The following is a 72,089-nucleotide window of genomic DNA, read 5'->3' as shown; positions in this document are numbered from 1 at the left end:
TTAGGATAAAAATATCTAACTCAAGTGATTAATCTTACAATGTTCCTGGTTAATAACAGGTATCCTATAAATTAGGTGTCTCCTAGGCTAAAATGAAAACAAATAAGCAAACACCAAAAGCAGAATAGCAGTAAAAAGAGCTATCAATCTTGTGTCTGTGATGGTTGTTACTGGATAATAAAATTCTTTTACATAATCTGACCATAGGTCATATCATAACTTCTGTTTGACAAAGAATAGCATTTTTATGATTTGAAATGAGTCATGTCTCTTACAGTCAGATCTAGCCTTGGCAAGAGTGAAACTCATCTCTCCAACTGGTAGACAGAAGCCTCACTCAGCCTACCTTCAGGGAGTTTTTGTAAGACAAAGAATTCACCATCTGGGAAATAAAGTTTGGATTTATTTAGGTTGTATTTTAAAGCTAGTCTTGAAAACAAAGTCCTGTACTGACTGGCAAATAAGGAACTGATGTAGAATTGGATTGAAATGATAGAACTGAACATTCAATAGTAGTTTAAATGCCTATGTTAATTGTTCTTTGAATACCTTCACTTACAATTTTAGGTCAGAAGTCTCCTTAAGCTTGTTCTGGCTTAGACAGTATGGCCAGAGGTCATTAATCTGGCATACCCAACACTAAGCTTTCATGAAACGTAATACTGGAGACCTACATGTTAAACATGAAACACAACCAGGCTTTTCCAAAATAGATGCATTTCCCTGGGGATACTTAAAGAGAACTGGAATGTACATTGGGGGTATCCTATATCAAATAAGTATTTGTTAGAAAACATATTAGTTGCAAAGTATAGCATTAGAGTATGTGTCAGGGTACTTCGGTATATCAGTCAGTTTGGGCAGAGAAATAAGTATCACTTATTTATAGTGTACTTACAGATACACTATAAGTATCACTGGAATAAGAAAATTAATATAGGAATTAGGTTTACATAAATATGGCAGACTGGAGGACTGGGAAACAGTCACTGATGACTTCAGTCTTAAACACTAGAGAGGGTGGGGAAGCTGGAGCTCACACAGGAGTCTGAGAAACCATTGCGTGTGGTCCCCATGACCCAGGAGAGGCAGCCACAGAGATACTTGTAGAAAGCTACCACGCCTCACCAACGTGCTTTTTGAGAATATGTCGTCCCTTTACTTTTGCCTTCCAAATCTCAGTTTCCCTCATTAGCAGCCTCTAAGCTAGAATCATTGGATGGCATCACCAACTCGATGGACCTGAGTTTGAGAAAGCTCTAGGAGTTGGTAAAGGACAGGGAAGCCTGGCATGCTGCAGGCCATGGGGTTGCAAAGAGTCAGACCCAACTGAGCGACTGAACTGAACTGAAGCTAGAACCACACAAGGAAAGGGCTTGCAGAGATGTAGTTCCCAGCCTTGGAAAGAGTAAGGATGGCGCTGAGTTGACGAGAGACAACCCAGCTCACCTGGTTACATTTTGTGCTGAGATGTCAAGAAAAAAAAAAAAAGAAGAAGAAATCAAGCATTTATTGAGTAAGTTTCATGTCATGGGCATTAGGTGGTTTACAGCTATTATCTCATTTACTCTCAGAACATATATTGTTGCTTTGGTAACTTCATATTTTATTACTATTAATGTTTTATTTTCACTTACAAGCAAAATTATAATGAAATTGGTCTAGTTCTCTCTCAATACTTCAATATTTTATTTATACACATGTTAACTTTTTAAACTGACTACATTTTTCAATAAATTGTTAATATCAATACTTGTGCAAATACTAGCATATAATTAATAGTATTTGGGGTGAAGAAGAAATATAGGGGCTATATAATCAATCATAGTGTAGACTTAATAGAGATAAAATGGTATATAAGGCAACTTCATTTTAAAGGTGAAATAAATGTCTCCTGAGTCATTTAATTCATTGATGATGAAGAAGCTGGAACCTTGGTTTGGGTCTGAATACAGCACTGTTTCTACCATACCATAACACATCTCATGAAGAGGATGAAAAATTTGACGTTGCTTTGAGCAAAACACAAATTTTTTAATACTAATAAAAGACGTCAATATGTATTTTGTGGCCTACCTACATCAGAATAACTAGGAGAATTTACATTTTAAATTAGTTATTTGGGTGATTCTTGTTTTGCTCTATAACTTGAGAATCAGTGACTTAGATCTTCCCTCAGTCATCAATATAGAATCAGTTAGGAGAAAAGGGCAATTGTACTGCAACTATGATAGCAGGATATACTAAAATAAAGAATCATGAAAAGGTTCTATAAAATATAAAATTACAGGCAATTCAAATCCTTATTCTCAGTATTGTTGCTTTACATAATTTCCTTCCTGGAATTTAAAAAAACAAACAAATATGTTCTGATTACTTCCAAATAAAAAGGAATCTCAAATAAAAAAGAATGTTCACTTCTTTCCAGGAAAAATCAGTACAGTTTTCTAAGGGCATAACAGTTTCAAATGTGTTTAAGGTTGTCTGTGATGTGATTATTTTCATGGCCAACTAATTGTTACATGTTTAGAAATCAGCTATATACTTCAGTTAAGTGGCAATGCACTTGAATCCATTTTGGTTTCCTACGCAATGACCTAGTACACCGAGCCCTCCAGTGATTGGCAGATGATACAATACTTCACAGTACTTGCAGTGATCATTCTTAGTACATCTTGTTCTGATTCTAATTACCAAACAGAATATGATGACCTTAATTAGAGAGACATCTCTTTTTGATGGTGAGATCTTTGCCAGATTGAAGCTTCTGTTCTAAATGCATGCAAGAACACAGAGAAAATTGTATTAGGAGAATAACCATAAAACCTCAAACGTATTCTGTAGAAGATATTATGTAAGGATATGCTTACATATGTAAGGAGGAAATTCCTAATCATACAGTTCTCTGTGGAGCTAAGCAATTGTGCTGCTGATTTTCTTGTTTGGTAACCATGACATTTTGAAAAACAAGTTTAGTCCCAGGATGTCTGCGCAAAGTGAAAATACAAAATATTTAGTTACAATAACCTGAGGAGAATATCATTTGCTTTTTTGCCAATTACCTGAACTTTATAACTGAGAGACCCAGGTTCGATTCCTGGGTCAGGAAGATCCCCTGGAGAAGGAAATGGCCACCCACTCCAGTATTCTTGCCTGAAGAATTCCATGGACAGAGGAGCCTGGCAGGATATAGTCCATGGGGTAACAAAGAGTCAGACACGACTGTGCAACTCACACACACACACACACATAATTTAGAAATATAATGAAAATTCTTTATTTCAAGGCTTCATGAAGAAAATATAAGCTAAAAGAAAATTCTTACAGTTACAGAAATTTCAAATTGGAAAATAATGGTTCATCAAAGATGTTAATATTCCTAACTCCAGAAGCCCCGTCTCTGACTCATCTGTCCCCAGTTGCCTGGAATAGGTTTCCACCACCTAGGAGCCATCAGAAACCAGAACTAGGTTGTAGGGAAAGTCCTCTTAGTGGTGATTTGCTTTACATTCATCGTCGTTGTATTCCCTCAGTTCCCATAGAATCTGCATTTTTAATCATTTAATCTGAGTTTCAGATTATGTACACCTGCACCTTTTTGTCTCTTGGTTTTCTATACCCATCTCACCTGCCTTTTGATATTCTTCATTTTTCTTGCCACTCTTGACACGTGCTTCAGACTCAGACAACTGACAGTCTGTTCTACCTGGAGTCCCTCGTGGTTTCTCTAAACCTCTTGATTGCCTTACTTATTACAGTTATGTGGACATTTACACCTATCCTAATAGACTTTGACTCCTAATTCCTTGACTGAAGGATCAACTATTGTGAGAAGATTAGTTAACCAGTTTTAAGACCTCTATTTTCGCTTGTCTCATGTAGGAATTTTCCTATCTTTCTTTTAAGGCAGCTTTGAGAATTCAGTGAGACGACATGTGAAAAGCACCCAGTGTCTATACATGTATAGCACCTCTTGCTTAGTAAGATACTTAAGCACTGAAGCTATTTTTTCCTCATTTTTTTTTACTCCTATAGTGCTTTGAAAAACTTATGTAAATTTTGGAAAGTTTTCTGTTTCATATAATATTTTATCAGCTCTTCCTAAAATGAATCCAGCATTAAACGAAAAATTTAAATCTCCAGGGTAAGAATTCTATGCTTTCTTCATTTGAAAGCCTCATTGCCTATCACCAGGTTGGGTATGATTGTAGGTGTACAATTAATAATTACTGAAGTGAATTAAAGTGAAAGGGGAGTTGGAAGGGTTTCAATGGCAGCTGCCAGGGTGTCTATTCCATGTTATTCCTGATAGAATGTCGTCCATGAATTAATGATTCAGAACACCAGGTGGTCAGCCACAAGCTTCCTAAAAAGGGAAAGGAGTAGGAAGAGAAAAGGATTTTAGCATGAAAGCTTTAAGTTTCACCACAGAGAATTCAAAATCCTCCTCTCTCCCTTCCCAAACCAGGCAGCTGGTGTCACAGCTTCATTCCAACTGTTAGGGAGGGTGGCAGCAACGCTCTGGGTTGGGAGATGGCTTGTTACTGGACTCCATCTCACTCCCACATTGCTTTCAGGTTCTGATGATCTCAAAGATTCACTTACACTCATATTGACCTTGATATGCAAAAATTTTGTACATTTCCAGTTCTTTCAAAAATCAAAGGGAATGAAAAACCCGGCAAGAATACAGTGACTTAGAAGAAACATTTTAAATGTATCAAGAGTCCCCTTTATTTTGTTGCCCTACTTTTTTTGAGTCCTAAGGGTCATATAAGAGCAGAGACCAGATTGGTTTAAGAACCTCGTAAAACTTTATTGAACTCACGCTTGCCCTGATGATAAGAACAATGCCATGGCTCCCTCAAGTCTAACTCCAAAGAATACATGCTTTGAGCAAGGCTTATTTAAACATGGGTGTGCGTGCACACACACACTCACACACAAACACACATACACTTTTCTCATTGAAAAAGTGAATACTATTTTTATGTATAAGCATCACTTCTCATCATCGCAGCAAGCCATGGTCCAAGAAGATGAACTTAAAGATACTGCCAGGGAAACTGTTATACCCAATTTAACTTTGCAGATATTATTTTAGCTTTTGGAGAGCTATTGGTATCTTATGATGTATAGCATCTGTCCATAAACCTGAACATATTTTCACATAGATTATACTCAACTTCACATCTCAGTTTATATCCTCTTCTATATCTAGCAGAAGTAGATCAGACAAACATAATGATACACAAATCCTATCCATTAACCTGATATAAGAGAAAATAAAATGGGATCCTGTTACAGGAGAATGTACAATTATCTCAAGTTGGCCCTATTTAATAATTGGGAACTTACAGGATGGAGAAAAAATGTGCTGACATATATTTGAATCCAGATCCCTATCACCTAAGTGGAAGGTCCAAAGGGCCTTTATGGATCTAAAATTGAAATAGTACCTGCATCCATGTAGCTGCTCCTTGTCTAGTGGGAAAGAGGCACTAATTATGTCATTGAAAAGAAATAAAATTGTTAAATATTTTCATAATTCTGTGAAGGAATAAAATTGATGCTCTGACATAATGATGATGGGAGACATTTCAAGTAGGATGGTCAGGAATATTCTCTCTGAGAAGATGACATTAAGTTGAGACCTGAAGTTTTTAGCCATGAGAAAGGCATTGTGACAGGAAGAGAAAATTGATCCCTGGGTTGAAATACAGAGTGAAGTTGATTTTACTGCCTAAACATTTCTGAAATCTGTGCTTTGCTTTCCATCCTCACAAACCTGACTTCCTTTCTAGACCATGGTTGTCTTTTGCCTAAATTATGCAAATATCTCTAAAATGGCATCTCTGCTTCTGGATTTCTCCTCATCTCATCCATCCTCCACATTGTAGCCAAAATTGTTCTTTTGGAACAGATTGGATCATGTCACTCCCCTGCTCAAAACTTCAAGAGCATACCTTCGTTCTTGGAACTAAGGCCAAATTCCACTCTGGGTTTCTAAGGCTCTGCAGGACTTTGTGCCAGTATTTTTCACTCACCTAGGCCTTTTCCACTAACTGCCTCCTGTTCTAGACTTCCACCATATTAAATTTCCTTTAGTTATTCACACATACTCTTCTCTTTCACCTTGTAGTCTTTGTCAAGGCTGTATCTTCTGCCTGAAACAGTCCTCTATCCATCCTATCCCTCTTTTATTTGATTAAATCATTTACTTCCTTCAGGTCTCACCTAGGACATGATTTCACTGGGGGAGCCTTCCTTGAATCCTCCAAGTTTGGTAGGTACTCTGTGTGTGTGTGTGCGCTAAGTCACTTCAGTCATGCTTGATTCTTTGCGAGCCCACCAGGTTCCTCTGTCCTCGGGATTCTCCAGGCAAGAATTCTGAGTGGGTTGCCATTTTCTTCTCCAGGGGAATTTTCCTAATGCAGGGATCAAATCTGCATCTCTTATTTCTCTTGCATTGCCAGGCAAGTTCTTTACCACCAGCGCCACCTGGGAATGGGTGCTATTCTTAGGTAATCTTATAGTACTCTTCTTCCCCTCTTACTCTCTACTCTGTATTGTAATTTCTTGTTCACTCTCCAGATCTCTAGACTGTAAATCCCACAAGCAGGGACTTTTCTTTCTTTACTCTATCTTGAAGCTTTAGAACAGGTCGTATCATATAATGAGTGCTTAATGAAGACATATTGAATCAATAAATACATGAATGAATACATGCGTAAATGAATCAATAAATAACCCAAAAATATTTATGAGTGGGTGATGAAAAATACGGATGGTTTTTGCTTCATTTTGAAATTCTTCATGTTCTGAATTTACTACAGAGAACTTGTATTACTATTCCACTGGGGAAAGAATATTGGTTTTAGATGGCTCATCAAGTGCTGTGAAGATGTCTAAGACTTCTCAGATTATCCTGGGACTTTAGGCTGATCTGAGTCTAGGAGCAGGCACCAAATTCAAGCACCGGAGAATGTGCAGTATCTGGTGTGTGTTGTCAGTGCTGAAACAGCTTAGACTGAGATGGGAGAGTCCAAGGGGAAGGTCGCCTTTAGGGAAAGACCTAACCCAAAGCCAGGACAGGCCATCCAACTGAGTCAACCAGACAGACTTCTAGAAATCCATTGACAGAAACCTGATATGAAGGGGTAAAGTGGGAGAAGAAACCTGGAAAACATTTCTGAAGCAAAGAAAATATCACGGTAATTCTCTTTTTATGGGGAATATACATCTTCAGTGTGAGTAGAAAATTTTTAATGCTATTCACAGCAGGAGGATCATTTTATGGCTCAAACACCACTAGAATGGTTGTCAGGAAATCAGTATTTTAAGCTACCTGCTTTTTTGTGACCCAAAGAGAAACTTTTCGTCTGGGTCTTTGGTTTCCTCCCTTGTAAAGCTAAAGGATTAGGTTAGCTGATCTATTCAGGTTTTTGGTTTTTTGGGTTTTTTTTCTCTTTTTCAGTTATAACATTCTGTGTTCTCTCATTTATTCTGGGCTGAATTCCCAAGACATTCAACCAAATAAATTTGTTTTGAAGAGACAGAGGAGGGAAGTGATTCACCTGTATTTATTTCTAAAGCACAGGGTGAATTTTCTGTCAGATAACACCTTGACACATGCTGGATAGTTTCTGAATAAACCTGCTGTATGTGTGATGAAACATACCAAATTGAAATTGACTCTAGTTTAATATAAAAGCCGAAGGCATCTGACACATTCCCACCCATAGGAAATATTAGAAGGATTTCATTTAGTGCTAATGCTTGGTGCTAGAAATACTTCAAAGTCAAACACAAGTCGTTTATTTTATGACTCATTTCTAACAACTTGGAGGAAAAAACTTGTTTAGAAACTGTGTCAGTGCTATGAAAGTAATAGCAAAGTAATGTAGAAGAATATTGAAATTCTCTATATAGAGCATTAGAGAAAACCACATCTGAAAGTATATTCTGGATATATTCTACAGTAGCTCTTTACTTCCAAACTCCATTTGTTCCTGAAACAAGCCCATTTATGAGGTTTCCCTAGCTCCATCTTGGTTGGAGGCAGGAGAGGTTAGATCTTTAGTTCCACATTAAGATTGTCTTGGCCTGATGCTGATGACCTGGAGACGCCTGCTGCAGCATCTGGCATTTTAAAATCTGCTTTAACTTGAGTTGACAATATTCAGGTCCCCCTCCCTGGAGTTCCCTGACTGATATCCCTACCCTGAGATTCTTTTCTTGACTGCAATTTTCAGGAACACAAAGACAGATTATGCACAGACTACCTTCAGGGCTGGTAGGAGTTCTCCCCATAGGGTAGCAAGGACAGGGAAGTTGCATGGTATCCAGGGCATACGAGACTGAGAGCTACAGCCACCACCATGAGTACCAGAACATAACCAGGCGGTGTCCAAAACAGCTACTCTTTTCTCCTCTTATTTCTTTTTTCTATAAACTTTAACAAAAAGAGATGATGTAATTATGCTAGGTTGTTGCCACCTAACTTGAGTCTCAGAGGCACCTGACCTCTTTTGTGTTTGCTCAGGAAGATACTTTTCAGATAAGGTACCAAAACCTGGCCAATCAACTACAGCCTGAGAGGCAAGATTGGTTTCAACTGACCTATAAGCCCGATCATAGCATGTGAGCCGAAATAGAATTTGGGGATCTCTTACTTCGAAATGGAGCAATGTAAATAAGCAGATACTTTGGGGTTGATTAGCTTTCTGACTGATTAGATTGCAGATGAATAGGAAGTTCATAAACAAAAGTACCACAAAGCCGCCAAGGATCTCTGCACACTCACCCATCTGCTGCAGGAGCCAATTGTGGCAGATGTAGATCCTCAGGGAATGTGAAAGGCTTGCACGCTGACTCCACTTTGATATATTTAGAAAGACTCTGTAAGATCAGGTCAATTATCTCTGTTCTGCAAAGAAGTCTCACTGAGGATAAGCAACTGTGAAGTTATGCCCATATGTTTTAAAAAATGCTTTACTCTGTAGGAAATTATAGGAAACTGATATAATCTCATTTAAATCTAAACTATAAGAAAAAAATATATACATTTCACTCTTTGCCAGTGAAATAATGAAGCCTTTTAACTAGAGGCATATCCAAGTCTTCCTAAATTCACTATCTTAAAAAGTGAGGTGCCAGCTCCACAAAGTTGAGCCAGGCCTCCCACTAAAACCACTCATTGCAATGGTAAACCTATCATGTGAGTTAGGGTGGAAGTGATGGAGACCCAGCGAGAAAAGATGTCAATAATCTGTATATCATTTCTATGTTTCGTGATTATTTGTATATTTAATTTTTTGTTTTGTATTGTGTTTCCTATTTACTAAAAATGTTTTAATCTTCTTTTCTACTTTCTGTTACATTTATCAAGGTTTGTGTTTCTTCCTTTTGCCTTAACAACATTTGGGAAGTTACCCATATTATTTCAATTATTTTAGTGATGATCCTTAAGACTTCCCTGGTGGCTCAGACGGTAAAGCGTCTGCCTACAATGCGGGAGACCCAGGTTCAATCCCTGGATCAGGAAGATCTCCTGGAGAAGGAAATGGCAACCCACTCCAGTATACTTGCCTGGAAAATCCCATGGACGGAGAAGCCTGGTGGGCTACAAGTCCAAGGGGTCGCAAAGAGTCAGACACGACTGAGCGACTTCACTTCTCTTCACTTCAGTGATGATCCTTAGAATTTTAACACACAAACTTCACCTAACCATGTCTGAATTTTATCTACGATTCTACCTTCCTCCTTTAAAGGGAGCTTAAAATGCTGTAAATATGTAAATATGATCACCCCTCTCTGTCTTAAAAACTATTATTATTTTGTTTTTAAATTTCTAAATATTACTTATTTTTTATGCTATTTGGATATATGCATATCTTTCTCAATTACTTTACTTATAATTGCTTTTCGCATCCAACTTCTTCATTTTTGGCTCATTATTTCTTCCTGAAATGTATCTTGTTCAGTATCTCTTTCACTAAGTGCATGCTAGTAGTAAAATCTCTCATAGTGTATCTGAAAATATCTTTAGTTTACACTCATTCTTGAGTAACAGTTCAGCATCCCATAGAGTTCTATAGTAATCACTATTTTGGTTCCACAGTTTAAAAATATTCCATTATCTTCACACCTCTGTGTTGTGATTAGAAGTCTGTTGTGAGGTCTAATTATCATTCTTTATTGATGTTGTTTTCCTCTATTTCCTTTGATTTTATCCTCTCTGTCTATACCATAATGTGTCTACATATATACACAGCTTTGTTTTTATATCTAGAGAGACAGGAAGTCTGGCTGAATAAAATGTAATACTGAGGATTAATTTCCTTTAATTCACATCAGTGTTCCTTCTCAATGTTTTCACTAGGTCTACCTTTTACCACTTCTACTCATTTCTTTTACAGTGCAGGGTCTATACTCTAGCTATGGTGATAATTTAAAATACAAAATCTGATTATATCACTTTCCTGCTTAAAATTATTAAAAACTTTCCGGCATGCCTAGAATAAAGACCAAAATCCTAAACAAGATCTAAAAGGCCCTCCCTAAGGGACATCTGCAGACATCCTGGATCTTTTTCTCCTTTGCTTCCTGACTTTCAGACACATTGATTTCCTTTCTGTTTTTCCACAGTTTTGTTCAGTTAACTTCCAGTCATTCTTGAGATCTTATTTCAGTATTACTCCTCAGATGAAGACTTCTCTGACCCCTTGGAATATATCAGGTCTTTCTAAGACATGCTCTTCTGACCATCTGCCTTATTTCAAAGAGCAATGGGACTATAAATATATGGCCATATGACTGTCTGTCTTATCTGTTTGAGGGCAGGAATCTCTTTCTTTTGTTCAACATTGTTACCCTAACACACAGCATAATTCCTGCCACACAGAGGTTATTTTTAAAGGCTGATAATAAAGCAATACTTTTTAACTACCAGTATGTTCTTATTTGTTTATCCTACCTGCATGGAAGGTAGCTATTGCCTACTAACCCAAGAAAATTACTTATTAAGACTTAGCAGACCTGGTATACCATTTCTACCAACCTTTACATCTTAATAAACTGGCAAATTGTATTACATGGAATTATGTGGGTTTTTTTCTTTTTTTTTGAGTTACATTTTTAATGTAGCTAATCATCACTTATCATCCTAAAAAGAGGTGAAGTTCAAGAACATGACATTTTGTTTTGAAAAATACTTTGGAAATAGGTGGTATTTGAATTTGTTTTTGTCAAAAAGTCATATAATTAAAAGTTAACCATTCACATATAAATGAAAGTAAATATGCTTCAGAAATGGAAAATAAAAAACAACCCAACTGTTGGGAATCATGAGCTCATCTAAGCAAGAAGCTGCCATCTGGAGAAACGATTTTCACACTCTGATGACAGAAGTGGCCTTATATCACCAAGTGTGACATGCCTTCTTCACTTCTTTTCTAATTAAATGAAATTTTCTTTGAAGGAGCTTTTTGTTAAAGATATAATTGTGCTGATATAATCCAAGTAAAATACAGCCTGACAGATGGAAGAAGAAGGGATGGTAGTTATAATACTACTCTTACAAATAAAGTATTACCAGCCAAAGACTCGATTTACCATTAGTCCTTATTTACATGCTGATTTTTTCTCTTAGTTTACACTTCTATAAAATTATAATTTGAAATCTCTAATTCGCAAATTTAAAAACAGAAAGAAAGGAATAGCCATCTTTACTTTTCCACCGAACAAATGTTAGTAATTCTCCATTCCCAGCAACGATGCTGTACAACATGGAAAATAGAACTCATTTCTTTGTGTCTTCCTTTTCCTTTTTTTAATGAACATTGCTGCTGACATGCCCAACAACTTGGGCTGCTTTGTCAAATCAGCACAGCAAATATCCACAGTAGCCATGATAGAATAACTAAGTTAAGTTTGTCCAGTGTAACAATTTCAAAGGACTTACAGAATTGGATGTGTGTGTGTGTGCGTGTGCATAAAGTATGTATATACTGAATATACACATTATATGTACAAATGCCCATTTATATGTGTGCAATATAATATACATGTGTATAAATGCACATAAGTGTATATATGTGAGATATACACTGTACAAATATGTGTATATATACATATATTTAATATTTGTCTCAAAGTATCTTTTTAAAATAATGTTTGTGTCAGGATTTGTATTCAGCAGCTATATTAGAAATTCAGAAAAACAGTGACATATACATGATAGAAGTTCGTTTTCTCTTGTGTAGAAGAAATTCAGAGGTGGGTGGTCAGGGGCTATATGGTAACTCCACAGTCACCAGGGCCCCCTATTTTACCTGCTCTGGCAATCTTAGCCTGTATTTCCGTTTATAATTTTCCTCATTGATCTAGATTTCTGCTTGATCTCCAACCACTGCAACCCAGTTACAGACCAGGAGCAAGAGAAAGAGGGAGGGTACTGTAGGCTGCCTATAAGTCCCACCCTAAGATTTTCCTTTAATTCTCCTGTGTGCTAGGATGCTGGCAAATGCCCTCTGCCAGCAGGGAACTTTCCCCAGAGTTCTATCAGGAAGGAGAAACCCAAGTAGTCCTTTAGCAATCTCTGCCACAATGTGCAATGCTCAACTCTTCTCTAGAATCTGAGAGAGAATGTGCTTATATGGCAACTGATTTAGTCTTCTAAACCAACTTAATTTCCTAAATGGTCTAGAAGACAAGCTTCTAGGGAATATTGGTCCAGCCTTATTAAAAAAAAGTTTTTCTCCTGAACAAGAGTGTCACCTATTTTATTCACTCCGTGTGGTCTCTGTGTCTAAATGGGTTCTTTGGGTTAATAAAAGCATATTTTAAATCTTTTAAAAAATGCAATTCAAATGCTAAATTTGTTTTTAATATAAATATTTTTAATTTCATTTTTTTCATTTCAGTAAAAATAAAGAATGTCAGCTTCAGTTCAGTTCAGTTCAGTGGCTCAGTCGTGTCCAACTCTATGAATCGCAGCACACCAGGCCTCCCTGTCCATCACCAACTCCCAGAGTTCACTCAGACTCACGTCCATTGAGTCAGTGATGCCATCCAGCCATCTCATCCTCTGTCGTCCCCTTCTCCTCCTGCCCCCAATCCCTCCCAGCATCAGAGTCTTTTCCAATGAGTCAACTCTTCGCATGAGGTAGCCAAAGTACTGGAGTTTCAGCTTTAGCATCATTCCTTCCAAAGAAATCCCAGGGCTGATCTCCTTCAGAATGGACTGGTTGGATCTCCTTGCAGTCCAAGGGACTCTCAAGAGTCTTCTCCAACACCACAGTTCAAAAGCATCAAGTCTTCAGTGCTCAGCCTTCTTCACAGTCCAACTCTCACATCCATACATGACCACAGGAAAAACCATAGCCTTGACTAGATGGACCTTTGTTGGCAAAGTAAAGTCTCTGCTTTTTAATATGCTGTCTAGGTTAGCCATAACTTTCCTTCCAAGGAGTAAGCATCTTTTAATTTCATGGCTGCAGTCACCATCTGCAGTGATTTTGGAGCCCAAAAATTAAAGTCTGACACTGTTTCCACTGTTTCCCCATCTATTTCCCATGATGTGATGGGACAGGATGCCATGATCTTCATTTTCTGAATGTTGAGCTTTAAGCCAACTTTTTCACTCTCCACTTTCACTTTCATCAAGAGGCTTTTGAGTTCCTCTTCACTTTCTGCCATAAGGGTGGTGTCATCTGCATATCTGAGGTTATTGATATTTCTCTCCGCAATCTTGATTCCAGCTTGTGTTTCTTCCAGTCCAGCGTTTCTCATGATGTACTCAGCATATAAGTTAAATAAGCAGGGTGACAATATACAGCCTTGACGTACTCCTTTTCCTATTTGGAACCAGTCTGTTGTTCCATATCCAGTTCTAACTGTTGCTTCCTGACCTGCATACAAATTTCTCAAGAGGCAGATCAGGTGGTCTGGTATTCCCATCTCTTTCAGAATTTTCCAGTTTATTGTGATCCACACAGTCAAAGGCTTTGGCATAGTCAATAAAGCAGAAATAGATGTTTTTCTGGAACTCTCTTGCTTTTTCCATGATCCAGCAGATGTTGGCAATTTGATCTCTGGTTCCTCTGCCTTTTCTAAAACCAGCTTGAACATCAGGAAGTTCACGGTTCACATATTGCTGAAGCCTGGCTTGGAGAATTTTGAGCATTACTTTACTAGCGTGTGAGATGAGTGCAATTGTGCGGTAGTTTGAGCATTCCTTAGCATTGCCTTTCTTTGGGATTGGAATGAAAACTGACACCAAATCAATAGGTCATGTTAATTAAATTGTTTGAAACTCATTTTCTATAGCTGTAAAACATGGTTAATGATTCTTCACTGGGGGCATTAATATAAAGATTTCCAGTTCATGCATATAACATGTCTAACCTAGCAAGTGGGTAATGCCAGAAACTTAGCAAATGCCTATTTCACATTTCCCACATATACTCAGTAGATAAAACTAATTAGAAAATAGTAAAAATATTAATATAATATTAAAATGCTGATTCAGTATTTAGAATTTGCTCATCTGAAAATCTACACATATTTGCCATGATAAAAAGTTATGTTCACATTTCTCTCTTTTTCACCAATGAATATCTGCCTCTGTAAATAAAGTCATGACAGACCATTAGTACTAACAAGATAATCACTTAGATAACCAAATAAGATATAAAATACTGAATAAAATATAGACTATAATATCATATGAAAATCAGTAGTTCCTCCATTACCAACATAATGTACTGGATGATGTATTAGAAGAAGGTATTATTCTCCAAAGAAGACATACAGATGGCTAGCAAACACATGAAAAGATGCTCAACATCACTCATTACCAGAGAAATGCAAATCAAAACCACTATGAGGTACCATTTCACACCAGTCAGAATGGCTGTGATCCAAAAGTCTACAAGCAATAAATGCTGGAGAGTGTGTGGAGAAAAGGGAACCCTCTTACACTGTTGGTGGGAATGCAAACTAGTACAGCCACTATGGAGAACAGTGTGGAGATTCCTTAAAAAACTGGAAATAGAACTGCCTTATGATCCAGCAATCCCACTGCTGGGCATACATACTGAGGAAACCAGAATTGAAAGAGACACGTGTACCCCAATGTTCATCGCAGCACTATTTATAATAGCCAGGACATGGAAGCAACCTAGATGTCCACCAGCAGATGAATGGATAAGAAAGCTGTGGTACATATACACAATGGAATATTACTCAGCCATTAAAAAGAATACATTTGAATCAGTTCTAATGAGGTGGATGAAACTGGAGCCTATTATACAGAGTGAAGTAAGCCAGAAAGAAAAACACCAATACAGTATACTCACACATATATATGGAAAGATGGTAACAATAACCCTGTATACAAGACAGCAAAAGAGACACTGATGTATGGAACAGTCTTTTGGACTCTGTGGGAGAGGGAGAGGGTGGGATGATTTGGGAGAATGGCATTGAAATACGTATAATATCATATATGGAATGAGTCGCCAGTCCAGGTTCGATGCACGATACTGGATGCTTGGGGCTGGTGCACTGGGATGACCCAGAGGGATGGTATGGGGAGGGAGGAGGGAGGAGAGTTCAGGATGGGGAACACATGTATACCTGTGGCGGATTCATTTTGATATTTGGCAAAACCAATACAATATTGTAAAGTTTAAAAATAAAATAAAATTAAAAAAGAAAAAAAAATAGAAGAAGGTATTAACTAAGTGTGTTAACTGCTCAATCATGTCTAACTCTTTGCAACCCCTTGGACTGTAGCCCACCAGTCTCCTCTGTCCATAGAATTCTCCAGGCAAGAATACTAGAGTGGGTTGCCATTTCTTTTTCTAGGGGAGCTTCCCTACCCATGGATTGAACCCAAGTCTCCTCCATTGCAGGCAGATTCTTTACTGACTGAGCCACCAGAGAAGCCCTAAAACTATAACAAAAACTATAAAAACCTAGTAATCAATTGATCAAGAAATTTTCAAGACCTTTATGGGAAAAACTGTAAGACTTTACTGAAGGCCATTCAAGAGATACTAATAGAAATGATGTCTGTTCATAGGTAGGTAGAATTAATATTCTAAAATGTAAATTTACTCTCAGTCTATACATTAATCGCAATTAAAATCCCACCAGGATTTTTAGTGGTCTATGGCAAATTCATTCTAAAATTTACATGGAAGAATAAATGTATAAAAACAACCATACCAACTTAAAAAAGGAAATCAAAGAGATTGAAATTGCCCAACCAATCAGAAAACATACTGTAAAGCAATGGTAATTAAAAGCATGATATAATGCAGGAATAGGTGACTAATTCAATGGAACACATAAGAAAGTCATGATAAAGAACCATGCGTATATGCCTCTCCTTGCATTTGTGGCTAATTTTGACCTCAAGGAAACAGTAAATAAACCTCTTTGTGCTTGACTTGATTTTATAGGCAACTCAGAGAGGAGGTATTTTCTCATGCTCTGAAGAGACTCGGCCTTCTATTTTCAAGTATAACACCTTACTTCAAGACAGGAAATTCTCCTTCATCATGTACTCGCCAAACTTTCTTTTGACTCCCTCTCCATCCTGAAGCCACTTTCATCTCCTGTTGTAAGAATAAAGAAGCAATCCTGTTCTATTATTTACCTCTTGGATCTGCTGTAAAAAGTTATTTAATCTGAGTCTGACTCCTCTGCTATTGAGTGAGAACAATAATAGAACCTCTCCAATAGATTATTTTTAGAGTTAAATCAGTTCTAATCATTACATTTAATAGCATCAACTGTGGGACAAACATGCAGCCACGCTGTTTGTTTCTCCCGTCATCCCATTACATCCATTCTCTGGGTCTAGTTTTCTTCTGTCTCAGCATGGAAATTAGAGCAGACACCATAATTTCTCTAGCAATGTTTAAGTAACACAAACAGTTCTCTAACAATAAAATGCAGTCTCAGGCTTGTATCAACACAGTCAGTCCACGTGATAGCCAAAATTGCAATCTTGTTTTAAAGTTAAAATATCTCCCCCTCTTCCCTTTCTGAGTTCAATTCTATGGCAGGAAGGAAGCCTGTGTTTGAGGAAGTAACCACGTGGTCAATTTTTAATTTTTTCCCCTCAATTAACCTGCTACTTTAATCTCTTCTTGCTAATAGCAGTGGAGGGAGGGAGAAGATGAACCAGGTGAGAGAAGTTCCTATTAGACAGTATTGTCACATTGGTCTGGTATCAGTGCATGCTGGACCTGGCAGGTGTTTACAGCTGAATCTTTTTCTTGTTGGCACTAACATTTGTTTTCCAAAGAACACCCTTGCTGGGAATCTCCTAAAAGAATCCGCTTGATGAGAACAAAAACACCCCTACTCTTGTTGGTTGCTCACTCTTTTCTCAGCCCAAAGATATTGCTTGCTTCTTTCTGTTAACCTGATGGGCTTCCCGGGTGGCACAGTGGTAAAGAATCTGCCTATCAATGCAGGAGATGCAAGAGACTTGGGTTCAATCCCTGGGTGGGGAAGATCCCTTGGAGGAGGAAATGGCTAGCCCACTCCAATATACTTGCCTGAGAAATCCCGCGGACAGAGGAGCCTGGTGGGCTACAGTCCATGGGGTTGCAATAAGTCAGAAATGACTGAACAAGCACATGTTAACCTGATAGGAATGAAGATAATGACTTCAGAATAGCTCTCTCTTACATGTGACACATACTGGGTCCTTAAAAACATGTACTTCCTACACCCAGAAAATTCTGGAAGTCCTGTCCGACCTCTTCTCCTTACATTGTCAAAGCAGCAAGACAGCTGTTGCTGTTGGATTTTCCAAGTGTCCCTCAGATTCCTGTCCACTGTGGTCTTTGCTTTGCATGTGACATATATTGAGCTTCTCAGTTCCCTTTTCTTGGGCTTCAGGGCAGCATTCTCCAAAGAAACCTCCCCTTTCTAACTCTGAATACTGTTATGCCACTGACCTGAATGAAGGGATGAGTCATGTAACTTATTTAATACTATGTTTACAAATTTTGCATATGGTTGAGCACCTCCTTTGACATGTCCTTTTGTCTCATGATATCTTAGCCAAATTTCCATTTCAAATTAAACAAATGTAAGTTCTTTTTATCACCCAAGGATAGTGGGCATAAGTGCTAACACTGGGGATAGACGGGTCAAAGGAAATTTTAGTTCTGTTATATTTTTAGAGGAATAATTAAGTCTTACATAGTGTGTAAAATTAAAACTACAGTAATCCTCATGGATAATATGTTTTTCCATTATTATTTAAGTAGATCCTCCTTTTCTCAGAGGCTACATGCTACCTCTGCATTTATCAAGTTTCCACAGACATTGATCTGTTTCTGAGCTCTCTATTCTATTACTTTGGTAATAGAATTCTCTTATTTCTGTGCTAAATATTTCACTCTCTTAGTTATTACAAATTTATGCAAACAATATCTAAAGACAAAATCCCCCTCCTTGAATGGCCCTTTTCCTTAAAAAGGCCTTGGCTTTTCTTGGCCTTGTGGCCTTCATAAAGATTTTAGAATCAGCATCTCAAAATCAATATTAATAATTTGAAGATCACCCTTCATTGTCTAACGCCCAAAGTCTATGACACAAGAAGAAATAAGTTTGCTATAATTAAACACATGGATTGAACCTGTTCTCTCTTTTGAGGTGACTGACTCCCTTTTTATTTCCAGATAACTGATAGTGATGTTGGCCAATCACAAACTTTCTTGTGGGAGAATTGAGCAGGGGGTTTCCCTTTAATATGTAATAGAGATAGTTTAAGCAGCAACCATGTACAAACACCTCATGAGTTAATGCAAGATAGATACATAGGCTAGAGAAGCTTCTGTGTTCTATTTCATTCCCCTTGTCATATTACACATAAATACCATTGGAAGTGGAACAGCCTGTATCTTACTATATCATGCTCTTTTAGTGACAGTTTAGCAAATCCATATCTTTTCAGATGAAGAAAGATGCCATTTGTAACACGGCAAATGACCAACAAAGCCGCTAATCCATCCTTTAAAGAATTTGACAGTGGTTCTTGACACATTCTATCCCTTGCTTTTTCAATTTAAAATTGTGGTAATATTTTCAGGTCAACACATAAAGATTCAACTCATATGTTTGCATAAGACTCACTATTGGGAATACTGCAGTGAACAAAATATAAAAATGTCTGTGAATAAAGCTTTAATTATTTTTTTCTCTAATGTAGCATTACCAGAGACTCTCCTGCTTTCTCTAGGTGAAGTTGATTACCACTGCCGTTTTGCAATCATCTTCTCTCTGAATTTACCTCTAGTCTGGCACATTTGTCTTAGCACAGTGACTTATTTCCATCCTTCAATGGTCATATTATTCATCACATTTCTGAAACTTCTTTCTTCTTCTTCCATTGAGCTTTGAACATTAATTTCTTTGTGGTGCCCTAATTTTTTTCCAAGTCTTTTTCTACAGTTGCTTGGGTTTATCAGGGCTTTCCTTGGAGAAGTGAAAATCTAATCCTTCTTCTTTGTATCCCTAGCTTCTAGCCTAGTGCAAGGAACACTGGATCCATAAATAAGGGTTAGATGAATGAAATCTCTCAAATTTTCCCCAATCACTTCCATGGAAAGGACTCTACAATATTTTAAGTAGTATTTAGATATTTCTGGATGTCATTTCATCTCCAAACATCTAATATTTAAAAAACTGAGTTCATCATCTTTTCTCACCACTGCCCTTCACTTGGCCAGATCTCCTTTTTGACTTTTTACAAATTTAACCATCTTGTTTTGAGCTAATTCTAATTCATTGACTTCCTTTTCCCTCAACATGTATCTTGTCACCCATCAAGTTCTATTGCTGCTAAGTAAGTCAGTCGTGTCCAATTCTGTGTGACTCCCATGGACAGCAGCCCACCAGGCTCCTCTGTCCACAGGATTCTCCAGGCAAGAACACTGGAGCGGGTTGCCATTTCCTTCTCCACAAGTTCTATTGAGGATATTTTATTCCTAATATTTCCCGCAACCATCCTTTCCTTTCTTTTCTCCAATTAACAGCCAAATTGAAGGTATGCATCTTCTAAAGCCAGGTCTATTGCAATATATACATAACAGAGTGACTCATAGACACTCAAAGGATGACTACATGTCATGTTTGAACAGTAAATTATATGCTCAGCATCCTTTTTTTTCCACAAGGAAACTTTTTATTTTATATTGCAGTATAGCCAATTAACAATGTTGTCATGGGAAGTTGCCTTAAAGGAGATCAGTTGTCACAACTGTTAGGGACAGAAGAACAAAAGAAAGTTGGATTCACTGATGATGTTCTAAGACCAGCAGGCTGGTCTTAGAAGAATTTATAAATGTTCATCACAGAGACATCATTAGTGAAGCTGGATATTGTAGTCATCCTTCTGAACTCTTTTATTTACCATTTACCCTTTTGAAGAGCCTCCCTCATCCTCTACTGCCTGCTGAGCACTCTCTCTTCTAAATGCCTCCCTTTAGCTCTCAGTATCTTGAGTATTGTTCACAGTTTAAGACTTCCAGCATTTCCACTGAATCCTACCCTCAGGTTAGTGATCTTTGAAGGCATTGCATGCTAAGCACTTCAGTCATGTCCAGCTCTTTGCGACCAGTTGACTATAGCCTGCCAGACTCCTCTGAGCATGGGATTCTCTAGGCAAGAATACCGGCATGGATTGCCATACCCTCCTCCAGGGGATCTTTCCGACCCAGGGATTGGACCTGTCTCTTACATCTCCTTCTTTGGCAGGTGGGTTCTTTACCACTAGAGCTACCTGGGAAGCCCTTAGAAGGTATTAACTAATCAGATTTACACACCCATTAATTCTATAAATATTTAACAAGCACTACAATTCAGGATTGTTTTGGGCACTGAAAATAAAAGCTAGTGCCTGCAAAGACACAGCTAGCTAATTTGCTAACCATTCTCCCTGACCCTATCAATATGCCCAGTTCTTAGGAAGGCAGTATATCATGGTTAAGGGCGTGATCAGAAGACATTGTCTGGGTTCAGATCTTAGCCATATCCCTCTCAGTATGTGAGGTAGTACAATTATTTAAACTCTCTGTATTCAGATGCATCATCAATAATAATATTTTGCTCAGACTTTGTAGTAAGAATTATAAGAACTCTCAAAATAATTCTGGTACCTATTAAACATTCAAGAAATATTGGCTTTTAAGAGGAGGCCCTAAGTGCTCTGAGCATTTCAGATCTTGGAGTTTGTCGGGGTGGAGATGTGGAAGTTATGACAGTGTGTGCTGTACCAGTTCCAACTTCTTCTCTGCCTAAGTGCCTGTGTGTTCTATGAGGCTGATTGATATTGATTGATTGGTTGATGACTTTGGGATAGTGAGTGAGTGTTGGTCATTAATCAATACACAAGTTAAGCATGGATGACCTTTGGAGTCAGGCAGAACTAGGTTCAAATCTTTCTTTGCCAATTATGTGCCATAAGATCATAAAAGAAATGGGGTTAATGATTCTATGCCCTTTCTCCATTTAATCAGTGTTTACTGGGCACTTACTGCATGCCAAACTATCCTATGCCCTGGGAATACAGTCATGAACCAAAGAGATATGATCTTGACACTAGTGGTACCTACAATCAGGTGAACAGAGGTAGCATGTAAATACATAAAAAGATAATTTTAGCCACTTCTTAGGGTCACTATGAGGGTTCATAAATGCTGTAGGAATGGACAGCACCAGGATGAGAGAAGCTCATAGTCCAATGTGGGAACTAACCACAGAAATAGGTATTTGTCATATGATATAGAAAAAGCAATAACAACAGTCACTACTGTGGGGACTGGGGGAAGGTAGGATCCCGAGAGTGGTAACCCTGGGCCCTAAGCAGGAGGAGTAGAGTGGCGATGGACTGCAGGGAGGGTTGGCAGGCAGCTTCTGGAGACCAGGTTAGCCCTCTAAGGCCATCCTTTCCCTCATCGTAAGTCAAACGCCAGTGCCTGAATTATTTTCCAGGTCAGCTTATTCCATCACACTGGACCTCTCCTAAAATATCTTCTTTTCCTAGATCTCTCTTTCCCAAATGCCCAAGGCAATATTTTTCCAGATGCTCTTTTCAACACTTCAGTAATGATTATTAGATTTGAGAGCCCAACACAAATTGGAGGTGGGAAGTGCTAAGCAGCTACAGAATTTCCTTTTCCCTCTTGCAATCTCATCAAGAGGAGCATTTTTTCAGGTATGCCATCTCTCTTCCACATCTTTCTCTGTACCTCTTCCATTTCCTGATATCAAATTCACCTTCAGAAAATTGTACCTGGTGGGAAATCATAGCAATTCCCAATCTAAACACTGTTGGCAAAAGTCCAGCTTCCTAGCAATTGACTGATCACTCTGGCCTCCAAGCTGGACAACACAGAGCCACCTCAAAGAGCTCTTACAGGAACCTTGGTGGATGGAAACAAAATGAGATCATGGGAAAGAGTACACTGTAAACACCAAACCCATATCTCGACTTTTAAAAAGGCACCATTAAGTTTTATTTAAAGCCTCCAGGTCCCTGTAAAAATCTAAAATGATTTACAGGAAAGTCTTTTTGGAACACCTGGAAAATTTACATGGACACACACTTGTGACTTCAAGGATCTTCTTTCTTCTTTAGGATGGATTGGAATATAAGAGTGTATTTTATACAGAATTTTAACAATTTACGATTTGACAATTACCACTCAGTTAAAAAAAAGAAAGTAGGATTTCTTCCAGATATAGATACCAAAACAACTTCTCTCATTTTGGCCCTCTCAGGTCAATTTCAAGGCCTATATGTGTCTGTGGATTTTATTTATTTATTTATTTATTTTTTGCTTTTTAATTCTACTTGTAGCAACACATGTCAAATTGAGCACTGCAGCCAAACAGTGACATAAAATTTAGACTGGAATATCTCTAGCTTGCTGAAAGAGGAGTGTGTATGGTTACTTAGAATTTCTGTGACTTACAGGTATCAATTCAGTGCAGAGTGCCCCTTGAAGGTAAAATTTTCGTAGACACCTAGGCTGGAAAAATGAGGTCAGCTAACTTACTGAGCTGAGTTTTGTGAGTGTGTGCACATGGTATTGATGAGAGAAACAGGTGGACTGAAAGGAATTCTCTGTTGTCTTCTCCCTGCCCTCACTTGCGCTGGGAGACCCACCTACACTCCTGGCTGATGACTCCCAGTCTGTCATCTATACCACTTGAGAGCTCCAGGCCTAGGACCCTAAGCCTCATTATGTCCAAAAGCTAAATGCACTATTTTCCTTAGCAAATTGTGCCAGCATCCTCACCTTTGTATCATAATGGTCTACTATTCAGTTACACAGAACTGAAAGCTCTTGCTTCTTCTCAGAATTCTCAGATATGTGACAGTGTCCTTATTCCAGCACTCATGTAAATGGACACTCGCAGAGGAGTTAAAATTATAACAGAGGTCTAGTTATCTACTTCAAGGAAGTCTTTTGATTTGAGCAACATTGTCACAATTCTCTGCAGGGTTTTCATAGTGTGAATAATGCAGTATAACCTATCGCCACTGAAAAAGCCACTTCAAGCATGCTGTTCATTTGTTTTGTGGCTCAGTGTTGTTGTTTTTTTTTGTTTGTTTAACTACTCACTGAATTACAGATTTATTTGATTTTCAGCAGTTTTCCTGTTCCTGTTCCAGGATCTAATCCAAGCTACTACATTGCATTTAGTTGTCATAAACCCATGATCTCTTCTGTGACAATTTCTCAACCTTTCCCTATCTTTCACAACCTTGACAGTTTTGAGGAAGTAGTCAGGCATTGTCCCTCAATTTAGGTTTGTCTGATATTTTTCTTACCAGGGCTTTGGTTTTTGGAAAAAAATGCCACAGAGATGAGGAGCCTTTCTTATGTATTAGCAGGGGAGACATGATATCCATGTGACATGATGTTAATGTTACTCTTCATCATTTGGTTAAGGTGGTGTCTGCCAGGTTTTTCCATTGGCAAGTTACTATTTTTCCCTTTCCATACTCTACCATGAGTGCATTTTTATCTTAAAAGTCTCAAGTGTTCTAACAAACTTTTATTTCTTACTTTTTTATTTTATAATCCTGTAACATGTAGCACTTTCTTCCAGGAAAAGGGAAATTCAAACTTACTTGAATTTCTTCCTGGAATGTAACATAATCCAAGGTCATCTTTTCAACGAATATTTTTGAAATATTAAAATATAACTCAACCCAGTGCTGACTGTTCCATATAGAACATTTACATCAATATCATGACTCATAGTTGTAATGCATTTGAGTTACTCTTGTCATTGATTGACTAGATTTCCTAGAACTTATAAAAGCTCACTTATATGAATAGTCTTTATGACATTAATCAATAAAGAAAGCACTCAGAAATACCCTCATTTTATACAGAAAGGCATTGTAATATATTTATGTGACATTTTGGAAAAGTTTTAGCAAAAAGAAGTATATCTGAAATATATATGATGAGTTCTGATTTGCTTCGGAGGAAAAAATATAAAAGCATAATTTCATTTAAAACTATATGTAACTCCAAAGCTTACTCTTGTCAGTGGGAAAAAAAAGTGTATGCAATAAAACATTATCTGTGACATAATTTTTTAAATGAAAATGTTTATATCTCTTCCCTTCCTTAATAGTCATCTAATTCAAGGTTTGTCAACCATGTTCACATGAGCTGTATTTGTGCGCTTTCTGAACCTCTAATGCTAAAGAAAATGTTTGCAGACTTGACTCACACCTGATAGAAAAATGAGATCAAATAATTGAAATATTACATTTAGACTCATAATAATAGTGTAAGGAGCTTTGCCTTACATTTTGATTAGCTCCGAGACAAGTATATAGCCCATATCTTATATCTGTAGAATAGTGGTGTAATTACAAACTACAACAGCAAATGATTAAGTTTTGAAACCTGGAGTATAGGTTTAAGAGTGTAAAAGAGGTGTAACTTACAGCTAAGTGATATTTACTGCTGGAATGTAGGCATGTCTGGTGATGGACTTCAAGAGCCTATTTCATCCAAAATTCTGTTACACTGGGGTAGAAGGCAGCACTCTGGTGTTTGTGAGACAGTTCAGTTCAGTTCAGTCCCTCAGTCGTGTCTGACTCTTTGTGACCCCATGGACTACAGCACGCCAGGCTTCCCTGTCCATCACCAACTCCCAGAGTTTAATCTAACTCATGTCCATTGAGTCGGTGATGCCATCCAACCATCTCATCCTCTGTGGTCCCCTTCTCCTCCCGCCTTCAATCATTCCCAGAATCAGGGTCTTTTCGGACGAGTCAGTTATTCACATCAGGTGGCCAAAGTATTGGAGTTTTAGCTTCAACATCAGTCCTTCCAGTGAATATTCAGGACTGATTTCCTTTAGGATGGACTGGTTGGATCTCCTTGCTGTCCAAGGGACTCTCAAGAGTCTTCTCCAACACCACAGTTCAAAAGTGTCAATTCTTTGGCACCCAGCTTTCTTTATAGTCCAACTCTCACTTCCATACATGACTACTGGAAAAACCAAAGCTTTGACTAGATGGACCTTTGTTGGCAAAGTAGAGACTGAGCATTGCCTGAAACACAAGAACATGCTTCCAGCTTTTGTGGGTAAGAACGCATAGCTTCTGCTGCATCTGTAGTTCAAGGACAGGGTGTTTCTTGGCACTAGGAAGGTTTCAAGGCATTAGCTGTGGTTGTAGAGGCATTGACAGTACCTAGCTGTGGGAGCATCAACAAGTGGCTGAGAGGACACTGGTGATGTCCTGTAGATGCTGCTATAAGTGCTGGACTGTGACTAGAAGAGATCTTATCAGTCGAGTTGTTGGAGGCTGAAGAAGATGGATGGGCCCAAGCTCATCTGAGCCAATTTTCCTAATCACCAAGCTATCCATGTTATCGTGCTGGTAAGCTTGCTTGATAAGGATAGTACAAACCCTTGGCTTGCCATCAGGAATCTGACACACATGTCAACACCAGCAACTAACTGGGAATAAAGGTTTAAAGTAGAAATGAAGAATTTGATTATCACCCACTGGTATCTCTAACCACGATTTCCAGTTCTTAAATAGTTTAATGGTGATAAATGAAATAAGACATCTCACAAACGCATTTATTTTATGGTTTTGTTTTTTATTTCTCCTAATAGGGCAATTTGTCTCCTGCTTGGCAAAACTGCTAAGAGCAGTACATAGAGTGACCACTTGGTGTCAGGAGCTACTAACTATTCTTATAAAGGAACCAGAGTTTTCAGTCTCAAAAAGAACAGTCATTATAAATAATTTGTCTTCTTGATTTTCTCTAACTCTGATGTTTTGACTACTCAATATTGTAATGCGATTCCCAAGAATTCTCCTCAAGATATTCATAATTAGAACTAGTCCTGAATTTAATGTTAAAATGTTTAAAAATATCTATGCTGCATGTTAATTTAAAAGTTGTGTTGATCTGTTCATAGAGATCTGTTAGATGTAATAAGTAACCACTCTAGAGATAACTGAGTACGTGTCCTCCTCTACATTATGACAGGGTTGGCCTAGAAAGAATATGGCACTACTGGTAAAGAACATGCCTGCAACGCAGGAGACACAAGAGACCCAGGTTCAATCTCTGGGTTGGAAGGTCCCCTGGAGGAGGGCATGGCAACCCACTCTGGTATTTTTGCCTGGGAAATCCCATGGACAGAGGAGCCTGGCAGGGTACAGTTCATGGGGTCACAAAGAGTCGGATACAACTGATCACATGCACACACACACACACACACACACAAAGGAAAGCTTTGGAGTCAAGCAATCATAGCTTAACAGCCCAGCCACTTTTTAGCTACATCATCTAAGATAAGTAATTTGAGTTCCTGTTTCCTCATTTGAAAAATGAGGATAATTATACCCCCCTTAACAGACTTACAGTATTGATTATTGATATCAATACATGTTCAGTGTCCCAACCTGATGTCAGGTTCTAGAGCACGCTCTTAGCAAACTACATCTAGTATTTTATAGTAAGTTAGATATCATGTAGATACGCCTACTTGAACATTCTATGATTCTAGTATCTAGAATTTTCTAGGATTTTCCTCAATCTTAGTTAAATCCAATGAGGAATCGAAATGTATCAGTATCTGATGCTATTTATTTTATTATTACTTAAGCTTGCAAAATTATTTTGAAAAATTAGAAATAAATTGAATTATCTTTTATGTCCTTTCATCAATTCACTATGACATATTAATATTAGAAATTATTTAGAGATTTTGATTCACTTTTTTCTCTTGTATGTCATATCTTCCAACCTTATAAATCTCAGTACTTTAAAAATTTTACTTTGTCCGCAAATTTATATCATTTTTATTTCCTCATGATCTAAAAATTGAAAGTGAGTGAAAGTGAAAGTCACTCAGTTTTGTCTGACTCTTTGCAATCCCATGGACTATACAGTCTCTGGAATTCTCCAGGCCAGAAAACTGGAGTGGGTAGCCTTTCCCTTCTCTACGGGGTCTTCACAACCAACCCAGGGATCAAACCCAGGTCTCCTGCATTGCAAGCGGATTCTTTACCAGCTGAGCCACAAGGGAAGCCCAAAAATTGAAAAAGATTTACCAAAAAATTGTTTTAAAGAAATAAAGAAATGTTATACCAGAAATTCTGATGACAGAAATGAAAGAGTGTATCTAAGTTAGGTTTTCACCCCCTTGCTGCTAAGTCACTTCAGTCGTGTCTGACTCTGTGCGACCCCATAGATGGCAGCCCACCAGGCTCCCCCGTCCCTGGGATTCTCCAGGCAAGAACACTGGAGTGGGTTGCCATTTCCTTCTCCAATGCATGAAAGTGAAAAGTGAAAGTGAAGTCGCTCAGTCGTGTCCGACTCTTCATGACCCCATGGATTGCAGCCTACCAGGCTCCTCCATCCATGGGATTTCCCAGGCAAGAGTACTGGAGTGGGTTGCCACTGCCTTCTCCTTACTCTATCCTAATAGGCAAGAAAGCATCTGAGGTGGGGCAAGGATGAAGTAATGTATGCTCAGGTAGACAAGGTTTAGCTTGGTTTTGCAGACAGACAGACATAAGTTCAAACCCGCGTGGTGCCATTTTCTTGCTATGATACTCAATTTAGGATACTAATTCTCTGAGCCTTAGTACATAACAGGAATACATACAGTGCTGTATTGAGTAGATGAGAAATTATGTCAAACTCTCATTAAGGTACCTAGTCTATATTTAGTGTTAATTAGCTAACTAATTAACAAGATAAATAAATAGAACCTTTGCCCCAGTTCATAGTCAAAGTTCCATTTTGGAGACCACCTGGGTTTTTCCTTCCTGACATAGCCGGAATGTGTCCTTATCCTGGACCTTCATCTCCTGAGCTTTGGATGATTCTAGATCTCTAGTTCCTCAGATCATTGCTATGCTGAGACATGAATAATAAGACCTAGATTCTCTTTAACTCATAATCTCTCAGTAAATGTCTTTCATCAGCACTGCAAGACCCCACAGAGTTCTTCCAGCCTGGATCCCTTCTATTTTCCTGAAAATTCATACTTGTGATTCCATTAACATTTACTGGAAAGCCAGGATAAGAAGCTGACTGAAGGTACAAAATTTTAACTTGCAGCACTTCTCAGCCTCCCCTACAAATACCAGTGGAACTTTTGGACATCACCCACTTAGCTTCCCTGGTGGCTCAGACAGTGAAGAATCTGCCAGCAAGGCAGGAGACCCAGGATCTACCACTGGATCAGGAAAATCCCCTGGAGAAGGGAATGGCTACCTACTCTAGTATTCTTGCCTGGAGAATTCCATGGACAGAGAAACCTGGTGGGCTACAGTCCAAGGGGTCACAAAGAGTCAGACAGAATTGAGGGCGTGTGTACACACACACACACACTTAGCTTCATTTTCATCCCCTGATGTCTGAAGCAAGCAAGGACTAAATCTCTCCATATTTCCTTTCATGAGGAAAAGCAATCACAGTGAAATAAGAGCTCTTCTCCCAAGGTTGTGTTGTGGGAGCTGAGAAGAAAGGCACAGTTCAAACAGTAGAAAAGCAGAGAGATGAGGAGTACTAATTTAGTGGAGATTTGGGACTGTAATAGTAGAGAAAATTACTCTGGGAAGGTAGGGTAGGAAAGTATTCAAGAATGTAAAGAGGAAAAGGATCAATTATTTTAATTGGATTTAATGAATCCCAAGCTTGGATTTTCATAAATGTTTGAGACACCTAAGTAAACTTTAGGCTCTAATTCCCTTGAATGTCACAACTTTTAAGCACAAATTTTGGGAAGGAAAAGTGAGTGGGGGACTTGTTTAGAATTTGAGCTGTCCTGCACACTGCCTGATTTAGTATAGTTTAATAGTAGTATATTACATCTGACCCCACAATGCAATTTTACTAAGACTGTACAAATTTTGGTAATGGTAAAAGTGGCTCCAGAATCAATCATGATAGCTCTTGGAGTGATAGCTGAGAGGACAATGTGGATACTGCTTAAATTGGAATTATATTTTTGAGAGAAGAGATTTGGGGACTAAATTATCCAATTGAAGAACCAAACTCAGGCAACACTATGTCAATGAAAAAGTTCAAAAGTCTTAATAGAGTTGTGACCACAAAATTGTTTTTAATCCTGGCTCCATAAATATGCCTACATTTTTCTTTAGAAATGTGGGCTCCACAACTAAGAGTTTGCATGCCTCAGTGAAGACTGAAGATCCCACTTGCCACAAGTAAGGCCTGGCACAGCCAAATATATAAGTAATTTTTTTTTTTAAAAAGAGAAAGAAATGACTGTAGTTAGTTCTGCCTGGTTCTACCCACCATTTCTTCTAGATTCTACCTAAGAAGAAGTATACCCATTCCCAACAAAAGAAGATAGAGAAGATAGTTTCTGTCAGTAGAGTAAGTCTGTGGACAAAATATGCTATTAAATATTAAAAATCTCTTTTATGAGATTTTTATAAAATATAAAAATCTTCTGTAACAACATTGAGAGGACATGTGATAAGATAAAAATTAAAACTTACAGGGCTTCCCTCTCTGCCTGGGACTAATAGAATGTCAAACCTAGCAATGTATAGCAATAGAATTAGAAGGATTGACTCTTGCCACTAATTTAATGAGGAATGGGGATACAGGAGAAAAGTTTAGAATTATTAACAGGTCTCTAATTTGGTTGGACAAATTATATGGCGAACAAGAAGAGTAAGTAGAATACTGAGATGCCTATTAGTGAATATCTCCATATATAGTTCAGTATATGCATTTGGAACCTAACAGAGAATCTGTGTTGAGAGATAGAATTGGTGGTTGAAGCTACAGAAATGGAAAAAATCACGGAGACAGAATACATAGATAGTGAACTACAAAGGGCCAGTGATGAAGCCTTGAGGAACACACATATTAAAGGGGGAGGTAAAGAAAAAAAGAGCACACAAAATAAACTAGGAAGATAACATGCTGTTGTGTGGTGCTCTTCTGAGTGAGCATGAAAGAAAAAGCCTCCTTGTAATGCAGAGGAAAAGAACCAGTGATGTTTGGAGAAAAAAAAATGGTGGCACCGTCACCAAATGTTTGAAGCTAACATCATAGAATGGGACCAGACACACACGCTGAGCCTCCTGATGTGCTGTGTTAAGATCACTACAGCATTTCCATGGCATTCCTGCCAAAAGTCCAGAACCTGAGTCTGATCATGAGGAAACAGACAAATCCAAACTGAAGGACTTTCTTAAAAAAAAAAAAAAAAAAAAGTTCTGTACTCTAACAGTAGCAATGTCAGCAATGTCATGAAATACAAAAGATAGCTCAGGAACTATTCCAGCTTAGAGAAGACTCATGCATGAACCTAAATTTCCTTCTACTATAAAGGACACTCTTGGGACAAGTGATGCAATTGAAATAGAATAAGCAGATTCAATAATAAAAAAATAAACTAGGAAGAAAACAGAAAGAATACTTGGAGATGTGGTGTCATGGGGCAACAGAGATGAGGGCTTCACAAAGAAAGTATTTAAGAATGCCAAATGTTGATGAGGTCAAGTAAGATGTAATGTAAAAAAAAAAAAATTCACTGAATTTGACAAGTGGAAATCTATAGGGGATATGTGCCAAAGTATATTTATTGAAGCAGTGGGAGCCAAAGCCAGATTGCTGTGAATTGGCAAATCACAGAAGTAAGAAAGTAGAAATAGTGGAGGCAGATCCGTCAAACAGGTTGGCTGTGCATTAGAGGAGGTTTGACAGTATTTAAAGGAGTCATGGGATGGAAGGAGAGCTCCCTGCTCTTTTTTAAAGGGAACGTGGAATTGAGGCCTTTTTTTATGGTTAAAATTTTGATCATGTTTACGAGTTGGTGGAGTTGAGAGTGAAACTGAGAAGAGAGGACAGACAACAGAAAATGATCAGGGTTCTGCAAGAGAAAGGAGGGAAGGGAAGCAAAGGCACAGATGCGGTGTTAATTGTAAAGAGAGGTAGCAAGTTTTGTATACTGTCTCCTGAACTGTGGCTAAAACAAAGCAGATGACTATCAGTGAGTTGTATAGGTGAAAGGGAGGTAAGAAGAGACAAATGACTTGGAGAAGCAAATAAGGTTGCCCCTTCAAACTTCACCATAAATAAACATGTCTACGAGGGTAAAAATAATCACATAGCAAGTTTTGACTGAAGTCTAAAGAAATAAGGGCTCAATCTAGAAGTCAACCAAAAGGACTCAAACCAGACACCAAAGAAAGTATAAAAAGGGTGAAAGATGCAGAAACTGGCCTGGCTCATTCATAGATCAAGATGTTCAGTCAGGTCCACCCGACAGGTCTATCACTGTAGAAACATAACAGAAGACCCTAGTGCTGTCCAGTAGTCACATATTTTGTTTAACTTCCTTTGTTCTTATTTTATTCTCACTAAGGACCATTTATTGGAGTGGGAAATGGCTACCCACTCCAGTATTCTTGACTGGAAAATTCCATGGACAGAGGAACTTGGTGGGCTACAGTCCATGGGGGTGCAAAGAGGGAGACACAACTGAGCACGACACACACATACACACAAAAGGATCATTTGCAAGCACAGCTTGTCTAGGTGGATGTTTGTTCCAGCTTTAGTTAACTTTCTCAATTAGCCTCCTCATTTGAATAATTTAGTCTCTTATGAATTAGTGTGGATAAACTTCCCTAAGCAAAATTTACCTGCCAGACTCCTGTCTCCATAAAATTCTCCAGGCAACAGTATTGGAGTGGGTAGCCATTCTCTTCTCCTGGGGATCTTCCTGACCCAGGGATCGAACTGGGCTCTCCTGCATTGCAGGCAGATTCTTTACCATCCGAACCATTAGGGAAGCCCCTAAGTGAAACTAACAACATCTAAATTTTCAACCTGTCAAATTTACATCTGACAGATGCTAGATTCTGGTGAATACAATCTTCTTATGAGGCTTCCTAATAATAGTTGGTCCAAGTTTCCTGCAGGCATCTTAGTCCAGAGACTGAGTTAAATTTTCCTTATTCCAATTCTGTTTGGAAAAGCATCCTGTAAATGTATATCTAGTAGCTTAGCCAAGTGAGGTAGTTTAGAATAGTGATCAGTATGAGTTTTGAAAATAGACCAGCTGAATTAGAATCCAGACTGTTCCACTTCAGACAAGTTACTTAACTACTTGCTATCTCAATTTCCTCATCTTGAAAGTGGGTATAATTAATGCTATTGTTTAAGTATTAATATTTTGTTTTACTTTGGGGGAATAAAGCATATAAAACACTTAGTATAATTCTTGGCATGCTGTAAGTACTTAAATAGTATTAACTATTAATATTAGTACTGTGCCAAATTGGCCATTCCCCCCCATCATAAACTATGTCCCAAACTATATTTATTTTCTATTTCTTTCTTTATTCAGTAAATATTTCTGTTTCCATAAATAAATGGAGGTTTATGCTTAAACCCCACAGTGATTGATGCCAAAAAAAAGTGATGCCATAAGATTCCTCCCCAAAGAACTTACTACTGGTTGGAAAAAAGAGGATGATGAGAAAATTCTCAGTCAAGACACAATAAAGTATAGTGCCTGTCCTCTAATGCCATACTAAGTAACTCAGTCTCCCAACAAGAAAACCAAGCTTTTGTGACCTGTTGTCCTCCCCCTTATTCCCTACACCCAGATCACCAAATTGCTTCAATGTGAATGTTGAGGGATGTCATTTGGCAGCTTGTTCATTGAATCTCTTTGAGATATTCTTTATTGACCTGCAGTATCATCAGGCACCCAAGATCTTTTCACCTTTCTGATCTGTCTGTGATCCTGTGTGTGTAGTCTTTACCCTTATACTTTTTGCCTCATGATCACAAGATGGGTGTTATAACTCCAAGCTATAATGGCCACAGTCCAGGCAAAAAGGAGGAAGGAAAAAGGCATGGGCCTTTCTGAATGGACTTTGTCCGTGAGAACAAGAAAGGGAAGCTTTTCATAGGGACATAATCTGCATCTCATTGACCAAAAAACCATACATCCTGTAGTTGCAAAGGAGGCTGAGCTATTAACTGTGTCATTAACAGTCATGTTGCTACTTTAGACAAACCGATTCTATTAGGAAGAGAGATGTGTGGGGAAAGTGCCATGGGGTTACTAGACGTGCTTGCCACACTTGCGTGGTTTCATCCTAAAGGAAATTTTCTCAACTTGGTCTTTAATTACAGTACTTCCATTTCCATTGTAATGTAAATACCCAATAGTTTTTCTTTGTTTATTATTACTGAGATTATGATCCTAGTTCAATATTTATGTTTCTTAGTAAATAGAGTTACAACTTACATTTTATAAGCAGATATCAATTTAGAAAATAAAAGTCTAATATTTTAAAATTTCTCCTTTCCTGTTTTACTGCCTGATACCACTTTGTTTAACCTGAGTTTTACTGTGAACCTTCCTATATTTCTTGATGATAGAGATTAAGTAGATTTTAAAAACTATTAGAATATCATTCTTTTAAGTACTGTTTTGATGTCTTGAACAATCAAAAGTATTGAGTTTGATTACCTAGAGAATATTTTCAGCATTCTTTGTCTATAAGAGCACTTTGTCCAGCCTTTATTAGCTAGAAAAAATTAAGATTATGTGAATTTATAAACCCATCATTCTAATAATTACCATTTCTATTAGAATTTGATCTAAGATATTGGCTGTATTTTTAAACCAAAAATTAGAGGGTATCAATAATTTCTTTTTAAATATGAAAGTTTGATTAATATCTTTCTCAGTTCAGTTAGTTTTTTTTTTAATCCAACATTTTCCAGTTGTCACACATACCATCCCATGTAAAAGATATTGACTGGCCAAAGGGACTGACTCTTAGAAAACAAACTTAAGCATAGATCCAGCATGTAGGGACATTTAAATCTCTAGTACAAAGGTAAGTCATTAGGGTAATAACAGTAATTTTTTAAAAGACCTTTATATAGATTGTCCTTGACTTATGCTGGTTTGACCTAGAGTTTTAGACTTTATGATGGTGCAAAAAGTATATAAATTCAGTATAAACTGTACCTTGATTTTTGAATATTTATCTTTTCCCCGAGCTAGCAATACTCTCTGGTGATGCTGGGTGATTGATCGAACCCATGTATTTGTTTACGCACATGACCATGAGCATAAATAACCAATGCACTTACAGCCATTCTGTTTTTCATTTTCAGTACAGTATTCAATAAATTGCATGAGATATTTGACACTTAATTATAAAATAGTTTTTGCGCTGTATGATTTTGCCCAACTGTAGGCTGGGAAGTGTTCTGAGTACATTTAAGATAGCCTAGGCTAAGCTATGGTATTTGGTAGGTGAGGTTTATTATTTTCTACTTAACGATACTTTCAACTTACAGTAGATCTATCCTGATGTAACCCCATTATAAGTCCAGGAAGACCTGTCCTGAAAATGCCCAACCATGTTCATCTGCCATAGCTACATCCATTTGTTCAAAGTCCTGAAGCTTTTTATCTTAGAAGGTAGATCCAATTATCAACCCCATATCCAAGAGGAATAATGTTACAAAGGAGATACAACTAGAGTTATAAAAGCACAGCTTCAGTGACTGTGAATTTGGGAGCTTCTTTTGAACCAAAGAGGTACTTGCATGCTGTGTGCTAAGTCACTTCCATCGTGTCCAACTCTTTGGGACCCCATGGACTATAGCCTACCAGGTTCCTCTGTCCATGGAATTCTCCAAGCAAGGATACTGGAGTGGGTTGTCAAGCCAGCCTCCAGGTGATCTTCATGACCCAGGGTTCAAACTAGCATCTCCTGCAGTTCCTGCATTGCAGGCAGATTCTTTACTGCTGAGCCACAAGGGAAGCCCCACCTTTCCTTTAAGTTGTTCAGATGAATTGTTCTGGCAAAGGAGAGGTTACCACTGCAATCAGTCTGACTTGTAAAATTATACTCTCCTAACAGACAAAGCATCAATCAACACTTCACAGGGTTAACTGTGGAACTGTGAAAAACAGAAAGAAGCAAGCATTATTAATAGTAGCCCAAATAGGCACTAACCCTGATGCCCACTAATAACAAAAAGGACAAATACATTTCAGATTATTAGTAAAATGCATACAGAAATGAAAATAAACCACAGCTACATGCAAAAACATGAATGACTCTCAAAACTAATATTGAAATGAGGAAGGCAGACACAAAGAAATGCTTGTTATTATGATTCCATCTATATAAAATTCAGAAAGACATGTTACAAGCTACAATAGTGGGGACTTTGGGGATCCTGGCAATGTTTTGTTTTGCTGTGTTTTTTTCTATTAACTTAATCTGAGTGTTGACTACATAAGTGCTTCCATTTTGTGAAAATTCATAGTTTTATATGTGATTTATGTGCTTTGTATATGTATGCTATATTTCAGTATTCTTTAATGGCAAAACTATCACCTATGGCATCAGGATTGAGTTGGTGGCAATATTTGCATAGGAAAGAGGGGACTGTGGTTGGGATGGGGCATAACTGGGTTTTAGGGGAAGCTGATGATAATCTATTTCTCGATCTGGGAGGTGAGTAAATAGATGTGTTCACTTTGTGAATACTTTGTGAGCCTTCAGAATCTACACACTTTTCTATCTGGTGCTGGTGCTCAGTTGCTCAGCTGTGTCCGACTCTTTGAGACCCCAGGGACTGTTGGCCCACCAGGCTCCTCTGTCCATAGAAATTTATGGCATTAAGCCAGTGATAATTTGTCATTTCTATAGCAATTATTCTACCTAACTAACCAAGACAACTAACTGGTACATCAAAAATTATTTCAAGGGATTATTAAATATATAAGGTATATAAATATTAAATATATAAGGTTTATGCTCACAAATTAATGCAATTTTGTCCTCAATTTGTCACAAAATATAAATTCAGGAAATACCATTGTAATCTATAATTTAAATCAGCATTTAAAGTGAATTTAAACTATAAAAGTATGATTCCAATTAGTAAAATACCATAACCCAAAGAGATCATAATACGTTCATTAAAGTACACATTTTCCGGAATCCAAAATCACTGCAGACAGTGAAAGCAGCCATGAAATTAAAAGACATCTGCTCCTTGGAAACAAAGCTATGGTAAATGTAAACAATGTATTGGAATGCAGAGACATTACTTTGCTGACAAAGGTCCGTATTGTCAAAACTATGCTTTTTCCAGCAATCACATATGGATGTGAGAGTTGGTCCATAAAGAAGGCAGAGCAACAAGCACATGAAGGAGTAATTAGTATTATTAATAAGTCAGGGAAATAAAAACAAGAGACTCTAAATCATACAAATTACAGTTGATGAAATTTAAAAAGATAACATCAAATGCAAGCAAGGATGTGGGGAAATTAGAACTTTCATAAATTGATAATGAGATTATAAACTACAACAATAAGCTAGAGAGAAGTCGGGCAGTTTCTTATAAAATTGAACATACACTTATGATATAATCTATATAAATCCACTCTTAGCTATTTATCCAAGAGAAATAAAAGTGTGTTCACAAAAATTTTATACTAGAATAGCTTAGAAACTTTGTTCATAAGAGCCAGAAATTAGAAATAATTTAAATGTTCACCAACAAAAGAATGGATAGGCAGATTGTGAAATATGCATAATAATCATGAAAGTAGCTTGGAATGAGAGAATAACAACTGGAAAGGAGATTGAGAAAACCTTTAAAAGTAATAAAAAATATTCTATATCTTCAAAAAAAAAAAAAAAAGAAGGCAGAGCACTGAAGAATTGATGCTTTTGATGTGGTACTGGAGAAGACTCTTGAGAGTCCCTTGGACTGCAAGGAGATCCAACCAGTCAATCCTAAAGGAAATCAATCCTGGATATTCATTGGAAGGACTGCTGCTGAAGCTGATGCTCCAATATTTTGGCCACCTGATGGGAAGAACCAACTCACTGGAAAAGACCCTGATGCTGGGAAAGATTGAGGGCAAAAGGGAAAGGGGGCAGCAGAGGATGAGTGGTTAGATGGCATCACCGATTTAATGGATGTGAATTTGAGCAAACTTCAGGAGGAAGTGAAGGGCAAGGGAGCCTGGCATGCTACCATCCATGGGGTCACAAAGAATTGGACATGATTTAGTGAGTAAACAACACAAAGAGGACAATCATTCTCCCAAATTAACATTTAATTGGTGGAATTCAAGGACATAGTAGACTGAATAACAACAACAAATAAAATATTGTCCTGTAAGCATAGATTTTGATATATGGTTTTCTTTTTTAAGTTATTAGCATTTTCTCTCCATCGTATTTATTTTCTCATTAAATGTATATTACACATTGACAGTGGTGTAGAGGTAAAGAACTCGCCTGCCAATGTAGGAAATGTGTGAGACATGGATTTGGTGCCTTGGTCGAGAAGATCCCCTGGAGAAGGTCATGGCAACCCACTCCAGTATTCTTGCCTGGAGAATCCCATGGTCAGAGGAGCCTGGTGGGCTATAGTCCATGGTGTCACAAAGAGTCAGACATGACTGAAGTGACTTAGCACAAACGGGAGGTAAAAGAGAATAACTGTTACTAGAATAATCTAAATTTCCTCAAAACATGTATCACCATTTTAAAAATATTTATTAGGTGCCTACTTGTAAGTCATGAAGTGTTGATTATTATGTACACACTTAATAAACAAGATAGGGATTTGAAATGTAGCATTCATTGCATTTTTATATTTGTTTAATAGTTCCTCCAGAGATCTCAGTAGAATTCTAAGGCTATACACTAAAATTTATTATTTGAATAGCAAACATACTTTATTGACCTAGCAATGGCAATTCAGTTACTGAAATTAAATTGAACTAATTCTGTGAAAATAACAAAATTTAAATATGCCAATATGAGATTCTTTCTTAGAACTTAAGTTTGATTATTTTGGTGAAACAGGTTGAAAAATAGAAGGTGTATAATCCTAAGGAAATGAAAGTTTCTGAGAGTTCAGTTGCAAAGGTTTCATCTTCTCAACTTACCTGGAAACATGTTAGCAAGAAAAATATATATTCCTTTCCCTTATGTGATATTGTTTGGGTTAACTCTGTTTCTTTACTCCCTTTAAAAGACAGATGGGGATCTGATGTTATTAATAAGTTGTTATACTTTTAGAAGGATAAAAATTCATCCTAAATCTTGATTTCTCACATTCAGTAGGGTAGTGAAATGTTGAATGCAGAGTCAAGGAAGAAATCAAACCAAAAATGAGAATGGTCTTACTAGTTGAGAAGTGACTTATTGTCTACCTTAGGCCTTGGCAGAATAACAGAAATTCTCTGTTTATAGATGCAGGCAGGATTTGTGCCTAACTTTCTTCTCTATGTGCTGTGCTTAGTCATTCAGTCATGTCTGACTCTTTGCGACCCCATGGCTGTAGCCCACCAGGCTCCTCTGTCCATGGGGATTCTCCAGGCAAGAATGCTAGAGTGGGTTGCTATGCCCTCCTCCAGGGAATCTTCCCAACCCAGGGATCGAACCCAGGTCTCCTACATTGGAGGCAGATTCTTTACCATCTGAGCCACCAGCTATACAATGCAGGAAATTAAACACTCAGGTTACTAGTATTCTCTTTGATCGAATCTAAACCCACACAGTTCTCCCATTGTTTGTGGCTGAAGGTTATCTGACTCAAGAACCTTCATGTCAAACTAGATCTATAGGGAAGCCATGGGGTCTGGACAAGAGCAGAGAATAACTCTTTAGGGAAATATATTTGGGGGATAAAGTGCATGGAAAGTAAAATACCCACTGAGGTGCAAATCTATTTCCAAACAAGTGTAGGAAACATCAGTGGTTTAGATAGACTCATTGGCAAGATATTTCCCCTCAGTGATCTGTGACTGGGTCTTTAGATTACTTAGTACGGGCTTTTAAAATTGACAAGTATTTTGTAGCTGATCTCAATAAAAGGAAATTGATCCCAATGTAACTCTTTTTAAAGCTGCCGTAACTTTATAGTGAAGAGACAGTGAATCTGAATCAAACAGATGGCTAATTAAGTACAGTTTCTATGGAGAATGAAGTTCAAAGACTGTTCTTCAGAAAACAGACCACTTAATCAACTGGTCCTCTGAGTGCATTATTATGCTATACAGTTAATATCCGTATTTTACACAATATTCTATGTGATATTGCTACAGATTATCCCCAGATTATCCACCAGTTGCCTCTCACTGCCTTTATTACCACCAAGCCACCATCATCTCTTACATGAGTTGCTGTAAAAGCCTCCTTTACTCTGCTTTCCCCCCTTTTCTGTCTCATAGTCTCATCTCAATACTAGTGAGAAAAGAGTGCTTCTAAATACAAGCCAGAAGAAGTCACTTCTCAAACACTGCAATGGCTCCCATTTCACTAACAGACTAAAAGCCAAAGTCCTTATAGGGACTGACTTGTCAATGGTTTGGGTTCTCTAAAGGCAGAGCCTGAGATGAAGATCCCTGTAAAAGTGATGTGGTGAAGGTGTAATTCCTGGTGCAGCCTGGATGAGAGTGAAGCAGAATGGAGAAAGAGAAAGAGTTGAGAAAGGATATAATCTCAGGCAAAGGCCATCTTGGCTGGAGCCAAAGCCACAGAACTCTGGTGCCCAAATGGATCACAGAGCGAGTCCCTCTAATGCAAGGAGATCAGCTTTGGAAATATTCATATCTATCAACACATTGTCCATTGTCTGTGCGCAAGGGGGTCGACCTCCCACCACATTTGGCTCCTGTCAGCTGAGCCCTCATAGCAGTGCGTGTGCCTGTTAAGGAGGTTGAGAGCAGGCCGCAGAGCATCTGCTATACTGACCCATGGGGCCCCAGAGGCTGTGGTTCCCGATACCTCTGTGACCTCATTACCTGTCACTGTCCGGCTCTCCCACTCCACCCCAGCCACTTTAGCTCCAGTGCATGTTCTCAGCTCACAGGTAGGGTTTTGCAGCTTGCTCCCTCACTTCCTCCAGAAGGCAGGAAGTTGGAAATTTGAGGAGAGAAAAAAGGTGTAAAGTGGCTATTTAGATTGTGGGAAAGTGAACAATTAAAGAAATGTCAAAGCAAATGAGAACCTTCTTGCATTGCTGAAAGTGCAAAAATGCAGCTATTCTGGCAGCATTAAATGAAATAGCTACTACATTCTTGGCAATGTACTCCAAAGAATCTTTTACACAGACGCAGAAAGAGACAGGGGCAAGACTCTGCATCCCTGCGTTGTTTCCACATTAGCAATGTGGCCCTAAATTGGGCAAAGGGGAGACAAAATGTCAGAAATGCAGTCAGCAGCCAAGAGAATGAATGAATTCTACACATCACTAAAACTAGATGTCTAAAACATAACTCTGATTCTAAAGGTGAAGCAGCAGAATGAGAAGTATAATACAATTCAATTTCTATAAGTTAAAAACATATAAAAATACTATATATTGTTTTCGATACTTGTGTATTAAAGTTGACCTAAGTGTTAAAGAAAGAATGGTTAAGATGGGAGATGGAGACAAATATTGAAAATAAAATATAAGTAAGAGCTGGCATAAATCAATAACAGTTTGCAATAACTGATTAATCCTTTGCGTATCCAAGGCCCTCCCAACAACAACAACCATAAAAACAGGAGACCAGATACAGCAGATAAAATACTTCAGTGTACATATTATTTATAGAAAGGAGAATCAGTTTATAATCATCCAATGGAAATCTCAGAGATGGGTTATCCAGTGAGCAAGGAAGGATGAATAGGAATTACTTACAGAATCCATTATCATTAACTTGTGATTTGTGAGAAGTCATTGATAATAAATTTGTTTAGTGTGTCATTTGTATTATTCTTTGCTAGTTAACTTAGAGCTCTTTTTCTTAAGGTTCATTACAACTTTTATTCCTGTCCATATTTTTCATCATTAAGTTTTGAGTATCTAACCCATCTCCAGTGAATGTTTTGGGAAAGCTAATCTTCAAGATTTGAAAAACATAATTCTACAGTTTTTTCCCAATTACCTTTGCCCTGTTCTTCCTTGTGTTCAGAGCAGAATTTCTCAAGAAATTCTATTGCTGTTTTTTGCTGGATAACTCTTGTGTGTATGTGAGGCATGGCAAGGGGAGTGGCTATCCTAGACATTTTTTTTTCCACTTTAAAAAAAAACTTAATATTTGAGTAAACTTGATTAAAAATGTTGTATTAGTTTCAGGTCTACAGCAAAGCAATTTAGTTACACATTTACATATATTCAGGCTTCCCTGCTGGCCCAGACAGCAAAGAATCTTCCTGCAATGCAGGAGACCTAGGTTCAGTCCCTGGGTCTGGAAGATCCCCTGGAGAAGGGAATGACATCCCACTCCAGTATTCTTGCCTGGAAAATTCCATGGACAGAGGAGCCTGGTGGGCTTGAGTTCATGTGGTCACACATGGGCAAACACCAAACACACATGGTCACACAAAGTCAGACACAACTGGGCAACTAACACAAAGACAATACACATATCCATTCTTTTTCAGATGCTTTTCCCATATAAGTTATTACAGAATATTGAGTAGCATTCTTTGTGTTATACAGTAGGTCCTTGTTGATTATCTATTTCCTTTATAGCAGTGTGTATATATTAATCCCAGCCTCCTAATTTATCCCTCCCCCACCAACCTTTTGACGCTTTCTTTCAAAATAAATTTGTTTAGGGATTTCCCTGGTGGTCCAGTGATTGAAAATCTTGCCTTCCAGTTCAGGAGGCGTGTTTTCAGTCCCTGGGAACTGAGCATCCTGGACATTTTAGAATGTTTAACAGCATCCCTGGTCTCTACTTAGGGATGTACTCAGCACTACTTACCTAGTTGTTACAGCCAAAATATCAAGCCTGCTAGGCTCCTCTGTCCAGAAATTCTCTAGGCAAGAATCCTGGAGTGGGTTGCCATTCCCTTCTCCGGGGGATTTTCCCAATCCAGGGATCAAACCCAGGTCTCTTGATTTGCAGGCAGATTCTTTACCATCTGAGCCACCAGGGAACCTCCCCCAACAACCCCCCCCCCAAAAAAAATGTCTTCAGATGTTGCCAAATATCTTCTGAGAGTTTAGTAGAATGCTAAACCAAAGGTTGGGTAATTCATAAGAAGTTGATCAGATTTATTGTGATACATAAAATCCTCCAAACACTAACTGCTGTCTGTGGATACCAGTGCATACCTGATCCCAAAGAGAATATGTATGAGAGTGTACCATTAATAGAAATACATGCCCTGAATGTCTGTAGACACATTTTCAAAACGCACTTAAATATTTTGATTTTTAGGTTGAGCCACGTGAAATTCCAATATTCAACCAATACGGCAATTTTGTGTGGTTCTAGCTACTAATTACCAAAATCTGCTCTTGTTTGTTTCCCCTACAAAACTTATGCTCCCTGAGGGTTCTCTGATGCTGAGAAGAAATATCAAAAACAAAAAGAAACAAAAATACAGAGGAAAATCAGATGACATTTGATGCTGCTGGTTACTAATACAGTGTCAAACACAGTGTGCCTTCTGTAAACACTGACCATAGCATGAACAAATGTGTTAATTAAGATACATAAATATAATTACACATGTAATTGGAGTTGTTATAGGGCTATCAGAAACTAATAGCAAAATATGTCCCTTGCTCGGAGTATGACTCAGAAAATTTTTGTAACTCCTCAAAGTATTCTTCATATAATTTCATCCCATCCTCAAAATATTCTTCACATAATTTTAATCACCTCATGCATCTCTAAGTCTATATAACACTTCCAGGCTTTAGAGCGAGATATTCCAGTTTGAATCCCACAAGTGTTACATACCAGCTATATGATCTTCTCTGTAAATGTTTACAATACTTACTTCAGTGGATTGTTCTGAAGGTTAAATATAACAGCGTATGCAAAACAATCATCACAGTATCAGCTCCCAGTTGGTATTCAATACATGTGAAATTTTTGTTTTTCCCCATTTAACTACTCTTATTGATTGAATGTCATCTGATATTCCTCTGTATTTTTGTTTCTTTTTGTTTTTGATATTTCTTCTCCATTTGGATTACATTTTTCAGGAAGATTTATTCAAGTAAAGTAGGAGTTCAGGGACTCTATTCTATTTGCATATTTCATTTCTCAAGCTAAAAATAAATTTCCAGTAACTACACATACAGGTATAAATTTAATTACATTCTGTATTTGGTAAATGTACAGAATTTTATGGTTTACTTATTATTAGAATTTAACATCATGACCTCCCACTATAACTGTATTCCTTAAAGAATTTAATATTGAATTTCATTTTCTTTTATCTTATACAAATAGGAAGGATAATTATATTGCAAATGTACAATTGTTAAAAGATATCATTAGATGCATTTAAACATTTTCTGTTTAAGTTAAATTATACATCCTAAACACTGTAGTTTAAAAAGTACTTATCTTGTCAACTAAATATATTTTTCCTTCTAAGAAGCCTTAAAAACAAGATTGTATAAAGATGTCCTGAAAAGATTACACATTGTGCACAGACCAAATGTTGTATTTCTAGAGTTTTATTTTTAAAAGAATCATTTATTTAACAACTGATTTGCAAAAGTGTTTCATTGGCCTTTGGCTACAAAATAAATTGCATTCTTCCTTTATCACTTTCTAATTTATCAGTAGATTCAAAGTCTGCCCCTACCAAATACCTCCCTTTACTACCAGAAATATTTGCCAGGAATATAGCAAAATTCACTTTATCAGTTTTAAAATATATTTCATATAGCAAGTAATAGACCCATTAAAAATTAATTTGAAAACATAACACAAAAGAATGAAACAATCATCGTTATCAAGAGGGTTTTTTTTAAATAAACTAGTTTCTAGAAAGAACTCCAGAAACCCACTCTAATTTTACTTGGTTTGCCTCAGTGTACAATTCTAGGGGATAACCTTGGCTTGTTTGTGTGTGCCAGTCTAACCATGCACACCTTACAGACAGATGTAAAATGAAAGGAAGAGGACTCCTTGGTAAGTAGCAGTGCATTGATACTTCTCTTGTGCATATAACCAAGATGCTTGTATGCACACATACAAACACACACACACACACACACTTCAACACAATTTTCCCAGCTTAGAAATATTGAATATGCCATGCTTCCCCCCTCTGACCTTTTCCCATCTCCTTCCACTTTCCATACTTTCTTCTTTTTCCCCTTGTTCCCTTATTTATCATTATATTGTTATCATCAAGTTCCCCTACTCCTATGAAGGCACCACCTCCAAGAAGTTGCCTTGTGAGAAGGCATTTCAAATCCCTCTTTCTCCAAGAAGATCTGAGAGTTTCCCTCACTTTATTCCTTTATTGATTTGGCAGCTCTGGGTACCTTCTAAATGCCAGGTACAGGAGAAGCAGAGATGAATAGATCTGAATTAGCCACATTCTGGCTCTGGTCAAGCTATTAATAATTATGGCCCCACAGTGGTCATGTTCTATATATTCTCTGTTCCACATACTTCTCATAAAAGCAAATGTATTTACTCTCATTTGATAAACAGGATGCCATTTCATAGGAGTTTAACAATTTTTCCCATGTCATCCAGTTAGTAAGTAGGAGAGCTGAATTAACCCAAATTCCCAGACCCAGGGTCTTTGTGCCACACTGCTGATTGCTCTGACCAGCTGCCTCTCCCAAACGATAAAAGTAATTAAAACATATTATCTAGCAGTATGTATCTGCCACAGCAAGGGAAAGCTATATTAGACATTCTTGTTCTAACATCTAACAATTAAACAAAAAACTAAAAGTGATTTAATTAAACTAATGAGCACAGTGGAGGAATGCCAAATGTGCTTAGATTTGAAGAGGCTTGCAGAAGGAAGGTAATTATTTATTACGTAACTAAGAATTCTTGACTCCTATTCTTCACCTAATCCTCAAATGTTGTATTTCAAGGTGCCAACTTGGACCCTTTTGCTCTCCAAAACCCTCAGTCTGAACCATCTCTTCTCCATGGTTTGCCATGTGTAACATAACCCCCAAAGAAACTTCCAAACTAGAAGAAGTGAAGGAGTAATATACTACAATAAATACATTGCAAGGCAAAAGTCAGCCAGCACTATAAGAGAGGTAAAATAAGGTCAATTGTACATCCCAAGGAGGGAGAGAACACATTCAGTATTTTCTTCTAAAAGACAGAGAGTATATGGACAGTTGATACAAGAGTGTCTTTTGTACTAGGCCTAGCAGAGTGGGCAAGCCTGAGCCAAGTAGCAAAGGATTCTAAGTAGAGAATTAAAGAGTAAAAAGACATAAAGGAAGAAAAACTGCAAAGAATGTTCAGGCAACATGACTTTGTTTTCACAGGTTCACACAGGTCACACACAAGAAAGTACTAGGAGGTAAGAATGGAGATATAGAAACAATATTGTAAAGCACCTTGAATTCCAAACTAAAACATTTCTATTTTCCTTTAGTAAGAAATATAAATCCTTAGAATATTACTAAGAATGTATAAGTAGATCAGGAGTGTACCTTAAAAAACCAAATGTATTAAATAGCACCATCCTCAAAGGGTCCAAAACAGAAATACCATTGACCCTGAGACAACCACAGGGTCAATTCGAATAGAGTTTAGAGTTGGCCCTCCATCTTCAATTTCTCTACATCCTCAGATTCAACAATCCACAAATGGTGTCTTGTGGTACTATAATATTTGCTATTGAAAATGCTTACTTATAACTGGACTTGTGCAGTTCAAACTCAGGTTGTTCAAGGGTCACTTGTACAAGGAGGATTTTATTCTAGAAACACAGTCATAGGATAAGGAAACAATTGGTTGAATACGAGGTGGATATGGGAGAATCTAAACTCTTAAGCCTTGGTGACTGGATACTATGTCAATACTAGAGATGATAAAGTGAATAAGAAGCCACTTTCTTTTTTTCTTTCTTTTAATGCCTTCCCTTTTGGTGACCATAAGCTTATTTCCTATGTCTCTGACCTTATTTCTGTTTTGTAATAATCTAAAAAGTGATACAAGTGAACTTACTTGATCCACAAATAAGTGATATCATATGGTATTTGTCCGTCACTGTATGACTTAATTTAGTATTATAATCTCTAGGTCTATCCATGTTGCCGCAAATGGCATTATTTCATTTTTCTGGTTGAGTAATATTCCATAGTCCATATAACACCACATCTTCTTTATCCATTCATCTGTCAATGGATATTTAGGTTGCTTCCATGTCTTGGCTACTGTAAATATTGCTGCTAGGAACATTGGAGTACATGTATCTTTTAAAATTAAAGTTTATAAAATATATCTTTTTCAGATACATGCCCAGGAATAGGATTGTTGGATAATATGGTAACTCCATTGTTAGTTTTTTAAGGAACCTCCATACTGTTCTCCATAGTGGCTGTGCTAATTTACATTCCCACCAACAGTGTAGAAATGTTTGTTTTTTTTTATTTTCTCCACACCCTTCCAGCATTTGCTGTTTGTAGACTTTTTGATGATGGGCATTCTGACCAGAGTGAAGCGATGCCTCACTATAGATTTGATTTGCATTTCTGTAATAATTAGCAACATTAAGCATCTTTTCATGTGCCAGTTTGCCATCTGTATGTCTTCTTTGGAGAAAAATCTATGTAAGTCTTCTGTTCATTCTTTGATTAGGTTATTTATTTTTTAATACTGAGCTATATAAGCTGTTTCTATGTTTTAGAAATTAATCCCTTGTCAATCACATCATTTGAAAATATTTTCTCTCATTCTGTACGTTGTATTTTCACTTTGTTTATGGTTTCCTTTGCTGTGCAAAAGCTTTTAAGTTTGATTAGGTCCCATTTGTTTATTTTTGCTTTTATTTCCATTACTCTAGGAGATAGAGCCAAAATATCACTGTGATTTGTATCAGAATGTTCTTCCTGTGTTTTCCTCTAGGAGTTTTATAGCATCTGGTCTTATATTTAGGTCTTTAACATATTTTGAGTTTATTTTTGTATACAGTGTTAGAGATGTTCTAATTTCACTCTTTTACATGTAGCTAGCCAATTTTCCCAAGACCACTAATTGAAGAAACTGTCTTTTCTCCTTTGTATATTCTTACCTCCTTTGTCCAAGATTCACTGGCTATGGGTGTGTGGGGTTTGTTTCTGGGTTCTCTATTCTCATCCATTGTTCCATATGCCTGTTTTTGTGCCAATATCGTACTGTTTTGGTTACTGTAGCTTTGTAGAATTGCCTGAAATCTGGGAAGTTTATGTCTCTAGCTTTGCTCTTTTCCCTCAGAATTCCCTTTGCAATTCTGGGTCTTTTGTGGTTCCATATAAATTTTAAGATTATTTTGCCTAATTCTGTGAAAAACGTCATGGTTAAGGCTTGAGTTAAATCTGTAGATTGCAGAAGCCACTTTCTTGGGTACAGTGGAAGACTACTTTGAGTTATATTTACTATATAGTACCCATAAACATTCTAGATAAAGATGTAATATTTGGAATCATCAATATAGCTAATTCTTTGCCTCTCTGAGGCAAGACAGTAAGGGCAGAATTTTGGACAAAACAGATGACAGAGAATGCTCTGTCAAGGCTGCTGAGCTACACAATCCAATTCAGCAGCCTCTAGTCAACATGATTTCAAACACTTGAAATGTGACCTGTCCAAATTATGTGCTGTAAAATATATACCAGATTTCCAAGAGTATGAAAAAACTGGCTTTTAGAGGAAGGAGACTGTCTTCCACCCAGTGTTACATAGCATGTAAAAAAACTATACACAGCTGAGCACAAAACAAAAAAAAAAACAAAGAGATTTGAACTACCCATATTTGTTTACCTGGATAGTGACATGTAGGAGAAGGGGAAACAATATTGTCTAACTAGAAGAAATAAGTTAGCTTTCTGAGAACCACTTCCCCCCAAGAACACATATAACACATATATAATTGGACTTCAATAAATATATAAGTGGATGGGTGTACATGTTAAGTCACTTTGGTTATGTCTGACTCTTTGCAACCATATGAACTGTAGCCTGCCAGGCTCTTCTGTCCATGGAATTCTCCAGTAAATTTCCTCCAGGAGATGTTTCCAACCCAGGGATCAAACCAATATCTCTTAGGTCTCCTGCATTGGCAGGCAAGTTCTTTACCACTAGCACCACCTAGGAAGCCCATGTAAGTGGATAAATGAACTTTAATAAATAGTTCAGATTCCTGGGATAGAATAGATGCCATGCTCAAATAGGAAATTGAAGGGTTTAATAAAATAGCTATTTATAAATATGAAAGTGGAGTAAAAAGCAAACAAGGAATGACAACACTGGGGAGCTACTGCCACCCCCAGGCCTAAGGAGATGGGGGAAGAAGCAGTTGCTGGAATTTGGGACATAGTGGATTCCCTTATAGGAGCCATGATCCAAGTTGGAAAGATGCAGCCAAATAAAGATGCCCTCAAAGGAGGAAGCCAGTACAGTTATTACTCTGGCTTCTCTTCCCATCAGCTGCTGATATCCTGCCAGAGCCTCCTATTGGCTGACACAAACCCAAACAGGAAGGCAAGGGAGATCCTTGATGCAGTCCTCCCAGACCAACCTCCAAACGGTCAAGTGGAGAGTAGATCTATAGAGGCAATCACAAATCAGAGATTTTATCATGATTTTCAATCCAGCTAGAGATACTTTTCTTTTTTCTAAGGAATATTCATCATCTTGTTCTCATCATCATTCAAATAGTGAGAAAAAAAATTAACAACCTAGACAGTGTTGTAGGCACTGGGGATATAATCATAAGCAAAAAGACTTAAGCTAAATCCTTGTCCTGAATGAGCATATAGTTTCATGGGGGAAGAGAATCATCCCAGAGCTCCATAGATCTCCTTTTGTAGAGAGAAAAATCATGGTCTTTAGAAGCAAACCAAAATAGTGTTTGATGGCTAACCCATATCCACTGAGCCTGAGCTTCATCTAATAAAAGTGGATTGTGATTCCTGTTTTTTTTTTTTTTAGGGTTCATGTGTAATTTAAAGACCAAGTACCAGTTCAGTCGCTCACTCATGTCCAACTCTTTGCAACCCCATGGACTGCAGCACACCAGCCTTCCCTGTCCATCACCAACTCCCAGAGCTTATTCAAACTCATGTCCATCGAGTCGGTGATGCCATCCAAACATCTCATCCTCTGTCATCCCCTTATCCTCCTGTCTTAAATCTTTCCAAATATCAGGGTCTTTTCCACTGAGGCAGCTCTTCACATCAGGTGGCCAAAGTATTGGAGTTTCAGCTTCAGCATCAGTCCTTTCAATCAATATTCAGGGCTGATTTCCTTTAGGATTGACTGGTTTGATCTCCTCACAGTCCAAGGGACTCTCAAGAGTCTTTGCCAACACCACAGTTCAAAAGCATCAATTGTTTGGTGCTCAGCTTTCTTTATAGTCCAACTCCCACATCCATATATGACTACTGGAAAAACCATAGCTTTGACTAGGCAGACATTTGTCGGCAAAATAATGTCTCTGCTTTTTAATATGCTGTCTAGGTTGGTCATGGTTTTTCTTACAAGGACCAAGAGTCTTTTAATTTCACAGCTGCAGTCACCATCTGCCGTGATTTTGGAGCCCCCTCCTCAAAAAAATAAAATAAATTCTCTCACTGTTTCCATTGTTTCCCCATCCATTTGCCATGAAGTGACAGGACCAGATGCCTTGATCTTAGTTTTTTGAACGTTGAGTTTTAAGCCAGCTTTTTCACTCTCCTCTTTTACTTTCACCAAGAGTTTCTTTAGTTCTTCTTCACTTTCTGCTATAAAGGTGGTGTCATCTGTGTATCTGAGGTTATTGATATTTCTCCCAGCAATCTTGATTCCAGCTTGTGATTCATCCATCCTGGCATTTCACATGATATACTCTGCACATTCCTTTCTCCAGTGGACCACATTTTGTCAGAACCCTCCACAATGATCCATCTGTCTTGGATGGCCCTACACAACACAGCTCATAGTTTCATTGAGTTAGACAAGGCTGTGGTCCATGTGATTAGATTGGTCATCTATTTCTGCTTTATTGACTATGCTAAAGCCTTTGACTGTGTGGATCACTGTGAAAAATTCTGAAAGAGATGGGAATACCAGACCACCTAAGCTGCTTCTTGAGAAACCTGTATGCAGGTCAGGAAGCAACAGTTAGAACTGGACATGGAACAACAGACTGGTTCCAAATAGGAAAAGGAGTACATCAAGGCTGTATATTGTCACCCTGCTTATTTAACTTATATACAGAGTACATAATAAGAAACGCTGGGCTGGAGGAAGCACAAGCTGGAATCAAGATTGCCAGGAGAAATATCAATAACCACAGATATGCAGATGACACCACTCTTACAGCAGAAAGCAAAGAGGAACTAAAGAACCTCTTGATGAAAGTGAAAGATGAGAGCAAAAAAGTTGACTTAAAGGTCAACATTCAGAAAACTAAGCATTTTGGGGGGCTCCAAAATCACTGCAGATGATGACTGCAGCCATGAAATTAAAAGATGCTTGCTCCTTGGAAGAAAAGTTATGACCAACCTATACAGTATATTAAAAAGCAGAGACATTGCCAACAAAGGTCTGTCCAGTCAAGGCTATGTTTTTTCCTGTAGTCATGTATGGATGTGAGAGTTGGACTATAAAGAAAGCTGAGCACTGAAGAATTGATGCTTTTGAACTGTGGTGTTGGAGAAGACTCTCGAGGGTCCCTTGGACAGCAAACAGATCCAACCATTCCATCCTAGAGGAAATCAGCCCTGAATATTCATTGAAAGGACTGATGCTGAAGCTGAAACTCCAGTACTTTGGCCACCTGATGTGAAGAACTGACTCAGTGGAAAAGACCTCGATGCTGGGAAAGATTGAAGGTGGAATAAATGGGGATAACAAGAGGATGAGATGGTTGGATGGCATCACCTACTCAATGGACATGAGTTTGAGTAGACTCCAGGAGTTGGTGATGGACAGGGAGGCATGGTATTCTCCAGTCCATGGGGTCACAAAGAGTCAGACATGACTGAACAACTGAACTGAACTCAGTTGAACTGAACTCTTCATATAAGTTAAGCAAGCAGGGTGATATTATACAGCCTTGACGTACTCCTTTCCCAATTTGGAACCAGTCTGTTGTTTCATGTCTGGTTCTAACTGTTGCTTCTTGACCTGCATACAGATTTCTCTGGAGTCAGGTAAGGTGGTCTGGTATTGCCATCTCTTGAATAATTTTCCACAGTTTATTGTGATCCACACAGTCAAAGATTTTGGCATAGTCAATAAAGCAGAAATAGATGTTTCTCTGGAACTGTCTTGCTTTTTTGATGACCCAGCAGATGTTGGCAATTTGATCTCTTGTTCCTCTGCCTTTTCTAAATCCAGCCTGAACATCTGAAAGTTCACTCTTGATATACTGTTTAAGCCTCACTTGGACAATTTTGAGCGTTACTTTACTAGCTTGTGAGATGGGTGCAATTGTGTGGTAGTTTGAGCATTCTTTAGCATTGCCTTTCTTTGGGATTGGAATGAAAACTGACCTTTTCCAGTCCTGTGGCCACTGCTGAGTTTTCCAAATTTGCTGCTATATTGAGTGAAGCACTTTCACAGCATCATCTTTTAGGATTTGAAATAGCTCAACTGGAATTCCATCACCTCCACTAGCTTTGTTCATAGTGATGTTTCCTAAGCCCACTTGACTTCACATTCCAGGATGCCTGGCTCTAGGTGTGATCACTCACCTAGAGCCATGATTATCAGAGTTTGGGAAAGGTCAAAAGGAGACACTGCGTGTCCGTCCACTTCCCAGAATTCCTCTTGCTAGCATCCATCTTGGCTGAGCGATGCGTGTGCCACCAGGAAAGACTTTGAATTAGAATGATTGGTCAAAGACCACCCAGAAACTAATCCCATCAGCATAAAACTCGAGACTGTGAGCCACAGGGCAGAGCTGTTCTCCTGGGTTCTCTTACCCTACTACTCTCCACCTGGGTGCCCTTTCCCAATAAAATCTCTTGCTGTGTCAGCAGATGTGTCCCCTCGGACAATTCATTTCTGAGTGTTAGACAGGAGCCCAGTTTCAGGCCCTGGAACAGGTTCCCCTTCCTGCAACAAATTTGACACATAAATTTAACCATCACTGACTACAAAGCAAAAAACAAAAACATTTGATATTTTTAAAAGCCATATCAGCAGCTCTCTCCTCTCTTAACAGCACACAACTTCTTTTCATTTTACTTAACATGGGAGCAGGTGGTCGGTGGCAAGTGTAGCTCCATGTTTCCAGGAAGTGGAGAATTCCTATGCTAAGAGTTCGGGTTGTTCCAGATCACTGCATAATCTGCACAAGGAGGGCCAGAAATATGTCCATGTGGAGTGTAGTCATGGTGACACCTGTCACTTCCTCTCTTCACTGGACACACCCCTGACCCCCTCCTGAACTTTTCTACTACTGGGTTACTTTTTAAATGAATTTCATGTAGAGAATTATAGACTAAGGCCTTCTGAGCAGTAAGCAAAATAATCCTCATTTTTTATTAGTGATATGTGACCTTGTTTATGAGACTTCATTCTAGATGCTACAAGAAAATTTAAGCTGAAAAATCTGTACAGCTATGATTTAAAAAAATGAAAACCTTCCCATTTGTGAAGCAGAAAAGAAAAATAAAAAAGAAACAAACGCAAAATGCAGCAGCTCATTTTTTTTAACACTGAAGAATAAACATATGTTTTTTATCAAAATAATTATAAAAGAGAAGTTTTTCCATAATGATATTTTCAAAAAGAAACTAAAGGCTGCTGGATATATCCTTTTAAAGATACTCGATTGGGTGTTAGGGCTACTTATAAGATGCCAGGTCTGTAGTCCTCTTGGTTTTCATTGGTCTTCCAGCTATACACAGTGGGTTCCTCTTGACTAAATTTAACCTTAATAAAATGTTTGACAAATGAAATCCAACTTTCAAAAAAATTTGGAAATGCCTGTTAGAAATTACCTACTGATTTTCAATACTCAGCAAACTCTATTCCTGCACATCTTTTATGTACTACAGCATTCAGACCTCTTTCTGCAGAAAGTGAGTTTTGTATTTTTACCTTCTCTAGTCCTCTGTGAAACAGATTATAAATATAGCATGGATTTGCATTCACTGTGAACTGATGACTAACAAGCCTCAAGCTATGTTTGCTGAATATCCATAGAAATCTATGAGCATACCTAAAGAAAATAAAGAGTAGCTTCAATCACTTGACAACATTCTTTATTCATTTGTTAATTCACCACTCATTCATTCATTTACACTTTTTTTTTTTCCAGGTACAAGGGCAAAGTATTAAATCAGATAGTATGGAAAAGAAGTTATATGACATGGTACCTACTTTTAAGAAGTTTGTGTTTCTGCTAGGATAACTGCATAACCAAACCTTCAATTAAGTGATAGTTGAAGAACTGTTACAGAGATTCTACTGCTTCTAAACTTTTTTAAAAAGCTTTGTATGTGGGCTAGTGTTACTTGTAACATTCAATCAACTTCCAAGATTGAGGAAATGAGGTTCAAAATCATCAAGTTCATTGAATCCTTGGATATGAGACATCCATCTTTCCTTGCAAATCATATCTCAAGTTGTTTGTCTTACATTTGCATAGAGGAATTATCAGGAAACTATCTACAATCACAAATAAATTTTTTCTTTTATGTATTGTGTAGTATGTCAGTAAATTTGGAAAACTCAGCAGCAGCCATAGGACTAGAAAAGGTCAATTTTAATTCCAAACCCAAAAAATGGCAATGCCAAAGAATGTTCAAACTACCACACAATTATGCTCATTTCGTATGCTGGTAAAGTTATGCTCAAAATCCTTCAAGTTAGGCTTCAGTAGTCCGTGAACAAGAACGTCCAGATGTACAAGCTAGGTTTAGAAAAGGTAGAGGAATCAGAGATCAAACTGCCAACATTCTTTGGATCATAGAGAAAACAAGGGATTCCAGAAAAAACATCTACTTCTGCTTCATTGACTATGCTAAAGCCTTTGACTGTGTGGATCACAACAAACTGTGGAAAACTCTTCAAGAGACGGAAATACAAGACCACTTTACCCGTCCCCTAAGAAACTTGTATGCGGGTCAAAAAGCAACAGCTAGAACCAGACAAGGAACAATGGACTGGTTCAAAACTGAGAAAGGAGTATGACAAGGCTGTATAGTGTCACCTTGAGTGTTTATCTTCTATGCAGAGTAGATCATGCGAAATGCCAGGTTGGATGAATCACAAACTGGAGAATCAAGATTGCTGGGAGAAATATCAACAACCTCAGATATGACACCACTGTAATGGCAGAAAGTGAAGAGGAACTGAAGAGCCTCTTGATGAGGGTGAAAGGAGAATGAAAAAGCTGGCTAGAAACTCAACATTAAAAAAACTAATCATGGCATCCAGTCCACTTCATGGCAAATAGAAGAGGGAAAAGTAGAAGCAGTGACAGATTTTATTTTCTTGGGCACCAAAATCACTGCGGACGATGACTGGCAGCCATGAAATTAAAAGACACTTGCTTCTTGGAAAGAAAGCTATGACACACCTAGACAATGTCTTAAAAAGCAGGGACATCACTTTGCTGACAAAGGTCCGTCTGGTCAAAGCCATGGTCTCTCCAGTAGTCATGTAGGGATGTGAGAGTTGGACCACAAAGAAGGCTGAGCACCAAAGAACTTATGTTCCGAATTGTGGTGTTGGAGAAGACTCTTGAGAGTCCCTTGGACTACAAAGAGATCAAACCAGTCAATCCTAAAGGAAATCAATCCTGAATTTTCACTGGAAGGACTGATGCTGAACTGCAGCTGAACAGCAACAACAAAGTGTGACCCTATCATGTGTTATTACATTATAAGTGTTAATATTGTGCTCTGAGCGCAACCCAGGTGGCACGAGTGGTAAAAACCATGCCTGCCAACGTAGGAGACACAGAGGACACAGATTCAATCCCTGGGTTGGGAAGATACCATGGAGGAGGGCATGGCAACCCACTCCAGGATTCCTGCCTGGAGAATTCATGAACAGAGGAGCCTGGCGGGCTACATACAGTCCGTAGAGTCACAAAGAATTGGACACATCTGAAGCAACTCAGCACACGTGCATTGTAGGCATGTGCGTGCAGATGACATATTTTTTTCCATTTCTTTCATATCTAATATTCAATATCTTTTGCACAAATGTATAGTCAGGCCACCCAACATGGCTGTCTTGTTATCTGTACACGTTGGGCCGGACCAGTGCCTGCTTCACCTATGCCCTATGCTCCTGACTAACCTTCCTCAGCATTTGCCCCCAGGCCCCAGCTGATGATTGTTCTCATCAAAGGAGCGGGGAGGGGCATGCCCCTCTGATGGTTTCCCTGGTAGCTAATGAGCCCACCTGATGTCAATTCCTCCTATAACCCGCAATCTCTGGAGAGAGAGAGGACGGCCGCCATGTCCTGCTTGCCCTCTGCCACACACAGTGGGGTGTTGCTCCAGGACCTTGCTTCAGACACATAAGCGCCCCCACCCATTAAATCACTGATGTCTCTGTAGCTAACTCCAGCCTCTTTCTTCAGTCTGGAAGCTAGGCAAGTACAGGCCTTGTAGGCCTGTGGGGTGCAGCCCTGCAACAAAAAACACTATATAACCTTTCCTGTGTCAGCAATATGTACACTGTATTCTCTTATGCTATACTGTTGACTATTAAATAACAATGCTGTTTTTGCAGAGTATAACAAACATGGAGACAATTAGGAAAGGTATTTTTCTCCTGCTAATCTCAGAGGGAGCCAGTCAAGTTCTCTGTCCATAATGCAGCCAGACTTTTAGAAAAAAGCAAGACCCACCTCGCTACATCCCCACTTAGTTATCTGTCAATAGTGTTCAACCACTATTAGAATAAAAGCCAAACTCTTTTAACATAGCCATAAGGCCCAACAGGACCTGGTCCCTTCTTACTTCTCCTTCTTCAAGTTCCAGCCACTGCAACCTTTCTCCATTCTTTATGCATCCAGATTCTTAAGCTGGACTGTCTATGTTCAGTTCTCAATTGGCCCTTTACTAGCTCTGTGATCTTAAACAAAGTACTCAGTTTCTCATCTATAATGTGGATGTAATAATGTACCCACTTGACACTTTTGTTGTTATGAGAATCACATAATATATATGAAATTATCAATTTGTGCCTGGCACACAGAGCTATAAGAGGATTCTTGTTGTTTGCTATTCTTGTATAAGTGCTTTAATACATGCTTTTGTCTCTGTTTTTAATGCTGCCTTTCCTTTAGCTAAAGTACACTTACTCATTTTATATCAGCTTAAATGTTCTATGTCTAGAAAATATTTCTTTCCATTTAAATTAGATCAGAACTCCCTATTATGTACTTTTCTAGTGCCCCATATGTCCTTAGAAGCACTTATGTCAATAATGACTAGACAATTAATTGTTAATTCTTTCCAATATTTCACTTGAATCCATCTCCACTGCTCCAAGGATATAAACCCAGTCCATCATGCTGATCACTTTGTAAGCCCTCCATCTCTCACCCCCAACCTATGAACAATTCTCAATAGTTTAAATGACTGATGAGTTCCATATGCTCTCTCTCTCTTCCTGTCCTCCTTTCAGAATCGAGAGAAACAAGGAATGATGTGGCTAGCACGGAGGTATCAGGGACACTCAGGACCCCTCTGTGCTCTGAAATGCACTCTGCACTGCAGCATCATGAAAGAAAAAATGAAACAGTGTGGAGAGATGGAGAAGAACAAACTGGGGAATAAGTTAGACGGTAAGAAAGGACACATATGTCTCAAAAAGGAAAGACTAATTATCCCAATGGTATCCCTGAAATCAGGGCAAGGGATCCAGTCATACATGGCAGAAAATACAATGGGAACTCTTAGTAAGACCTCTTATATCCAACCACAGCTCTGCCTCGGGACCACAGCAAAACGAGTCCAATTGACAAAGAGACTGTCATAGTTTTCCCACATCTCCTATAAGAGCTCAAGAGCATTAGTATTTCATTAGGAATATTTGTGTTCAATCTATTTCCTCATGCTCGGCCCCTGAATAGTCTCTTCATTTGTGTAACATTTTTCCCTCACTTTCTTCTTTAAGACCAAAATCAATTCTGGTGAACTCCACAAAATCTATATTATGAGCTATATGCTCACTGTCTCTCTCTTAAAAAAAATGCATTTGTACACTTGTGAATATCTTTCTATTATTTCCATATATATATATTAATTTTTTTCCTCTCCAATGTTTAACAGTTAAACCTAGAATGACTCCATTTTTTCCCTGTTTCAACCTTTCTGCACTCTCCAGTGCTAGCCAGAAGATGTCAGTCTTACAACTCAAATTGATTCTTTGGCCCTCTCCTAACTAGCCTAAATACAAGTCAACTTAAGATCCCAGGGCAAAGACCCCTGAAACCCCCTAAAAATTAAAATAGACATAAATTTTATGTATTAGGATTTCCTTTCTGGTATTTAAATACATCTTGTCTATTTGGGATTTACATATATGCAATTGGTTCACAGTTTCTATTCATAGACCTTTTCTAAATAGCTGAAACCAAACCAGTGTTGAGACTAAAGAATCACAGAACTGTGAAGTTTGAAGGGCCTTAGAATTTTCTACCCTCTCTACATGAATTTCTTTAATTCAAGAATGGAATGTGATTTCTCAGTACAAACTTATTTTCCTATTCATACATTCATTTATGCATCAAAATTTTAATAGAACATATTCTATATGCTTGGCAATGGGATAACTGCTAAGGATACAAATGTAAACAAGATGAAGTAGACACAATCCTTGTCCTCCGTTATGGGTTGAATTGTGCTCCTCCACCCCCCAAGAAAGGGGGGTGTAGTCCCCCAATACTTTAGAATGTGAACTTATTTGGAAATAGACTCATTGCAGACACAACAATTAAGAAGATGAGGTCATACTGAAGTAGGGTGGGTATTTTAATGCAATATGACTGGTGTCCTTTTATAAGAAAAGGAGAGAGAGAGGGAAAAGATGGTCACGTGGCAATAGAGGGTGAGATTAGGATGATGCATCTTCAAGTCATGGAATGTAAAGAATTTCTTTTTTTCTTATTTTATTTTTTAATTGGAGGGTATTTTTTTTTTACAATGTTGTGTTGGTTTCTGCTGTACAACAATGTGAATCAGCCATAATATGTGTGTATATATATAGATATCTATAGATATATAGATATCTATATCTATATATGATATCTCAGCTGATAAAGAATCCACCTGAGACCCCAGTTTGATTCCTGAATCAGGAAGATCCACTGGAGAAGGGATAGGCTACCCACTCCTGTATTCTTGGGCTTCCCTGGTGGCTCAGCTGGTAAAGAATCTACCTGCAATGTGGGAAACCTGGGTTTGAACTCTGGATTGGGAAGATCCCCTGGAGAAGGGAAAGGCTACTCAATCCAGTATTCTGGCTTGGAATATTCCCTGGACTATATAGTCCATGGGGTCGCAAAGAGTTGGACACAACTGAGTGACTTTCACTTTTTATAATTCCCCCCTCCTTCTTAAGCCTCCCTCCCATTCGCCATCCCAGGTAATCACAGAGTGCTGGGGTGGGCTCCCTGTGTTATACACTAGCTTTCTACTGTTTTTTTCAGTGCCTAAGTTGTGTCTGGTTCTTTGTGACCCCTTGAACTGCAGCACGCCAGGCTTCCCTGTCCATCACCGTCTCCCAGAGTTGCTCAAACTCATGTCCACTGAGTCAGTGATGCCATCCAACCATCTCATCATGTTGCCCCCTTCTCCTCTTGCCCTCAGTCTTTCCCAGCATCAGGGTCTTTTCCAATGAGTCGGGTCTTCGCATCAGGTGGCCAAAATATTGGAGCTTTAGTTTCAGCATCAGTCCTTCAAATGAATTTTCAGGGCTGATTTCCTTTAGGATTGACTGGTTTTATCTCCCTGCTGTCCAAAGGACCCTCAAGAGTCTTCTCCAGCACCACAGACTAAAAGCGTCAGTTCTTCAGTACTCAGCTTTCTTTATGGTCCAACTCTCACATCCATACGTGACTAACCTTCCCACTAGCTATCTATTTAACACACAGTGCCTGGAGAATCCCAGGGACTGGGGAGCCTGCTGGGCTGCCGTCTATGGGGTCGCACAGAGTCGGACACGACTGAAGCAACTTAGCAGCAGCAGCATATATATGTCAGTGCTACTCTTTCAATTTGCCCTCTCCTTCCCCCTCTGTGTCCACAAGTCCATGTCTCTGGCAAACATCAGAAGCTACAAATGGCAAGGCAAGATTCACCCCCATATAGGTTTCAGAGAACTCAGCTGACACCTTGATTTTAAACCTCAGGACTTCCCTCGTGGTCCAATGGTTAAGACTCCACACATTCACTGCAGGGGGCAGGTTTTCAATCCCTGGATGCGGAACTGAGATCCCACATGCTGTTAGGTAAGGTCAAAAAGTAAATAAATAAATACATTTAAACTTCTAGCCTCCAGAACTATGAGATAATAAATTTTCTGTTGTGCTAAGCCACCTAGTTTGTGTACTATACCATAGCCCCAGGAAACTAACGCACCCATAAAAAGATGATGAAATACAGACAAGTAAGCTAATACAGTATAATAAATACTGTTATAATTGAAATATGGACTGTGATGAGAAAATATAAGAGAAATACCCATCAGAGGAGGCCAGAGGAGAGATTTATAGAGGAAGTGACTCCCCATTCCAAGAGCCAACAAAAAAAAAAAGATATGTCAAAGACTTGCCCAAGTAAATTACTGTGAAGCAGTAGAGCCATTTTATAAATGGAGAAAAGCACCTAACTTACCTACCTACAGTCCTTTGCTCAGCTCAAAACTTAGGTCACCAATCAGAGTATTATTAGATATGAATCTCAACTCAGAAGTTCTGAGACTCTGATTGAATAACATTTTAATTGGTTATCATTTTCATTTTCTATATTATGTAACTAAGAGAAAAATAAACCTCTTTCAAACATATGGTGACTGGAGCAACCAGTTTGTATAAGAGCACTTGCAGTTCCACAGAGCCTTCATCTTCCTTCCCTTCCCTTCTGTCTGCCTTTACTTCTGCCCCATCAGAGCTCTGGGCTCCTTCTGTTCTCTCTGCTTTTTCCCTGCATCTGATTTGACTAAATTTCTACTAAATGAACTCCATCACTTATTGCACATAGATTTTTCTAGAATCTCTCATGTACCCACCAGAGTTTTTGTTTGCCAGCCCCCGATTCTTGTTGCAAAATCACTATCTTCCCTCTAAGCCTCTAAGTCAAGGTTCTCCTGAGAAACAAAACCTATAGGAATTGGCTCACACGAATGGAGGAGACTGAGAAGTCCTACATCGCCATCTGCAATGTCTGAATCTGCACTGCCATTCAGTCTGAGTCTAAATGCCTGGGAACCAGGAAATCCAATGAAATGAAACCCCAGTTTGGAGACAAGAGAAGATGAGATAAGATGTTCCAGGCTTTTCATTGGCTGAGTTGTTGCCAAGAAAGGAGTCTATTTTTCTTCCTATTAGACTCAGCTATCATCACAGGCCATGAGAGCTCCCTGTTCTGGTCTCCAGACTCCAATTAAGTATAGTAATTAGGTTTTCACTTGTTAATTTGTTGCAGTTCTCCCTTTTGATCAAGATCTATCTCTGAAAGCATCACATTAACCAGGTTTTTCCAGTTTCATTGACTTTTTACCCCTAAATGATAGGAAAGAGCTTTCCCTGGGTGTAGTGCATCCTGTCAGAGGGAAAGGACATATATTGGAAATCTTCTGAGATCATATTCAAGTAACTAGAAATGGTAGAAGAGAGAACTCTCAGGTGCTTTTTATCTAAAGTCCATGTGTTATGAGGATCGATACTGGCGATCATTGGAAACATGTCCTGACCAAAGGTTCCGTGACAAACTTTCAATAGGCCTGGTCTTTATATCCTAGTCTATCTCATCAGATGTCATCTGCTTCAGTTCTAGGAACTCTGTACTTTCAGATTTCCAGATGATGTGAAGTTCCAGACAGGGTTTACGATGAGAATTCAGAACTTCTGTGTAAAGTGCAGAATGCCTCAAGGGGATCCCACAATGATTTTCTCAGTGTCCTTGACCGAAAGGGCAGTGGCAGTAATATCTCTAAGACAGTAGGCGTATCTTCATGTCACAGGGCCCAGCTACTGGCTATAATAACCTATGGGTCAAATGTGGTCCCATGTTTTTGAGATAGTACCCCAAGAGCATCCTCTTCCTTTTCATATACAGAAAGGAATCTGATAACTGGGATGTCCAAGGGCAGATGGGTTCATCAAACCCTCCTTTGAGGCTTTGAAGGCTATGCCATTTAGTCCACCCTATAAAACTGGGTCAATGATGTTACTCTTTAGTAAAACACATGTTGGTTTAGCCATAAGAGAGAAATTTGAAATTCATTTTGGCAATAACTAGCCCAAGAAAACTTCTCAGTTGGTGCTTAGTTTTGGGTTTTGGGAAACCTAAGACACCCTGAAGTCTGACTGGACCCAAGTGTAGCCCTTGTTCTGATAATCAGATCAAACTGCAATTTTTCCTTGGCAACCTCATGGCCTTTTAAGGCTAAAAGCTTTAGCAAGCAGGTGCTGTCTTCCTGTGAGGAGGCTTGTAAAAAAGAGCAAAGAAGCAAATCACCCACATATTGCAACAAAGTAGAACCCCTCTGGAACTTTATATCATCCAGACCAACTTGCAGGATTTGTGATATGTAAGAATGATTCTAGGTAAGACCCTGAGGCGTTAGTGTCCAGGGCATTGTTTACATTCCCCAGTGAAAGCAAAAGAGTACTGGCTAGCTTCATCAGCTGGATATTAAAGAATGCACTGCATAAGTCAATTACAGTAAAAAATTTGGATCCGGTAGGAATGGGTGTTAGTGATTTATGAAGGTTAGAAAGTACATTGTCAAGGGATGACAATGTTTATTGCTCAGAGGTCCTAGACAAACTTTTATTTTCAGCTGTTAGGTTTTCTGACTGATGAAATAGTATTATAGGGACTGTTACAAAAGATAATGAGGCCTTGAGCCTTGTAATCTTATTTTATGGGCATTATACCTCTAGGGTCTGCTTTATGTATAAAGTATTGATTAATTCTGGAAAGAGATTTTGAGGGATCTATTAGAAATGTAATGGGAGTTGTGCTGTGAATTTTACCAATATCAGTTGGAGATTTTGCCTTTAAGAACAGTGGTGGCTGATTCAATAGGGACAAAACAATCAATGTTTTCAGAATCATCTCTAGTATAGTCAGAAATGAAACAAATAAAAAATGTCAGAGTCATTAATTTACCTGGTTGGTTACTTTGATGTCTGCTGTTTAAATTCTAGAATTATTTCCCTCTTTTGGAAAAAATTCCAGCATGATTCTACTCTAAGAAGTCTTGGCTTAATAAATGAAAGAAAGTGAAAGTGAAGTCACTCAGTCGTGTCCAACTCTTTATGACCCCTCGGACTGTAGCCTAGCAGGCTTCTCCATCCATGGGATTTACCAGGCAAGAATACTGGAGTGGGTTGCCATTTCCTTCTCCAGGGGATCTTCCCGACCCAGGGATCGAACCCGGTCTCCCGCATTGTAGGCAGATGCTTTTACTGTCTGAGCTACCAATGGATAGGGGCAAAAGAACTAAGGGAAAAAAAGGTGTGCATGTCTCAAATGGACTAAACAAAAGTGAATAGGTTCAGAGACAGGAACCCCTTGAGTTTCACTAGAGATCCCCACTCTTGAAACTGTTTTAGTACTCCAGGGCAGGTGCTGCCTTACAGTAGTGGGACTGAGCACTGAGAGTGCAGCCTTAGTGTCAATTCATACTGGAAGAGAATGTTTCTCCAGGCTGATAAAGAGAGGGGTTGGGAAGATCCCCCATAGTTCCTCAGCTCCCCAGGATTGGGAATTGTGGGGACGTTAGAAAGACTGGTTAGAGGGCTGAAGCTGCCTGAAGTGCTTAAATTTGTAACAACCTCTTTCCAATGCCTTGGCTCTTTGCAATAATAGCAGAAACTAGGAAGATTTTGGTTTGTTGAGGGTCTTTATTAACTGGAGTTGACCATGAAGAGTCTTAGCAGTCTTCCTTTCAGGTGACTCATCTATTTAACAGAAAGCAAGAAAGCTGGCTTGCCAGATGGACTAAATCTGGAGTAGACACAGTTTCCCATTCCCTTATGATCCTTTTGACTGTAAGGAAAAGGTCCTGGTTCAGCCCATTAACAAAGAGTTAAGAACTACCTTAATATCTAGAGGAAGACCAGAAAATTCTTTAAAAATAATCTGAAGTCAGTTGTAACAGTCATGAACAGGCTTAACAGATTTTTATTGAAGCATTAATTTTGTTCCAATCAACAGATTTTGGTAAAGCCCCAGGAACTGCTTGATGAAGTCACCTAGCAACTGCAGATCCTGAGCTTGTCTCCCAGTTCTAATTCTAGAAACCTTTCAGGATTTTTCCAATTAGTTTTCATCCAGTGCTGGGCCTGGCCTTCACACACATAAGAACTAGCTGATACAAGTCAGAAAAACCAGGTTGATAAGTCTGAATGATTAAATTCCTCAGCAAATCAATGAGAATCTTCAGTTACTTTGGTACAATCTTTGACTATTGCTTTCTTCAGTTCAGGAACTATAAGAAATTAAGGGTTTAGCCTCTGGATCCTCAGAAGGCTTAATTTTAAAGAGACAGGTTTTGATAAGTTCAAAGGAAAAGGGAGTGAGGAGAGTTTCAGAGAAAAAGAGCTGTTCCGTGAGAATAAGGATGGGGAACTGAGGCTACAGCTGCATAGGCGGCATAGAAGGAAAAAGTAAGATGGCACAGAGGCCGGGCCTGACTCAAAAAGCCAAGGAAGAGGAACCCAAGGCTTCAGAAGCCCTTTTATATTTCTCTAATTATCTGTCTCACTTAATCTTAAAATCTTATTTTTCAGAGAGGCAATTCTAGGTTTCTAATAGCATTGAAAGCTCAAAATACCAATCAAAATAGGCATTTTATTCAGCTTTGGAAATTTTAGAGCTATGGTGGTCCAATTTGGTTTTAAGAAAAGTTAAGTTTGAGGATTTCAAAAGTTCTCCAAAATAGCCATTAATATGCCAAATTGCCTTTGATCAGGTCAGCCTGTTTAGTCAGAAATATATATGAGAAAGAACTGTGGTTTGTAAACATAAAATGGTTGGAGTCCCTATAGAGGTGGTGTCCTCAAAATATTTGGATAGCTAGGATTCCATTTCTCATAATTTTATCTCTAGATTTAAAGAACAATTTTTAACAGCCTAAACAGCTCAGACAACTTACAGCTCAACTCAAATAGCCTGAACAGCTCAAATAGCTTGCAATTCAAACAGCTTAAACACTTCAAATATCTTAACCAGTCTGCAGGCCTAATATCAGGCAGTTCTAACAAAATAACTTAGTCCTGGAGGAGTCAAACCAAAAGCTTCTCAGCTCAGTTTCTATAGAAGAACCCCTACTATTCCTGAGGAATAAACTGAAGGCTAAACTGGCATGGTTCTGATTAAACAGCCCCTATTCTCAAAGGAATTGGTCAAAGGCTGAACAAGTTCCAGTTGGAACAGTCTGATTCAAATTAGACTGAAGTGCCAAATGAATAGTCCCATACAGAGCAAGGGTTTAACCAGAAAGAGTGAAACCTTAAAATAGATTCTGATTAAAACCTGGGGAGCTTAAAAATATAAAAAGGGCAGAAGCTCAAATCCAGGAGAAAGACATACCTTCAAACTGAGGGGTTTTCAAGAAAAGCAGTGAGCAACCATGAGCTCACTGTGGGTACCACACTTATATATTCACCATCCCTGGAGCCATCAGGGGTCTTCTCTGCATCCCTGTATGGACCACCAAAATGTTGACTTAAAACAAGTAGACTGCCAGATATTTCTCCAGCAAAAAAAAATGGGTTTATTCAGGATCAGCAAAAAAATTTCATTTGGGGGTCTGCAACTGTGGAGTGATAAGTGTGTTAGTTGTTCAGTCATGTCCGACTGTTTGAGACCCCCATAGACTATAGCCCACCAGAGTCCTCTGTCCCTGGAATCTCCAGGCAAGAAGACTGGGGTGGGTTGCCATTTCCTTCTCCAGGGGATCCTCCCAACCCAGGGATTGAATTAAGGTCTCCTGCACTGCAGGCAGGTTCTTTACCATCTGAGCCACCAGGGAAGCAGAAGCCATGTGCAAATCCCTAAACAGCTAGGGAAAAAGAACTCTTTCACAGAAGAGAAACAATTGGGAGGGTTAGAGTAAGCAGAGTCCATGTCTTTTCAGTGGCTGTCTCTGCCAAGAAAGAAGAGGAGTCTTCTTTCATCCTGTTGGGCTCTGCTTTCATCACAGGGTGTGAGAGCTCCCCTTTCTGGTCTCTTGACTCATTTAATTGATGTTTCTGTTCATGAAATTTTTACAATTTCAGTGGTTATTATGGTGCTACTATTGCTCCTAATTAAAGAACTCTTGACCTAAATGTGATTTGGGTTGGGGAGATTCTTCAAGGTACATAATATCTTTTTTTTTTTTTTAAAAGCTTTTCATAGCACTTAGTGACCCTCAAGAAAATTGAGAGGATGCAAATTAGACATGGCTTCCTGGACATGTGGAAGTGGAAGCCACAATGAACTGTACACATAGTCATCCCTTGGTATTCACAGGGGATTGATTCAGGATTCCCAGGGATTCTGAATCTGTGGATGCTCAAGTCCCTTATATTAAATGGCACAGTATTTACATATAACCTATGCACATCCTTCTGCATATTTTAAATCATCTCTAGATTACTTATCAATCAATGTAAATACTACGTAAATAGTTGTAAACACAAGATAAATGTTATGTAAATAGTTATTGGTATATGGCAAATTCAAGTTTTGCTTTTTGAAAATTTCTGTAATTTTTCTCAGCTATTTTCAATCCATAATTGGTTGAATTTGCTGATGTGAAACCCACAGATATTGAGGACAACTGCACTACTTCTCTTCCCCCATCCCAGAAACGGAAATCTACTGATAATGACTTTTCTTATTCAGTCATAATACTGATAAATAAAAAATAATGGTCAGGTAAGTGATGAAGGAACCCAAAGTACACATCCACTTGTAAAAAAAAATGTGAAGACTTTGTAGCAACTTGGAAAATATTTTTGATAAACAGCTACAAGAAAAAATGGAATGAAAATTAATAAACAGGTAAGACTTTTAAAAAAGAAAGCAAAATATTTTGCTCCCACAAATAACCAATAAATTTCATTTAAAAAAAAGCCCACAGGAAAATTACTTATAACCTCATCATCTTTAAAAATCAAATTTTTTTTATGTTTTCTTTGTCATTTTTGGCTCATTATGCACTTACCATATTCTCTAACTAAAATTAATTCATTTGATTGTTTGGTGTATAAGGTGTATTTAAGGGCCCTGTAATATACCCTTATTGCAGAAGGTGAAGAGGAACTAAAAAGCCTCTTGATGAAAGTGAAAGTGGAGAGTGAAAAAGTTGGCTTAAAGCTCAACATTCAGAAAACTAAGATCATGGCATCTGGTCCCATCACTTCATGGGAAATAGATGGGGAAACAGTGGAAACAGTGTCAGACTTTATTTTTCTGGGCTCCAAAATCACTGCAGATGGTGACTGCAGCCATGAAATTAAAAGACGCTTACTCCTTGGAAGGAAAGTTATGACCAACCTAGATTGCATATTCAAAAGCAGAAACATTTCTTTGCCAACAGAGGTTCGTCTAGTCAAGGCTATGGTTTTTCCTGTGGTCATGTATGGATGTGAGAGTTGGACTGTGAAGAAGGCTGAGAGCCGAAGAATTGATGGTTTTGAACTGTGGTGTTGGAGAAGACTCTTGAGAGTCCCTTGGACTGCAAGGAGATCCAACCAGTCCATTCTGAAGGAGATCAGCCCTGGGATTTCTTTGGAAGGAATGATGCTAAAGCTGAAACTCCAGTACTTTGGCCACCTCATGCAAAGAGTTGACTCATTGGAAAAGACTCTGATGCTGGGAGGGCTTGGGGGCAGGAGGAGAAGGGGACGACAGAGGATGAGATGGCTGGATGGCATCACTGACTTGATGGATGTGAGTCTGAGTGAATTCTGGGAGTTGGTGATGGACAGGGAGGCCTGGTGTGCTGCGATTCATGGGGTCGCAAAGAGTCGGACATGACTGAGCGACTGAACTGAACTGAATATACTCTAGAAAGATAGTAATGAAGTACCTAGAGAAGTGTCACTCCCTCAAAGCCCTTCTATTAAGACAAAGATTAAGGAGAATTCCCTTTGTGAAGTGAAGAAGTGAAGTCGTGTCCGACTCTTTGCAACCCCATGGACTGTAGCCTACCAAGCTCCTCTGTCCCTGGGATTCTCCAGGCAGGAATGCTGGAGTGGGTTGCCATTTCCTTCTCCAGGAGATCTTCCCAACCCAGGGATCAAACCTGGGTCTCCTATATTGCAGGCAGATGCTTTACCATCTAAGCCACCAGGGAAGCTCACACTTTATGAGGCCGTCTTAATCCTACCCTCAGGTCAATTTTTGTTTACTTCTCTGGATATATTACTATAGGAGCATTTCAACCTATATGGTAATGATACTTCTCTTTAGCTAGACTCTGAGCATATTGAAAACAAAAGCTATTCTATTTTTTGTTGTAAGCCCTTGGTCTAAAACTGTACCTAGTTTATATGGAGAATAAGTGATAGAGAAAAGGGAAAGGAAAATGGAGAGATAGGAAGAAGAGCAAGAGGATGTGAGAGATTAATACTGGAAGGAATAAATGAGTTTGATATATGCAGATATAATTTGACTACAGCGCAAGGAACAGCAGCTTCAAACCATCAAAAGAAGCAATTCTACTGGGTTTGTGAGGAGGTGACATTCATGCCCTTCGTTTCATTAATTTGATGCTTGTTAAACTGAACAGTCAACCCTATTATTCTACATTGTAAATTATATTTATTTTATGATCCATTTTTAGCCAGAACAGTATAAGTAGTGGAGATCATTATGGGAATTTAATGACTATTATGATTAGTAAGAGAGATGCTTTGAAGGTAACATCTGCCTCTTAGAATAATAAAACTGCACATCTGTTTATTTTATGAGTTTGGAGCAAATAGATTTCTCCACAAACAAGTGTTTTAGTAACAGTGATTCATTAGAATCACATGTGTAAGAAGAAAAACCATGTCTCATCTATGTCTGTTTCTGTCTCTGTCTCTGTATCCTTCTCCCCTCTATCACCATCTCACTCACCCCTCGTTCATACACACTTTACCCCATGTCAGAGGGAAAATTACCCACTTGGTCAGGTTTCCCTAGAAATCCCTAATAAGGATTCAAATATCCCTTACACACTATGTATCTTCCCTGGTGGCTCAGATGGGAAAGTGTCTGCCCGCAATGTGGGAGACCCAGGTTTGATCGCTGGGTTGGGAAGATCCCCTGGAGAAGGAAATGGCAACCCACTCCAGTACTCTTGCTTGGAAAATTCCATGGGTGGAGGAGCCTGGTACACTACAGTCCATGGGGTCTCAAAGAGTCAGACGCGACTGAGCGACTTCACTCTCTCTTCACACTGTGTATATGTTTGTGCATGTCTGTGTGTGTGTAGTTTATGAATCACTAAATGTTTACTCACGAAGTTACTATAAAGGGAGGTTTACATTGTTTATTTCTTTGTTAAAATCTATATTGTTTGGTCCTTGCCTGTGATGATGGTATATGATTTTAGTAATAAATTCAGTCTTTTGAGACTCTTCTAACTGGATATTAGTTGTTTAAAGGTTCCCATGATTTTACAGCCTTTGAAATTGTGTGGAGCAGACTGTTCATTCATTTATTCATCCCTCAATCTTATCCTTCATGGAAAAAACACATGTTGGATGCCTATGTACATGACTCGGACTAGGATAAGACTATGATCACAGAGGTCATAGTAACAAGACAAGATTACTTGTTTTTAATGATCTCACAATTTAGAAGGATAGAAAAAAATAAGTAAAGTCAATTGATAATTACAAAAAAGAAGTACATACAAGATGATGCAGGAAAGGGAACAGAGGGCTAGCGTCTGCCTGTAAGGATTAGGGAGGGCTTTGATGAAGTGATTCTGTTAAATCCAGACCCTAAACATACAATGAATTCATTGTGAGGTTCAGCAGCTGAATCATGAATCATCTACCTTAAGAGAGTTAGAAGAACAAAGTTTCCTTCACGTGTAAGTATGATTAGTAAAATGACAAGTGTGAAAAGTAGACTTAGATTGTCAGAAAAGACCCCAGAGATAATAATAATAATATTTACTCATCTAAAAAATGATACAGAAAAATCAGTTTTGATTTTAATTTGTGCCCAAATTCTATACATTCATATATGTGACTATACATATCCTTCCTCAGGTTTGGCAAATTTTCAGCATTATTTCTCTTTTTTGAGTAGTGAATTTTTATGTTTTTAAAATTATTTTTGAGATTTATTTTGGATTGATGATTGCTTTACAGTATTGGTTTGATATCTGTCATACATTACCATGAATTAGCCATAGGTGTACATGTGTCCCCTGCCTCTTGAACCTCCCTCTGGAACCTCCCTCCCACCTCCCACCCCTTCCCACCCCTCTAGGTTGTTACAGAGCCCTAGTCTGAGTTCCCTGTGTCATACAGCAAATTCCCATTGGCTATCTACTTTACATATGTTAGTGTATATGCTTCCAGGCTCCTCTCTCCATTTACCTCATCTCCTCCTTCCTCTCTCTTGCCCTTGTCCACAAGCCTCTTCTCTATATCTGCGTCTCCACTGCTGGCCTATGAACACATTCATTGGTGCCATATTTCTAGATTCCATATAAACGGAATCTTTTTTTCCTTTTCTGAAAAAAAAACCTTTTTTCTCTTTCTGACTTACTTCACTCTGTATAATCGGAGAAGGCAATGGCACCCCACTCCAGTACTCTTGCCTGGAAAATCCCATGAACAGAGGCGCCTGGTGGGCTGCGGTCCATGGGGTCACTAAGAGTCGGACACGACTGAGCAACTTCACTTTCACTTTTCACTTTCATGCATTGGAGAAGGAAATGGCAACCCACTACAGTGTTCTTGCCTGGAGAGTCCCAGGGACGGCAGGGCTGCCGTCTATGGGGTCGCACAGAGTCGGACACGACTGAAGCGACTTAGCAGCAGCAGCAGCAGCATTCCATTGTAGGTATGTACCACAGCTTCTTAATCGATTCATCTGTCAACGGCCATCTAGGTTGCTTCCATTGTCCTAGCTATCATAAATAGTGCTGCAATGAACATTAGGGTACATGTGCCTTTTTCAGTTTTGGTTGCCTCAGTGTATTTGCCTAGAAGTGGTATTTCTGGGTAGTATAGTGGTTTTATTTCTAGTTTTCTAAGGAATCTTCATACTGTCTTCCATATTGGCTGTATCAATAGACAGTCCCACTAGCAGTGCAAAGGGGTTCCTTTTCCTGCACACCCTCTCCAGTACTTGTTTGTGGATTTTTTGAGTATGGCCATTCTGACTGGTGTGACGTGATTTCTCATTGTAGTTTTTATTTGCATTTCTCTAATAACGAGTGATGTTGAGCATCTCTTCATGTGTTTATTAACCATCTGTATGTTTCTCTTCTTTGCCCATTTTTTGATTGGGTTGTTCCTTTCTCTGGTATGGAGTTGTATGTGCTGCGCTGCTTGTATATTTTGGATATTGACCCTTTGTCAGTTGTTTCATTTGCCATTATTTTCTCCGATTCTGAGGATTGTCTTTTCACTTGGTTATAGTTTCCTTTGCTGTCAAAAGCTTTTAGGTTTAATTAGGTCCCACTTGTTTATTTTTGGTTTTATTTACATTATTCTAGGAGGTGGATCATAGAGGATCTTGCTATGATTCATGTCATAACAGTGTTCTGCTTATGTTTCCTTCTAAGAGTTTTATAGTTTCTGGTCTTACATTTACCATTATTTCTTGAAACAGGTTTTCTACCTCTTTCTCCCCCTATTTTCCTTCTGGTATTCCCATACTGTGAATATTGTTTCAATTAATGGTATTTTATAAATTATATAGGCTTTATTCATTCTTTTATTCTTTTTCCTTTTCTGACTTGATAATCTCAAATGACCTATTTTCAGGCTCACAGGTTCTTTCTTCTGATTGATCAAGTCTTCTATTTATGTTCTGTACTGCAATTACAGAACTATTTATGTTCAGTTCTAGAATTTCTGTTTGGTTCTTTCTTAAGAATTTGTCCACTGAACTTCTCATTTTGTTCATGGTAGGGTTTTCCTGATTCTGTTATTTGTCTCTCTGTGTTCCCTCATAGCTCACTGAGCTTATGTAAATAAATTATTTTGAGTTCTGTGCCAGGCAATTCATAGATCTCCATTTCTTTGGGGTTAGTTACTGGAAAATTATCGTGCTCTTCTAGTGATTTCATGTTTCTTGCATGCTTCTGTTAATCTCTGTGCATTTGATGGAAAGTCACCTCTTTCAGAACCCACCTAGCTT

This window comes from Bos indicus, chromosome 14, assembly GCF_029378745.1.
Source record: "Bos indicus isolate NIAB-ARS_2022 breed Sahiwal x Tharparkar chromosome 14, NIAB-ARS_B.indTharparkar_mat_pri_1.0, whole genome shotgun sequence".
NCBI classification, from domain to species: domain Eukaryota; kingdom Metazoa; phylum Chordata; class Mammalia; order Artiodactyla; family Bovidae; genus Bos; species Bos indicus.
This window is presented reverse-complemented; position numbering follows the sequence as displayed.